The sequence below is a fragment of the Crocodylus siamensis genome, chromosome 9, assembly GCF_052110815.1.
Source record: "Crocodylus siamensis isolate JL-2025a chromosome 9, ASM5211081v1, whole genome shotgun sequence".
Classification (NCBI taxonomy): domain Eukaryota; kingdom Metazoa; phylum Chordata; order Crocodylia; family Crocodylidae; genus Crocodylus; species Crocodylus siamensis.
This window is the reverse complement of record NC_143403.1, coordinates 23,053,242-23,125,330: the sequence shown is the minus strand read 5'-3', so window position 1 is coordinate 23,125,330 and position 72,089 is coordinate 23,053,242.

The window sequence follows — 72,089 nt, the reverse complement described above, 5'->3', positions numbered from 1 at the left end:
ATGGCACAATTTGCTCCACAGTGAAGTGCATGTCTGAGCACATGCGCTGACTCAAAAAGCCCTGGCTCAAATTTCCACCACTTCTATTTGAGTTGCTGCAAGCACACTTGCTTGCATGTATGGATGTGCCCTATGATATTTTCATAGGGCTTAGAGGAAACTAACATTTGCTGCGGACAATTGTTACCTTTCTACCAGGAGAATTGCCATTCTTCCTGTAGAAATGACAAGCATATAAGCATTCTTTCAGTATCTCCTGTGGAAATATGCGCACTCTGAGATCTTTCAGGTGTCAGCACTTATACACTCCCCTCCTGGTGTGGTCAAGGAGAGGAGGGAAACAGCAGGGACTATCCAGGGCAGGGAGCTTTGCACTGCTGAACCTTCCTTCCCTCCTGGACAGTTCAAAACAGGCCACCACACCCAGAAGATCTTCCGGGTGATAGCTGCCCAGATGACTGGGCAGGGGCACACATGGCAGAAGTGCTGCACAAAGGCCAACCCTGCAACCGCAGTCCACTGGCGGCTGACCCAGAGGGACAGATGCCTCTACTGACTGCAGTCCCCATCTGAGTCTGGCAGGTGCACAGGAGGTCACAGCCAGGCATCAGCCCCTACTGCCAGACTGCTGCAGTGGGTAAAGGGTGCAGGGAACTCAGGGCTGCTTCAGCAGTCCAGCTGGCACAAGGGGTAGTGTCCCCACGTACCAATTGGCTGTGCTCTAGAAGCTCCTGAGAGCTAGTAGCCCTGAGCTACTTGCTAGGGCAGCTTTTTATACTGCTGGAGACAGCACAGGTGCTGGCCCCAGACTCTAGCTCCCCCTGGCTGAAGATCCGGGAGAAGCCAGGCCGGGTTATTGTGTCCCAAGTGGCACAATTTGCTCCACAACAAAGTGCATGTCTGAGCATGTGTGCTGAAGCAAAAATCCCTGGCTCAAATTTGCACCACTTCTATTTGAGCTGCTGCAAGTGCACATGCTTGCATGTGTGGACACACCCGTAGGAGCCAAACACAAAACTGGGTGATACAGGAGCTTCTGCACAGGGTCACAGGGTCACTGGAGGATCGAAACTGAATGTCATAACATCTTTAGGGCCAGATTGCACCAATGACGCCATGCAAACAAATGGCACAACATATGAGAGAGTCTGTCCCATTATTTTTAACTATATAGCACATCTATCTATAAAATACAACAGCATTTGTGTGCACTTAAAATGCAGCACCAGGGACAGCACTATAGAGAATGTAGCATTATACCAGAAAAAAGAAATCCTTTATAAATGGAGATATACAATCCCCATGCTCTGCTTCAACCCTGTTACCCTTGCATTAAATGCTAATACCAGTGGGTGCATGTGAATCCCAAACCATAAAGCCCCAATTTTGGCTGGCTGCTTTCTTCAAGAAGTCTCAACACTCAGCAGTGCTAATTAGCTACTTGCAGAGCCACGGAAACACTGCTCTACTGCTTCTACTTCAGGAGGTAGCCCATATGGAGCAGTAGGGTGTGTCTGAGAGCACTGCTGCCTGGTATAGTAAGTTTGTGATGTAAATATATCCTTAGGACCTCAGGCCATATGTTTGGCTGTTCTCCTCATGAAATCCCAAATAATTAGTAGTCAAGCATAAAAAACCTTCATAGATTCTGAGGCTCACTGGCCTCAAGCCAGGACAGTCTCCAAAGAAAATCTTAAACTAAAATGTATCTTTTTTGCCATTCTTCTATGTGGACTGTAGAATGCTAAGTTTTTCACACTGCCATTCACATGGAAGCCACTGGAACAGCAAGCCCCATAATGCACAGCAGAAGAAAAAAACAACTAGAGACATGGATCTATGGAGTGATCTGCTGTGAGCCATTAAATATATAAACTACAATAAAGGACTATTATAACAATGGAGGGAATACAAGTGAAGCAGAAAGTAGCATGTTGTAACCAGAGAAACAGAGATAAGCAAGAACAGTGTTTCTATAGCAACTCAGAGACATTGACAGAGCCTTTCTATCCACTGTGGTAGGTGATAATGAAGTAGCAAAACAATGCGTCTTGTAACTGCCCCCTCCCCAGGGGTGGGAAGGCCCCCAGGTTTGACTGTCTTATACTTAGAGCATGTTTAATTAGGATGTCATAAGGATTTACCAGCATCACTACATGTTAGATTCTCTAATTTCTAAGACCCAGAGAATGCCTTGACCTTATGCAGGACTCCCAGGCTGGGCACAGTCCCCAGAAAACATGAACAGCTCCCTCTCATAATACCATGTGTAGTATGAGCCACCCCAAAGGAGGATTGGAGAGACAAGGAAAAAATGGTCTGCTATGCAGTACTGTGCCTTTCAGGCACAATCAGACCACAGCTGATCAGCCAGCTGTGCAATAAAATTAAGTGCAGGATAAAACAAATTAGGTTATACTTCCTGCCAAAAACCCTTACTTTTAAGTTGCTACATTTTCCAAGGTTATTGATGTCTCCTTGGATCTCCTTTAATATCAGTGTGACGGGGCAAGTTTTCATGCCCAGTGCAAGCACCAGTCTGCCTCCTGTCTAAGGCCAGCTGCCTACCTCACTTGCCTACCACACCTTAATGTAATAGTATCGAAGAGTTAATTAAGCAGGAGGCTGCCCATTTTGAACCCCGATATTTAGGGGATGTATCCTCAGCTCTGTTCCACCCCTACATTGTGGCCCAAGCCTCACAGATGGCATCCCAGGCAGCTAAACTCAGCCATTCCCTTTGCCCATTAGCTGTGGTCCCCTTTCTGGGACCTTTGGCTCCCCCTTAGGCCTTGGCCCCATCTCAGGCCAGTTGGGACCCTCACCTTCTTTTCTCTGTGGGCATCCGTCATGCCTGCATACAGGGTTCGGAGACCCCCCATTCCTGGCTCAGGTGCTTTGCAAAGCATGCCTGGCCCCGTGGGATCACTCACCCCAGCAGGCTCAGGTGCTTCAAGAAGCTTATCTGGCCTTCCCTGCATTATCTAACTGATCCAAAGGTGTGGGATGAGGTTAAGGAGCCCCGACCCACCTCACACCAGGGAGGTGACCACTTCTGGCATTTACATGGGAACTGCTACACCACCAGCAGCCCCACCAGGCCTTCCTGCCCTGGCAGGATGCAGTTTTAGGTCATGCTCAGGACCAGTGACACCTCCAAACCATCTTCATTGCCTAACCCTTTACCTCCAAGGTATTCCTGGCAGAACTCAGCAGAGTGATGTTTCTCCTCTGCTGGCTGATTATGAAACTGCTCTCAGCTCAGGTAGCTGGGCCTTAAAATGGCCACCCTCAACAGGCACCTGCCTCTCCCTGGCCCAGTCCTTAAAGTGGCAGCACCACCAGTGCCCTGCCACAGTCAGGTGTCATGATTTGAGAACAGTCATTTTAGATCCCACCCCTCCACCCCCAACAAATATAAATGGACACACACATTTTCATATACTGCCACTATTTTCCTCAAACAAATATTTGTTATATGAAAGGGGAAAAACAAAAAATGAAATTTACCTGTATGAATAATGAGGTAAAATATAGACACACATAAATAGAAAATAAAAATTGAACTAGGTTTTAAAGAACATGAAAAAATAATAAGAACTAATATGAAAATATACACCAAAACAATAAGATTAAACTTTGTTTGCCTTTGTCTTGAGGCCTGTAAATGTTATCCTTTGTAACTTCCATAGACAAAAATCACAATCTCATTTGCAATTCACTCTATGAGAAGGACAACTGTCCCTTTATTAATGGCTTAGCCCTTCAGTCCATCCACAGGTCATTGTTGTTAGAGGGATAGATGTTTGCTCCTGAAGAGCATGGTGCTAATCATACCCTGGAGGTATGTTCACAACCATGGTGAGCTGAGTTTTTTATTCAAAGCAAGAGTTAAAATGGGCAGAAATAGTTCCATTTGCGACCATTGCTAGAAGCTGTTCAATGTAACTTCTGTATCACTAGAGTGACCAGCTGTGTCACTCTGGGGAGAATAAGAGTAGGCAGTGATAGAAAAAGCAGACTGGGGAAGCAAAAGGAGATTCAGATAACATAACTAAAGAGTTTACCCATTTAAGGTGTTTTTGTGCTTAACAGAGAGGGAAAAAACTAAATCACACACATGCACACATGCACAATCTAAAGCAGTCAAGGGGAACTGTGAGGGGGAAGAGCTCTGTAGAGAAAGGAGACCCTGGTACAAGAAAACTAATGAGTACTAGGTGACACCACTGTGAAGGACTTTTACAGTCTCATTGCAACTATGTTACGCTCTGCTTCTCAAGAAAGTGTTACCACATATTTCTTCCAACCCTCCTTTATGCATAGGACATTTAGGCCAGGCACAGATATTAAACTTTTACCACTGTAAGCGATCATCAACTGGTCTCTACCCATAACAGAAGAGAAGTTTGGTGCACACAGACTGGTTTAAAAATGGTGGAATCCTGTCTAAGATTTGCCCCTCCCCCCTACCAAAGGGCGAATGTGTATTCTGTTCACATCAATCTAAACTATGCTGCTTACAGAAAACCACGTAAGTTAAATCAATTCCACCTTGGTCTTTTTGGAATGTCTGTATCTAGCCATAAAGCAATTGGATAAAACAGAAAAAACTGTCCTCTCCACTCAGAAAGAAATTAAGATGGTTATCCAGTAAGGAATGTGCATGTTAAGAGCACTGTGTTCAAATATCCATTAAACGTCACACCTCCTAGAAGTAACAAGTAGTAAGAATAGAAAGAAGCCCCCATTTTCAAGGATGGACACCTTAGTTAAATGTTCCAGTTTCAAAATGCGATGTGTAAAATATTTCCTAGGAACAGATAATGGACATGCATACATATACATACGTAAGTGTTGTTGTCCACTAGAGTGTCCTAACAAAGGGGTAGAAAATCCCATTTTGGTATCTGTTTTTGAAAAGCAGGATTCCTTTGTATCCATTTTAATCCCAACCTGTCCCAAATGTGAACTGGATCTAGGCAGACGTGCTCCTGCATGGTCATGAAGTTGCCTTAGGACATAATTATACTTTACTGGGCGCACCTATACAAGACACTTTACCTCAAAGTAGCATAGTTTACTACAGAGTAAGAATGTGTGTTTACATGTGCACATGCTTACTGCCCAGTAAACTTCACTAATGACAAGTAAATTTTCTACCTGCAATTGAAAATAGAAAATGGATTCACAAGTAGTTACTGTGCAGTAGCAAATCTGCTCCTGGTCAGCTGGCCACAAGGGGACAGGAGATTGCTCCCTGTCCCCAGGAGCTTTCTGCTGTTAAAGCAGGCTCTGCCACTGGAGCCCAGGCAGGAATTATGCCCGCCTGCCTCAGCAGCAGGGAGCTCCAAACTCCTCCACTCCAAGATTGTGATTGGGGAGCAGGGGGCTGGGAGAGCCTTATCTCCCCATGCCAACTCTGTCAATGTGGGGCCGGCACTGTGAGATCCTTGTCTCCCAGCCCAAGCCCTCTGACTACAGGGTTCAGACTAAGAGATAACGATCTTTCAGGACCAGCCCTGCGGTCATACAGCTGGCACTCAAAGCTCCCTGCTGGCGGAGACTGAGAAGCCTCTTCCCTGCTTAGCGCTGCAGGCACGGAGCTAGTTGGGGAACAGGCTGGGCAGCTTGTTCCCCACTCAGCTCCATGAGTACAGAGCTGGAAGGGAATCAGGTTCTCCAACCTGTTCCCCACCCAGTTCCATGCTTGCCCAGTTGAACAGAAAACAAGCTCCCCAGACCGCTCCCCACCCAACTCTGCACTTGTGGAGCTGAGCAGGAAACAGGATGTCCAGCCACAGCCCCATAATCATGGAGCAGGGGCTGTGAACTGTCCTGGTCAGGGGCAGGTCCCAGCCCCACACACTGATTGGGTGATAGAGGTGTGGGACTGGGAAAGAGTTGTAGGGGTGCTAGCTGCCCCAACAGTAGATTGGGGCAGGGGTCTGGGACCTGCCTCTCCTCTGAAGCTCTTTCCAGGTTCCCTGTCCTGGTCAGGGAACCAGAATCAGGAGCTCCCTGCTACCAGGGCAGGGGGAAATTGTTCCCACCTTGGCAGCAGGCAGCTCCCCAGAGGCAGGGAGCAATGTCCCAGCCCTGGCCAGAAGACAGCTGTCTCCTGGCCTGGTGCTCCTTGCCACCCCTGAGCTAGCACCCAAGGGGATCCTTGAGCTCCCCCTGGTGGCAGCAAGGGTCCATTGCAGTGGTGCAGGAAGTGGGAGCAGTTTGCTGCTAGGAGCAAATCTGTTCCCACATCCCTACATGTGTAGATGCCTGCCCGGGAGCGTTTAACCATGAGTAGTTTACTCACAAGTAAACTGATCTTGGATCATATGCATAAGTAAATGTACCAACTGACTAAGTATTCAGGTCAGATTTTTCCATACTTCCTGGCTGCAACTTACACCTGAATTTTTTGGTGTCTCTGTACAACATCACCATTAGAGTTCCTCAGTGCTTTTAAGATCCTGTTGTCCTCTCTGTTTGTATATACCAGAGACATCTACTCTGCATGGATGTGATTGAAGGGTGTAACAGATATGCCCAGAGTACCTTTAAACTAGCTAATTTGGGTTCTAGTAGCCACATAGTTGCAGCAGCATTGAATTCAGTGTGGGTTGCCCATAATGCTGGGTAAATGCTTAGTTGGTTAAACCACCCATGCCTGAGCTAGCTGCCTGAAAGCTAACATATGTCTACACTACTGTGGGTGCATCTACATGTTCCTTAGTGCACCATAGCTATGGTGCATTTAGTTTAGTGCTTCCTTAATAAAGTACAAACTGAATGCGCATTAACTACATTTATTGTGCAGTAGTGCTGGCACATGGTTTTTTTGTGATGGTTACCATGAAGTAGCCTAATCACACTGCACAGTAGCTTATCAGCACAGTTTTTGACTGGCACACTACTGCATAGTGTTATTAGGCTATCATGCAGTAAGCATATCGTGTAGATACACCCCCTGTAGTGACTGCAGAGTAGACAGTTTCTTAAATAAGAAACAGTCCCTGCCTACAGGATAAACATTAAAACCAGAGAAGACAAAGGCTTGGCTGAAAGAATCACAGAGAAGTGAGCTGATCTATACAAAGCCAGTGGCAGAGTGAGGAAAAGAACTGAGGACTGCTGATACTAAGTCCAATGTTATATTAACTGGGCAACAGTGACTCCCCAAGTTTATATGCTTCTGCATTTTTCTTCACTGCTATGTGAAACTGTTTAAACTGTACTAGGAGATGCTATGTGAGTTGTACACATACTAATGGATAAGTAGTTCAGCATATTTTATGTTCTTATCAGAACTGGAAGGAGAAGGATAGAAAAGGAGGAGGATCTAATATGTTTTGACTCCTGCTCTTTGATCTGAGGGTCTGGGGAAGTGAGAGAGTAATTATCTGCAGTTAGAATGAAATTTCATATTTGCTCCAAAGGTGACAGTCCTAGTAGACGTGATGTGAATATCTAATGAAAAGTCCATCTGTTAAGATATTATCCTGTGGCAAGAATGTATTTGAAGCAAGCCATACTGTGACAGGACTATTTTGTCATTTCAAGCATGTTGTAAGGAGTGAGGGAAAGCATAATCTTTTACATACCAGTGGCAAAATCACAAGAGACCTGGCATCAAAGCAAGAAGGATTTTTTTTCTTTAAACTGTAAAATCTCTAAGGCAAGATAATTCACTTAAGAATGAAACTCTATCCCAAACTGACTCTTCAGCCTGCCCACATATTGGAAGACAGACAATAGTTAATTATACACAGTGGGCACGTCTACACATGCAAACAATCTGGGAGCAGTTTACTTTCCAGTAAACTACTCAAGAGTAAACTCCCCTGGGCACATGCAGGGACACAGGAGCAGATTTGCTGCTCCTAATAGCAGACTGCTCCTGCTCCCTGAAACCCTGCAATGGGACCCTGAAGCAGCCAGGGGGAGCTCTAGGTTCCCCCTGGGTGCTAGTCCAAGGGTCAAGAGACAGCTGTCACCTGGCAGGTGCTGGGACATTGCTCTCTGCCCCTGGGAGCTGCCTGCTGTCAGGGTGGGCTCCACCAGCAGAGCCTGGGTATGGACAATGGCCTCCTGCCCTGGTAGCTGGGGGTTCCCAGGCCTCACCCTATAACTGTGGGGCCTGGTCTGGGAGATCCTTATCTCCCAGCTTGAGTCCCACAGCCACAGGGCCTGGACAGGAAAATCCTTTTCTCCCAGAGCCAGCCCTGTGGTCATGGGCCCAGTGCTGGGAGATCCTTCTCTCTCAGCATCAGATTTGCAGTCATGAAGCTGGTGCTGGGATAGAAGGATCTCCCAGCCCTCGCCCCATGACTGTAGAACTGGTACTGGGAGATAAGGATTTCCTAGCCCTAGTCCCACAATTGTGGAGCAGGGACAGAGGGACATTGTCTCCATCCAGGCTCCAGTGACAGAGCAGCAGGCAGCTCCTGGGGACAGGGAGCAATCTCCTGCCCCCTGCTGCCCAGGAGCACATTTGTTCCTGGTCAGGTGTCTACACGCGTACTACTGCACAGTAACTACTCACGAGTAAATTTGGTACTTGCATTTGCAGGTAGCAAATTTACTTGCAATTAAAGTCAGTTACAGCACAATAGGGTCTGCATGTATAGACATGGATGCTGACGGCACAGTAATTAACTCTACTGCACAGTAAAGTGTCTCATGTATATGTGCCCAGTAGTCTTTGAAGGCAACAGAAAAAGAAAGAAGGAGGGGGGAGAATGTCTACCTCTGTGGATTCACTTTTTAAAATACTGCTTGAGAGGATAAGGTAAGCAGCAGAAGCTAAGAAGAAAGGAATACTGGAGAGCTCAAAACTTTTGATTAAACACTATCAAATTTAACTGCAGCAAGTGCACTTATTTATTGAAAATACACCTGGAAAAATATAAAAGATAAAGAGAGGGGCAGGAGTGGTGAGAATGCTCAGCATTTTTTGTGTGAAAATCACACTAGTTATACTTAAGATATTATTTTAAACAAGTGGAAACCTTAGTGAATGCATCTATACATGCAATTGATGCAACATCATAAACTCCAGAGCATAAACTCCCTTATACAGTGCTGAGCTTAAGGGGCATGGCCAGGCTCAGGCAGGACCTCTGATTAGGGAGGTCTGCCTGCACCATCCCAGGCTTTTCCCCGCTCGCTGCTCAAGGGTTGGGAGTGTTGCCAACCCCCTCCTAGCAATCTGAGGCAAGGGGTGGGGGGCGTGATGTAGTGCATGCATCTGTTGATGATATGGAGTTTTTCAATCTCTCTTTCCCTGCTTCTTTATATTTTCTGCAGCAAACTGACAGGCAAGCAAGCTAGCAGGGAGCTGATAACAGTGTTTATCACCTCATCAGCAAAATAATAGCTTTCCTCCATTCGTTCAAACTCTTCTTAAAAAGCTTACTGGCTGATCTGTTGATTAGCTCCAAAAAGCCCTAAGCGGTAACTGTTGTCTGCCTGTTCCAGTGAAATTGGAGACACTCACACACAGAGACACCTCTCAGCATTAGCTAGCATACCACATTAGGGCCCATGGGGTGTGGGAGATAGGAGGGAGGGAGGGAGTGGGAGAACCAGGTAGTTCTGTACCTGCTGTACCTGCAGTCTCTGAAAGAGCTCTGATCAGGGAGCAGAAGGGAGGGGCCAGCACTGCTGTGGAGCAGAGAGACCCGCCCAGCCCAGAGAGTATGCTGGGATGCTAGGGGAGTCTGGTTTATCTTAAACCAGCAAGGGGTATGGGACAGACATTGCATAAACTGGTTTGAGCCAAGTCATTCAACCAGGTTTTTCTCAAACCAGTTTCAGCCATGTTCAAACCAGTTTACGTGCACTGAACATCTGTTCTGTTGCAGGTTTAAACCAGCTTCTGATCACTTAAACCAGTTTATGTGCAATGTCTGTCCCTAGCCTTAATGTTTATTAAATTTGTGCAGATGAGGCCTTGAAGGCAGACTAAAGATCAGTCAAGAGCAGAAAATGTGTGGACCAAAAATAGTCTTCCCACCTTGATTCCATTTCTACTGCCCAGAATGATAAATGCAGTGGTCCTGGTCAATTGGTCTTGTAGGGGTTTCAGTGGAGCTGCAGTACACTGATTTACGCCAGCTGAAGTTCTGGCATAACAGGATCCTGAGTTGCAGGACTGACCCTTAAGCTTATAGATTCTGCCAAATATTTCCTCTGTGGTAGTGACACTTTTAAGTACAAAGAATATTAAGACAAAATACTAAACAGTCAAAATTGTACATTTGAATCTGTTTAATTATTTTACATACTTCTTCTTTTCATGAATTCTATTCTATAATGCAAAGTTTGATAAAGTGGCAGATTTTGTAGCATGCCAAAGCCCATGGGCTGCCCTGAATAGAAGCTAGGCTTGAATTTTCCACGTCAATGAGGTCCCCTCAAGCAGGATTATCAGAAGTGCAGCTGTCTCCTGCACCGGATCACTTCCTTGCTCCACCTGAAAGTGACAGCTGGATATTTAAATAGCAGCAAAATATTTAAATAGCATTTGCACTGTACAGAACACAGCTAAACTGTAGAACATTTTGTCTTAGGGAAACAATAAAAGGCACTGATAGTAGCATTTTTTTTTCTCACAGCTCTGCCACTTACATCTGGCTGCATCAAAGAAGCCCTAACAGAGAGTTACCAGATTCACAGTAAAAACAACTCTTGCTTGCCCAGAAAAGAGTCCTAAAAGATGCTGGTTTTCTCTGAAATGCCTTTCATGATACTCACTGGGCCAAAAACTGTTACAATAATGTAGATCAGAAATAATTCCACTGGCTTTGTCCTTTCCACCAAGTTAAGAGAATGTAATAATGACAGTAATTTACTAGCTTGTGAAAGAAGAAAAAGAAGCATGAATGGAGAAGAAAGCTTACTGCAGAATTATTGAATCATAGAGAAGAAGGGGGAAAAGATTTTGAAAAGCAATAAAGGGCTCCTTAACACATGCACTATGCTTGGCACACAGTCTCCTCATTGGTTACACCCACATAAAGCCAAATGGTGCTACTCTAGTTTTAAACAAAGGGAAGGATACAGTGAGCCTAACTTTCCACTCATTGATACTGTTCTACTTTGCTATAACTAAGAGAAGAATCTGACCCATAAATTTACTGTATATTTAATGGTCATTCACTATTTCACTTGGTCTGCTGAGATCAGAAAAATAACTCTTTTGAAAGGGACTTAATCCAGTACCCTTCCAGGGTAAAATTTTGGGAATACCACTGTTACAGTAAAACTACATTTTTGCATGAAAGCTAAACTAGTTGTACTATCTGAACTTGATTTTAGGCAAAAACTTACAAAGAAAGCTCATATATTTAAGGAGGCTATGCCTCAGTTAGTTTTTAATTTTCAATGTGAATGTAACCGATAATAAATATGATAATAAAACACTAAAACTTTGTATTTTTTCTGCCTAATTCAAGCTTTCTAAACTAAGATAAAATGGACAGAAAATTTACATTTCATCCTGTGACTTAAGGAGAGTAAAGAGCTTTACATTAAAATGTTAACTGTTTTACTTCTAGCCTAGGTACAGACATTCAAAAAGCCTGAGGCAGAATCAATCAAACATACGCAGGTTCCTGTAAGTGGCATAGGTTGGTTTGGGAACAAACAGAACACACATTTGCCCTTTGGTGGGAGGTGAAGGGGTACACAGGCTGCCTGACTGGCTGAGGCCATCAGGTTAGGGGTGCGCCTGCATGCCTCCCATTAGGCTCCTTAGGCTTCAGGGTACTACTGAGTGGAGCCGAGTACCTGGGCCACCCCTGATTGACTGCTGGGTATGGAGAAGAAAATCTCCTCCACTTCCTCCACCATCATCCTCAGCCACAGGCATCTATCAGGCAGTTTGCCCATCCTTCTGCAGCCTGATCATGCTCCCTGGGGCTGTGCCCACTTGCAGGGGGCATGACGAACTCTGGGTGGGCTCCCTCCCACCCACTCAGGGACCCCCATGTCTTTGTGAGCAGGCACAGCTCCAGGGAGCAAACAGAAGACCTGCCCTAATATTTGTTTGTAGTCACAAAATGAATGAAAGATAAGAGCTGGCATTTTCCAAAGGGGTGTTTCGAGTCTTATAAGGGATACATTGAAGCTAAAAAGTTTGAGGACCACTGCTTTATGCAAATATACTTTGGGATCAATTAATTAATTTATTTGTCCAGCTTGCCTTAGCTAAAACTAACTTAATAAAGCATGCACAATATCAAATGCATCTTTGCTCTATTTTAACCCAAAATTCAGGATGGGGACGGGGGTGGGGGAGAAGCAGGAAATAAAATGCATGCTTAATGGTAAACCAGATTTGATCACATGCTTAATACAGATGAAATCTCTGTAGAAGTTAAAAAAGGCTAGGAATTCAAAGGTGCTGAGAGGTGGGGAGGAGGATTTTGAACTCTGCTGAATTTCAGTGAGAATTTAGCCCTTTTAAAAAACAACTCTAGCCAGGTATCTCTTCAAAAAGCTGTATTCCCCTTGCAGAACAGAACTTTTGTTCTGTCTCTGCTTCTTTTGGGCTACTGAACAACTGCAAGATTGTCAGGATTTGATAAGAGATGGTTAAGCACTTCAAAAGCATGAAAAGCATGCAAATAAATGCAGCATGGAGCAGGTTGATGGTGAGCTTGTGGCATGATGGAAAATTAAACAAATTTAGTACAAAATGTTCTGCATCTCTGTTGAGAACTATTGAAAAGATTTGTATGAAATACTTTACTTTCCCACTGTAGTTAAAGTTTGATCAAACATTTTGGAAATTATGCTTATTCTTACCCTGCCAATCAACATAACTCTTACAATCAGTTTTCTGAAATTTGAACTCATTTAACCTACATTTCATATGAAATAGGAAAAAACATATTCACCCAGTCAATCCAACAATGGGCCCTAACTGCCTTGCAAAACATGAATAACCTAGAAAGTTATTTGGCCTTAAGTTTGAACTGTAGCACCAGAGGGCTGTTCTCCATGGAAAAAATAAAAATTCTGGATTGGAGGGTGAGAGAAGTGTTTATATAACTGCACGTTCAAAACTACACCCACTGTCTCAGTAACAGTTGGAGCGTCTACATGAGATGCTTTCTTGCACAGTAGCATAGTTTACTGCAGAATAAGTGCGTCTACACATGTGCATGCTCCTGGATTAATTGCACATGGTGGGTGGCGAACATTACCCAGCAGAACAAGTGGCAGGCAGAGGATGTCGTCTTCAAGGATGTGCAGGACTGGCACGAGGATGCATGGGACCAGGTGGATTGGGAGTATAGGATACAGGTCTTGGCCCTGGAGCATGTGTTTTTGGAGGCCCTGTGGGTGCAGGGCTTACTCATGGCTAAGGCACTGCAGGCCACAGAGGAGAAATGCTGGCTGCTGGACACCATCCTGGCCATGGTGGTCACCTTCATGCCACCCACTGCCCCACACCCAACCCTAGCCCCACCTGCCCCATGGTAGCCACCCACCACCCAGCAGTAGGCCCCTTCGTGGGCCTGGGCAGAGATCCAGTGTTGCCTCCACCAACCAGGATCCCCTGCCTTGGCCCCCACCCTGTGTCCCCCACCAGCAAGCCCCCTCACATTGGCCTAGCCTCGCCCCTCATCCCAGCTCCACATGGACGCAGAGCTGGAGCTGCCTGCAGTAGAGTAGGACTGCACACCAGCCCTGCTTGCCCTGGCTACCAGCTGCCAGAAGGGGAGCCACCTATGCTGGGGGACCAGAAGCTGTCGTTACCCCTGGATGAGCTCCACACCCACTGGACTCGCTGCAGCATGTGCACCCACAGGGGAACAGCCAGAAGCTGAGGTGCTGGCCACCTGTCTCCAAGCTTTGCCCCCTAGGTGCCCCCACCCCACAGCCACCCATCCTCAGGAGGGCACACATACAAAACACGTTGTAAATAGTTTGCATGGGGAAGAGGGTGTTTTATTGTTGGTGGATGGGGTGGGTAGTGGAGGGGTTCTGGTATTGGGAAGGGATGGGGAGGAAGAGTCTCTTTGTTTTGAGAGCAGTGAAGTGTTTTTCTGAGAACTGATCACAGTGAGTGTGGTGCTGGGGGTGGGTGGGTGGAGGGTCTGTGGGCAGTGGTCCAGGTGGACTACAGCGGGGAGTTCAGGAGGAGGTCGTCATCCAGTGCCTCTTGTGTCCGGTGCCCTGGTCCCCAGTGGCAGGTGTACAACTTGCTCAGGGGGGAGGGGGGGAAGGGGGCCTGCTGCTGTCACTGCCACTGTAGCTCAAGCTCCTGCTGCCAATCGTCTTCAACCCACTGTGCCTCCTCCACCCAGGCCTCACAGAAGAGCTGCCCCTGTGCCTCCCAGATGTTATGCAGCAGGCAAGATGTAACAATGACCTGAGGGAAGTTTTCCTTGGTGAACTCAAGGTGGGCAGTGAGGGTGTACCAGCATCCCTTGAGATGGCTGAAGGTACAGTCCACCAGGGTGCAGGTCTGGCCCATGCGCTGGTTGAAGTGGGTCTGGCAGGGGTCCAGCTGGCTGGTTTGGGGTCACAAGAGCCAGGGGAGGAATGGGTAGGTGGGGTCCTTGATGAGGAGGGGCGGGACCACCACAGTGCCCAACTGGAGGTCCAGCACCCCTGGCACCCACTCTGCATCAGGGTTGGTAACACAGAGTGCTGAAACAAGTGGGCATTGTGGGCACTGTCTGCCCAGCCAACATTCACATTATTGAAGGCTCCATGGTGGTTTTTGATGGCCTGGAGCATGGCTCCACCTGGCTGTAGTAGGGGTGGTTGCCATGGGGCAGGCAGGTGATGGGGATGTGGGTCCTGTCCAGGGCCCCAGTGCACTGAGGGAACCCCAAGGCACAGAACCCTGCCACCACTGCCAGGGAGTCATGCATATGAAGCACTGCATGCCCCAGCACATCCTGGAGGGCACCATATACTTCCAGAATGGCTTCCCCAGGGGTTGCCTTGCCTATGCTGAAGTGGTGGCTGATGCAGTGAAAGCTGGCAGGCATAGTCAGCTTCAGCACAGTGATGGCCAGCTGGGTGTCTATGGGGAGGGGCTGCTGCATGCTGGTGTCCTGCTGCTCCAGGTGTGGGCAGACCTGCTCCAGAAGGTTTAGGAAGGTGGCCCAAGTTATGCAGCATACCTCCAGCCACTGCTCTTTAGCCCAGGTGTGCTAGATAATGTGCAGTCACCATTCTGGCTTGCCCTGTGGGTCCAGAGGTGGCAAGTTGGAGGCCCAGGACCACAAAGACAGCCCCAGTGGTAGCATCCTGGAGTCCATAATCATAGTCCCTGCTGGGGTCTGGCCAGCAGGATGGGGGTCCATGTGGCAGCTGCACATGTCAGCAAACCTGGGACAGTGTGGTGGGACCAGACAGGTGGTCATTACATGTTGGGGAACCATCATGACCCAGACAGCTGTGGGCCAGTTTGTGGCTGCAGCAGCAGGCCAACAGGGCCAACGTGGCAGCCAGCAAGAGTCCGGGGTCCTGGGTGTCACTGCCAGAGGCGGGGGCTGGAGCGGCCATAGCACAAGGAAGCAGAAGCTGTGGCATGAGAGATGCTGCATACTTCCCCCATGCTCTGAACACTGTTCCTGGCCCAAAACACAGCTGGCCAGGGAGCAGGGCTGGCTTTTAAAGATGGCCTCTGGCCGCAGTGAGGCCTATGGCCAGAGCCTCCAGTTTCCCTTAGTGGCAGTGGGAGGCCATTGTAGGGCCCCAAGAAGTAGAAGCTGTTTGCTGCTAGGAGCAGTAAATCTGCTTCCACATCCTTGCACATGTAGACACTTGCCTGGGAGTGTTTACTTGCAAGTAGTTTATTCACAAGTAAACTGGTCCCACATCAAATGCAGATGTAGACGCACCCAGCATGCACAAATTAGATACGCACTTACACATGTATTACTGATAGTCCAAATAGTTGAGATGATTTGCCAGATCTGATAATGGATATAATTCTGCCTGGAAACTATTTTTTGATGTTTTGTCAGGATGGATTTTTTTTCACATCATTGATATTTCTTTCATATCATTCTTTCCTATCATTAATGATGTCTTTTCAGCAAATGTCAACCTGGTTTACTGGTTATAAGAAATTGGCTGTGCTATGTTTCTAACTGAACACTGTTCTAACAAACAGCCTCATATCACCTTATAGCAGAAACACATGTATATGCCATTCAGCTAAACTGTACACACTGCTTTTTTCCCCCCTTTCTATTCCTGGAACCCTCATTTAAAGGTGTGCATCAACTGAGAGCTAATATATAGTCATTATAATCCAAAAGAGTTAGCTGTCCATGTTTTAAAATAGATAGCATACAGATCTTTTTAAAACTGACTGGTTAAACGAACATCTGAACCCTTGAATTTTAAAACTATCTAGGGGCTGGTTAGTTACAGTTGGCTTCAAGAATTTTTCTAGTCTGTATTAAATACTGATTGGAGATTAAGACTAGGGCTCTGCACATGGATTCAAATAATCTGGGAGAATTCTCTGAGGTTTGTAAGAAAAACTTACCCGGAACCACATGTACAGACATCTGAATGCTGAGACCCTGAAGAGTAGAAAGCTTGCAGTGCTGACACTGTGGAGCTGTGGGAGATGGGGAGAGAGGACCCTGGGCACACATCTCAGTTTGCCCTGCAGGCTCCATTATCTTATCTGGCAACAGAGGGCAGCTGTGCATAGGGCAGCCCTGACTGGCAAACCCAGATGGTTAGCCTACATTGTCACCATGTATAGACATTCACTGTCCCAAGAGAAACTCTCCTCGAAGCAATTTAACCCTGGTTGTGCCGAGATTATTTTTCTCCATGAGTGGCCATTTTTACTGTGGGAGAAAAGGCATAAAGAACTGTACACTTACGGTTTCTCCTAGGAGAATAGCAACTCTCACAGAAGAAACTGAATGTTTACACAAGGTCTATGTAAAAGCACCTATTCAATGTGAGTAAAGGTAAGATATTTAGTCCTTTGTCAATTCAGGCTAGATTTTGGAAATGCTATTCAAGATAAATTAGGCTTACAATTTAGGCAGCAGGATCTAGTTTTTCATGTATTCCCATCCCATTGAAGATGTACTGCTAAATAATATTATATTACCATCAAACTATACCAGAAAAAAAATCTTATTAGTGACAGAATTTAGGACCAAGTTCAAACCCCACTGAAGTCAAGGTGAGTCTTTCAATTATATCTTTGGCCCTGGATCTGGCCCTGGATAAATGTCTTTAGATTGAAAGGCAGGTGACATCTTGCACAACACTGAAAGGAAGACCACTGCCATCTCCCACCCCTATACCATCTGTATCTAATTATCATGTTGCTAATTAGAATCATTATCCAGAGAGGCGGAATTTGCAAAGCCTGACTCTAGCAATACACTTTGCTCTTTGGTTACCAAAAAAGAGAACATTTATAAGGCAGTTTAAATGAATTTGCTTCAGCTGCCTCTCTAGCATCTGACAACACTAGCTACTGAAATGACATTTGCCTTTGTGCATTGGCAAGCTTGAATATTTCATGGAAATAATAAACTATGTAGGCCATTTGAAAAGGAATATGATAAAAACAAGTACCCAGTGAACAGTATCATAATTTCTGATGGTAATGTGCATTGCAATGAAAACACTCATGATTTCCTGGAGGAAAAACAAAATCTTCTATAGTTTCTAAATGAGGTATATTTCATGCACGATAAGGTTCATTCTCTGGACATTTTACTAAAAAACTAGCCTTTTTGTTACTTGAAAACAAGAATAAGGAAAAGAAAGTATTTGTTTTTATGGTATAACTGCAGATTCTCAAAGTATTTCTTTTATAATTTCTTTAAATAGTTCCCTTCTACACACACACACCATGCAAAATACATTAAATAGACCACTAAAGGTGTACAGTTAGGCATGGAAAAAAGCCAGGAAGTGCTAACAATGAAGTTGTTCGTGAAAACTTACCTTTTTTCCTTCCTTTGAATTGATTATAATACAATGTCCAATCAAATGGTCATTTACCATTTCTCAGACATAATAATATACAGCACTACTTACCTCTAAAAGCAAACACACTTTTGCCATATTCTGTAATATCTTCCACTGTTTCATAATTATATATATTGTCAGTGTAATGGCCTAATTACACACACACACACACACACACACACACACACACACATATTCACACGTATAAACATACACGCAAGAGCTGTGCAAAACTTCGAGTGGTGGTTCAATTCAGAGGAGATCTGGCCTGATTCGGTGGCTGAATCTCCTAATCTGAAGCAAATCAGGGGACCAATGAAAAGGTCCAAATCAATTCAAAGCTCTCTGAATCTTCAGCAAAGATTGGGAGACCTCTGATGATTCAGACAGTCCCTGGTGGCTGCAGCCAGGAGCTGCAGCTGGACTCCAAGCTGGTAAGTAAGGGGGTGAGGAAGAGGTGAGGGGACCATAGGGGGACCCCTGCTAGCCCCCATCCCCTGCCTACTCCCCCAGCCCCACCGACTCCCGCCCGCTCCCCCAGACTCCCCCTTGGCTGCCCCACCCTCCACAGAACTGGCCCTTTAAGAAAGGAAAAAAGGAGAAAAGAGCCAGGACTCAAAGTTCCCGCAGTGGCCTTGAGTCTTTGGGGAGCAGCGTGGATCACCCTCTCCTGGCAGGAAGGTGAGTCCAGGGGTTTTCTCCCTTTTTTTTTTCTTAAAGGGCCAGAGCTGCAGCAGGTGGGGCAGCCATGGGGGAAGGCTGGGGGAGTAGCGGGGGTCAGGGGGCTCTTGCAGAGCATGGAGCAGTGGAGGGCAGTGGGGATCGCCCCCCCATGTGGCAGCAACTGATGAGCTGGGGCTTTTTTCCCCCAAGTTCTGGGAGCTGGGGTGGGCAGGGCAGCCATTACTGGACAGGGGAAGCGGGTGGGGGATGGGCCTGGCCTGGCTGATTCAGAGACAGAGAATCAATTTGGGACGGTGATTTGAATCACCGAGCTGAATCACCGTCCCCTGAATCAGCCGAATCTGAATCCGAAGCGAATACTAACCACTTCACACTCGCCTAATTCTTTAGCAAAGTACATGCCCTAGATTTGTCCCTTAGATATTTTTGCAGAGGCACTGAAATACTTGAGGGGATGAAAAGCCTGGGCCAGTTCCCCTGTTACATAAGCCTAGTTTCATTGAACTGTATGTTTGATGATTTACATTGACTGAGAATCTGGCCCTTGATCACTTCATATAATACAATCTCTGTGAAAGTCTCTATTTTAATTATTTTGGCAGAACCCACATCTTAAAGATTTTAAAGGGGGGGATTCTCTTCTGAAGACAGAACAGTTAAACAGTAATTTATTATTGTAGTATCTCGGAGGCTGATTCTTAGAGAATTATATAGACAGGGTTGTATTAGCAATGCTTATTTTTATCATTTCTTTTTTGACTTCCTGTTAGATAGACGTGTAAAGACCAGGTGTCAGAGATCCTTAGCTGATGTAAATCAGCTCCACTGAGGTTTGGAATCCAGCTGATTTATGCCACATGGGAGCCTGGGAGTCTTAATTCCTTCAAATACCAGAACACCTCCTGACTAAAAAGCTCTGCAGTAGAATATAGCTTATCTTTTTCATTTCAAGCTTTTTAAGTAAATCCTTGTTATCTATCTTAAGCAGAAAATTTGTTTCAAACTAAAAAATGTTTCCACAAAGGCCTGGAACTTATTTATTACCCTTCTATACTTTGGGAAATTTTCATCCTTCAAGGTCAATGTTCAGAATTCATCTTCAATTGTTCTCTTATTTATAATATTATCATTATTTATTATTATTATTCTTTTATATATCAAGCTTTTACTGAGTGAGCCCTGATTTTGGCTACTTTCTTCACTATTTCTATGTGATGCCAAGGCTGAAGCTTTCTGTTTAGATTAAGTACATCTTTTTTGTTCCTCTCTTATTTTTGAGTATTATATTGGTTTCCAAAGAGAAAAGCCCTACCCCCTACCATTAAATTTGTTTGACTCATATTTAATAACAGGTATTTTGAGCAGGAAAAAAAATGATTTAGGTATGCTATGAAATCCAAGACCAAGATTCTCAAGGGATGCAAACTGACATAGCTCTACTAACTTTAATGGAGGAACATTAATTTACACCTTATAAGAACCTGCCCTTAAAATTTCTTCTCTAGAAAGATTATATAAAGTTTTATAATGGCTACCAAGTGAGATCCTCCAGCACATGTGATTGAGTAAATGGAAATATGCTGTATGTAGAAACTAGTGCTATTCTAACAAAGAGAAAGCAACACAAATCCAGAGAGAGCAGTGAGAGTAGCTCAGACGAAAAATGTTTTCCCTGAAAATCCTAGTATTAGCAGATGTTCCATAACATGTAGTACCAAGAAAGAGGCTTTCTTGCAGGGGCAGTTCTATAAAGGGAAATGACGAATGATAAAAAGATGAAAGCTGAACGTGAACAACATTCTTAGTGAACTAAGATTTTGTTCTGCAGTAAAATGCAAAGAGACATTCATTTCTAGGGATAGAATTTTTTGAGAAATTGTCCCAGGACAGGAAGCAGTACAGGCATTCAACCTGCATGCAGCTGCTCTCTCTCCCTGCTCTCTCTGCCTTCTCCAAACTATGGCTGGGTCCTGGCAGGACTGGAATAGTAGGACTTAATGTGCCCCATGTTTGGAGGGAGTTTTGCCCCCATGCACCACTTCAAAGCCTACATCTGCAGCCTGTAATTGAGGGCTCTCAAGTGCCATGCTGGGGGGTGGGGGGAGCTTCTCCTTCATGCAGCACTTCACAGCTCATGTCCACAGCTCCCTCTGGACTAGAGGGAGCAAAGAGCTCAAACTGTTCCCCAGACCAGGCAGTCCCTGGTCTGTGGAAGGGGTTGAGAATGCTGTCCCCTGCTTCCCTCCTCTCCTTGACCACACCAGGAGGGGAGGGTACTGAAACAATGCTTATACGCCTGTCATTTCTACAGGAAGAATGGCAATTCTCCCAGTAGAAAGGTAACACCCGTATGCAGCAAATGTTAGTTTCCTCTAAGTGGTGCAGATTTGATCCAGGGCATTTTGCTTCAGCACATGTGCTCGGACATGAACTTTGTTGTGGAGCAAATTGTGGCACTTGGGGCAAAATAACCCTGCCTGGGGACATTACCCATTGTGCTACCTGGACTGCTGAAGAAGCCCTGAGAGTTCCCTGCATCCTTTACCCCCTGCAGCAGTCTGGCAGTGGGGGCTGCTGCCTGGCTATGACCCACTGCATACCTACAAGACCAGGTTGAGGCATCTGCCCCTCTGGGCCAGCTGCCAGTGGGCTGTGGCTACAGGGTTGGTCTGTGTGGCACTACTGCCATGTGTACCCCCTGCCTGGCCACCTGGGCAGCTATCACCTGGAAGATGTTCTGGGTGTAGTGGCCTGCTTTGAACTGTCAAAGCATGTCCTTCTTGCCCCATTTATCCAGGAGTTCAGCCACAGCCAGCTGGGTCCAAGGTGCCAGCTCTGAGCAGGCAGGGTTCTGCCACTGGCCTCCCTAGCAGGAATTCTGGTGTTCCCTATTGGAAAACTGAAAAATCCCTGATAAAAAAAATCCCAAAATCACTGTGTAAAATACCCCAAAATCCATGTTCCTCCACAAGTAAAACAAAAGACCACTATAAAGAGAGAGAGAGAGAATGAGAGAGAGAGACAGCAGTCATTTGGGCAATATTTTATTGATATATCTACAGTGTTAAAGCACTGGCTGTTGGGGGGCTATGGCAACACAGGACTTATGGCCCCCCAACAGGGGCTACAGCCCCCCAACAGGGTCTAAATAGCCCCTGCAGGGGCTATGGCCTCCCACCAAGGGCCACATGCCCCACCCCAGCACCCCAATTGCTGCCCCACCTGTCCCCATGCCCTGCCAGCTGCTGCAGCTCCCCCAGTGGCTTCCCCTCCCAGCCCCAGCCCCCTCTCCCTCAGAGCCCCCCAGTGGCTGCTCTGCCTCAACCCCATTTGCACCCCCAGGCCCCCGTGGCTGCTCCCCCAACCCCAGGCACCATCACTTAAAAAAAACCCAGAAAAAAAGCTTCAACTCACCTTAGAAGCAGGGGTGGGGGTGCTCTGGGGCCTCTTGGCACAGGCCCCTGGGCAGAACAGGGCAGGAGGGCCAGAGCTGGGGCCACTGGGCTGTCCCTCTGCCCCGCACTATGCAGGCAGGGCCCTAGTGAGCCAGATGGCAGCTCCAACTGGCGGTAAGTGCCAGGGGGTTGGTGTTTTTTAAACTTTGGGGGGCAGGGATGGGGAGGATGGGGCCAGACAGGGCAGGGTTGGGGGCAGGGGCCAGGCAGAAAAGTGATCGGGGGGTTGGGGGATGGTGGGGGGAGGGGCCAGGCAGGGAAAGGATGGAGGGGCTGGGGGCCTATCAGGGGAGGGGCCATGCAAGTCAGGGGTGAGGGGGCTGGGCGAGTGGGTAGGACCAGCAGGGGAACCCTCTATGGTCCCTCCCCTGCCTTCTCCAGCCTCCCCAACCCCTTACTTACAGGCACTGGGGCCCTGGTGCTGCAGCACACTGTCTGCCAGGCCATGTGTTTCAACATCAGGGCAAGGGACCAACCAGAGATGCTCTGGCAGCCAGAGTGTCTCTGTGGAAGACCCAGCCTCTGGTTGCCCTGTCCCACTCCTTTTAACTTCATTTTTTTTAGACCCCGGGATATCAATTTTTTCATTCCCGCACATGCCTCTTGCCTCGCTTCAAAAGGGTTTGAGACAGGGCAAGAGGCACATGCGCATTTCTCTGGATGCGCCTAAAATGGGTTAAACCTCTCTCCTTCTAAGCACACAGAAGATGGGGTTTATCAAATATTATTGTTTAAACATATGACTTTTTATAGCTGCTAAAGACAGTGGAATATGGAGTGTTTAAATTAGCCTACAGAAAGATACTGTTGATGTATTTACTGGGGAAACCTTAAAGGTTTAACATTTTGAATAAAGATAAATGAAAGAGTCTGGAAAAGAAATTGAAATGAAGGAGTATGCATAATCTCATGAGTGGAACACACAATATCTTGGACTGTTTTAAATTTTGATGCACCAAAATTGCAACATTAAGGCATGTCATTTGTCAAATAAATCAGCACATCACATTATATTATGTCATGATAAGGTATGCTAGTGTATATGGCAACTTTCACATCCATCCTAGGTTTAAAAAGTTGTATATCTATCAGGGTGTATAAATAATTAACATTTCCTTTAAAAAAAAAAAAAGCAAACCCCACCCCCACTTTTACCTGAACAACAGCTGCTGTAAAATATATATTCCCCTGCTATTAGTGAGCTCAATATGAAAAAATAAGTGCAGAACATCTTTGATTTTCAGTCCTGTACACATTACCATGTAATCTTTTCTATTAGCATGTAAAATTGGACACCCAGCCTTTCTGTGCCATTTGAAATGCTTCTACTCAGTAGTTTGAATTAAACCAATCTAGAACACACATCTTTTTACATCATAAGAAAAGTTCATTTGGATTTTACTTATTTCATAAATGAATGATGCATTTTATAAAAGGATGTAATAACTAAAGGTACAAAAGACAGCCTAGGTCCGTTAAGGGGACAAATAATTTAGGCAGCTCTACATTACCCTTAAGCAATAGTGTTTTTCTTACCTTTTATTTCTTCTAGTGACACTGAATCTGAAAAACTGAGCTCAGTTCTGGGAACCTCACTGCCAGGAAGACATAGGAAAAACTGGAGGAAATAGAGAAAAGAGAAACAAAACTACTAAAGGAACTTGAGGCACTGATTAGTAAAAAGAAACTGCAAACTGATTATGTAGAGCTTGGCTAAGTAATTTTTAAGGGAAGATTGGGAAAACATTTTAACTAATTAAAATGCAGTTCTGAGGGGTGTAAACACAAGAAATGCCAGACTGAGAAGTGCCCAGTCTCACTGTTAAGCATTTACTCACCGGGGGAGGGGGGGGGCACATCTACACGAGATGTCTACTTCGAAGTAGACTCATTAGCTCCACAGTAAACATTGTGCATCTACTTGTGTTCCCCTAGAGTAAACTAATTAACTCTGCAGCAGGATAGTACTTGTAAATATAGGTACATGTAGGTACAAATGCTAGCCTACTGTGGAGCTTTTTACTCTGCAGCAGTGCACGTGTAGATGCTGCCCCAGGAGGCTAGGGCATGAGGGTGCGCTAGTGAAGTGGGATGCCTGCCGGCTAGTGCAGGTACCCCAACCATCCCCTCCACAGCAAACTAAGGTGGCGGGGAGCATCCCCAGGCTGTCAGACTGACCCCCCAGGGCCTCCTGCCAGCTGGGGCTTCTCCAACCTGGTTCAACATGCTGCATTCACCCAGGAGCAATAAACTCAGCAGCAATAAGCTCCAGAGTTTATTGGTTTGCATTAGTTGTGTATGTAGATATGCCCATGTAGTAGTACTGCTTAACCTTTCTGTTCCCACCATTTTTCATTACGTGTAACTGATCAATGTGAGTAAAAAAAATTGTAATCTCTCTGGGAGGCCATTCATTATCCTGGTACAATCAGATTCAACTTGTTTCAGTGTCTACGTTTCTAGATTCTGTGTACTGGTAAAGCAGCGCCACATAGTTGGTCTCCAGACAGGAGATGAACACTAGATGGAAGCCACATGGGGCAGACCCTTCTGTAGCTGTAAGCGAGGCATTCCAGAATTATTTCTAAGCTATTTAGAAGGAAGGCTAATCATGATTCTATGTGCTAAAATGGCATTGTCAGCATTCCAGTTTGACTTAAAAAATTTTACCTAGCCTTGGAGGCACTTTTAAGCAGCAGATATTGGAAGTGAATATGGATCAATGACAATTGGTGCTGACTATACAGGGCACCAACCATAATGATATGTGTAGATGGATGTAAGCATCTATAGGAAGATGGGTTTATCACAAGCAGCCAGCATGGATTTATGAAAACCAAATTGTGTCAAACAAATCAGATCTCCTTCTTTGACAAAGTAACTACTTGGCTGGATGAAAGGAATGCTATGGATATAATATGTCTAGACTTCAGCAAGGGTTTTGACAAGCCCCAGATGACCTTCTCATAAACAATTTAGAGAAATGTGGGCTGGATAAAACTACAACAAGGTGGATAGATAACTGGCTCAATAGGCACAAACAAAGGGTAATTATTAAATGGATCCATGTCAGAATGGCAGGATATTTCAAGGGGAGTCCCACAAGGAGCTGTCCTTGGTCTGGTGCTGTTCAATGTGTTTATTAAAATTTGGATGCTGGCATAGGAAGCTTCCTGAGCAAGTTTGGAATTACATGAAACTGGGAAGGATTGGAGGGTGTGAGCACAATTCACAAGGCTCTTGATAGATTGGAAAGTTGGGTTACAGCAGGGGTGGGCAACATACAGCCCCCGGGCTACCATTGTATCCAGCCCTCAGGACCCCTGTGACAGGGAACCCTAACCCTGTCACGAGGAAGAAGGTGCACCCCTATAAGGCCAGAACCTTCTGGGCACAGAGGGCTGGTGAGGAAAGGGTTAATTGCTAAATTGGGATGGCTAGTCAGCTGACCAGAAAAGGCAGGACTATAAAAACCCTGGGTAGAACAGCAGTAGGGAGGTCAGCAGCCGAAGGGAAGCAGTCCCCTGAGAGCTCCAGGAAGAAGCTTGGGCAGCAGTCCTCGGCAGGAAGGGGAAGCTATGGAAGCCCCTGCAAAATGACCACTGCATCCACAACCAGGATGGTAGCCAGCAGTGCAGAGCCAAGACTCGAAGAGAGTTTATGTAAGCTGACCCACTGAATTGATTAAGCACGTACTGTTATTATTATTTTTTTTTTGTGCTACTTGAGTAACACCGGCAGTTTGGGAGAGGCTATTAGGGGACAGAGGAGGCCTCATTTTTAGGACCCTCTACAGAGTGGGTACCCTGGCACCAGTGAGGGTGCAGTTTTGGGGGCACAGACCCCAGTGCTAGTGAGGGCGCAGTTTTTTGGGGCTGGCGCCAGTGAGAGCACAGTTTTTGGGGGACACGAACCCTGGCATTTGAAGGACTATTTTAAAAAGGCCAGGGAAGTCTGGTGTACCGGATTATGGTTGTAGCTTGTCTTTTGGGTTTTTTGTTTAGCCTGACAGAGGCAGGTTCAGGTTGCGCCCAGGTCTTGAGCCCGCGGTCGTGGGTCCGGCTCCCATGCCTCTGGGCCAGAGAGTGCCATGCTCCATAAGGGAGCAGGAAAAGCTAGAGCCTCAGAGTCAAACCCTGTTTAGTGGGTTCAGACTGGGAGGTCTAGCCAGAGGAAACAGGGGTCAAGCCATAAGAGGCGAGACCCCAACATACCCATAATAATAGGCAGTCTCCCGCTCAAAAAAAAAAATAATAATAATAATAATATTCCATCAAGACATGGCAGGCAAGATTAGGGCGGGACTGAAGAATTACAAAACAGGCCCCAAGGGCACCCCACGTGAGGCACGGATAACCAAAAAGATGGCACCGGGACCTGTCACAGCCCCTAAAAAATTAAGTAAATTAATACTTATTTCTTCCTGGCTGCCTGTCAAAAATTACACAATCCCTCACTCGCCCCAGCCACCCTCCCTCCCACACACATCCCCACAAACCCCAAACCCTCCCACATCCCATATCCATATATACACCCATATGCTTCTTCACCCCACGTCCCTCCACACCTGTCTACCCCCATAGACACCCACTCTCTCCCCTACACATCCAGAGCCCCCACAAACCTAAACCCACCCCACTATATCCCCCACCCTGCCACAATATACAAAAGTGAGACTTCATTTTAAGCTATTATATACCTCTATGCACACTACACAAACACAAGTAAACCAGGACAAAAATATTTTTTAAATCAATTAATGAATGCTGTAGATGTTCACGTTTTAGAATATAATTTGGTATTTTTCTAGTTCCAAGATGGCAAAAACCCTTGCTGAAAGGAGTACTTCTGGGAACAAGGGGAGAGACTTCTGGTGGCAAAGGTCAGGGGTTAGGGGGCAGGACTTGTGGTCCTAAGATCATGACCAGGGGACAGGGCACAGGTCAAGGGGCAGGATTACCCATGCAGCCCTTGACAGCTTGTCAAAACTCAGTAAACCAAAATAATGCCCAAAATAATTACCTACCCCTGGGCTAGAGCTAACTGGATGAAGTTCAATGCAGACAAATGCAAGGTGATACACTTCAGGAGGAATAATCAAAAACACAAATACAAAATGGGGGACATCTGTCTGGATGGAAGCTCTATGGAAAAGGACTTGGGAGTCTTGGTAGATCACAGACTCAATATGAGTCTGCAGTGTGATGTAGCCACACAAAAAAGCAAATGTAGTTTTGGGCTGCATCAATAGAAGCATTATGTAGGTGCAAGAAATGGAAGGTGATAGTGCCTCTCTACTAGGCACTGGTTAAGCCTCATCTAGAGTACTGTGTGTAGTTCTGGGCTCCACATTTTAAAGAGGATGTGGAGAAGTTGGAGCAGGTCCAGAGGCAGGCAACAAATATAATCAAGGGCTTAGAAGGCAAGCCATATGAGGAGAAGCTGAAGGCATTAAGCATGTTCACCTTGAAGAAAAGGTGCTTAAGAGAAGACATAATAAGTCTTCAAATACTTGAAGGGCTTCCATAAACAAGAGAGAAAGCATCTTTTGTCTCCTGCTGCATAGCAGAGGATGCAGACCAATGGCTTGAATTTGCAGAAAAGTAAATGTTATATCTAGAAAAACTTCTTCACTGTTAAAATAGTGAGACAGTGAAATAGACTGCTTAGGAAGTTATGGACTCTCCATCACTGGAGGTGTTCAAGAAGAGGTTGGACAGCCACTGGTCAGGGATGATCTAGGTGTAGCTATGCCTATTACCCATGTTTCTGGGCTTTGCTGGTTGCTCCTGCCCCACCCCACTTTTTTATGCTGTATTTGTTTTTAAGCATCCCCAGAAGCATTGGGTATTGGCTACAGCTAAGGCTGGGGACTTCAACTAGGGTATGCTGATTCTCCTGCTAGAAGCAAAGCCAAACGTTCCTGGCTAGAGGGTCTTGCCCCCCCTGCTCAGGGTCAGACCAATCACCATATTAGGGTCAGGAAGAAATTTTACCATGTGGTCAAATTGGTATGGACTCTGGGGGTTTTTGCCTTCCTCTGTAGGGGAGGACCTGGCCCTCTACCCAGGACCTCCTGGGTGTATATTTACCACATCTGACAGAAGCAGGACATTGGCTGCCATGGTTCCCCTGCTTTTCCTGTGTCAGGCTAGGGTGTTAGGTGTATGTTGTGTCAAAGTTAAGGGTAGTCTTATGTACAGTTTAGATAATGGTTTGTATGGGATGATTTGGACAGGGACAATCTTGCTTCCGGTAGGGGGTTGGACTAGATGACCTCTGGAGGTCCCTTCCAGACCTACTTCTCTAGGGCTCTACAGCTAAAGTTGCCCTTTAATAGAAGCAACCTAGCAGAGATCAAGAGAGAAATAATGCAGGCCTCTAGCCAGGCCAAACGCTTGGAATCAGAGATAAGTAGCAGATTCTTAGGAGACCTTCCAGGTTTGATCCAATCTGTGCGGCAGCTATTGAAGTTACCAACATATATAGCTGGGCAATTCAGGCAGGGTAGAACTTGCTGCCCCCAGGGCTCACTTGGAGTCTTGTAAATGCTCAGAGCCCAGAGGCTATTAGTTTGGATCACTACATAACATGGAAGTCTGAAGAAAAGTGGTGCTGCCCTGCATATAAACAACATAGTCATATATGCTGTGATGGTTATAGCTCACCAACTGAAACCACTCAGTGTTAAGGAAATACACTTCCTCTGCATCAATGTGCATCTTTTGGAAGCAGATAACATCAGTGCAGCAATGTTGGGTGAGAAAGCTGTCAATGCTTCTTTTTTCCAGCCTATAAGCCCTAAACATTGAGGTAGATAAGTCTAAGTACCAGGCTTCTGTCTAGGAAAGTGGAGGGCAGCACTGCACTAATGACATGGCTGGAATCTGAAACATTTCCTTCCAATTTTATTTGGCATGGAGGATTTATTGATTCCCTTGGTGTTTCCCAAGCTGGAGGAAAAAGTCAATGGAAAAAGCAAACATAAAACAGAGTTTATAAATTGCATGAAGACAAATATTCCAAAAAAATCTCACCATTAATCTCCTGGTCCCCAGCTCTTAAACGGGAATCATAATATTTCCCCAGGTCACAGGGCTTCTCTGAAGTGATATAAATAAGTGCGTTTGAAGTGTTCGCGTGCCATAGTGAAAGAGATGCTTTAGTGTAAATGGATATTTGTCCCTTCTCCTCTGACTTGAGGTGGTTTCAGTACCACTTTTCAACCTCGCCTCATATTACCACATTTCCTCTAGCAGTAAAACTGACTAACTTACATTGAATTTAGTTTAACCACAATACTGCAAAGGTAGTAAAGCTGACAATAATTTGCTGTATTAGCATTGTTTCTGCTATTTGACTCATATTGATATGATGTTGAAGTGTAATAAAATGTGACATGCAAATAGAGTTCTTGTGCAGTGAAACTGTAATTAATAGGATTAAGATATTGCTTGTGAGCACAGTTTTTATACAATAAAGCTGTATCTGATATATACGCTGCACTTTATAAATCATAGCTGCACAAATAATAGAGTCAAGTACAGTTAAGCTGTGTTTCATTAATATACAACTATTGATGTATCAGCCAGTTGAGCTGCATCTTGGTCTTTGAGTGTACTGTTATTTATCATCTGAATAGCAGTCATTCTTGAGGTCTGGTCCTTACCAGTGGAGCTAAAATTTGTGGAGGAAGTCTCAACAGCTACCTATGATTTTATCTTCTTATCTCTCCTGATGGTCTCAGTTATACCGATCTATATATAATCATTGCTCTTTGTTGTTGTTTACCTCTCAATGAAATATAGGCATAATCCTGTGCAGGCTTTATGCAAACACAACTCCATTTGACATTACCAGCCTGGAGCTACGCAGGAACACAATCTCATCATCTGGGATCCTGGTTTTCTCTGTTTTAAACACCATAAATTCTCTGATTAAAACCCCCAACATCCATGTTTTTCCACAAGTAAAACAAAATGCCACATATATATATATATATATATATATATATATATATATATATATATATATCAGTTGAACACAATATTTTATTGCTCTATTTACAATTTTAAAGCAAATTTGGAAACCTGCCAGTGCCTCAATCACTATAAATAAATTCTAAATACCTATAAATTTTGGTGTTTGATTTTTTGGGAGTTTTTTATCAGAAAATTATAGCTCCACCTGCTCCTCTCACTCACCAGGAGGTGGGTCCAGCTGCAGCTGTTCCTCCCCCACCCCACCGCTTTGTGAGAAACCCTGATTTTGCCAGTGTCCTGGCCATGCCATTGCCCCTTACTCCCAAACCACAGCCCCCCAGCCCTGCCAGTACCCTTCACTCCCCACCCACAGCTCTCTGGTCCTGCTGGTGCCCCTTACTCCCCACCCACAGCACCCCTGAAGCCCTGCCAGAGGGGCCCCCAGCTGCCAGAACTACAGGGCCAGTGCCCGGATCCACAGGCCCCTGCCTTCCCAAGCAGCACCTGAGTCCCAACTGCTGGCCATGGAAGGCAGCGGCTGCTGAGGATGGAGCAGAGCACAAAGCCTGGCTACCCCTCCTCTACAGGCAACACAGTTGGAGTGGAGTCCATGGGGGGGGTAGGTGGCAGATGTGGGCTGGTGGCTGTCGGCTTGGGGCTCCCCGCCCTGCTGCCCTCCTCCTAGGGTCTCCATGGCCCAGTGAGTGGGATCCGTCCTGGCAGGGCAGAGCTGGGTGGGGAGGCTCAGTGCCACCACTGGAAGCCCTATGCCACCTTGGCAAGGTGCTCTCTGTCCATCTCACAGCAGTTGAGGCCAGAACTCTGTGCTGTCACCCCTGCTACTGCAAGGTGGGTGGCGGGCACATCACTATGGCAGCACAGGGCTCCAGGCAGTGGCACCAAGGCTCCCCATTCCACCCTGCTCTGTCCTGACATTCCAGATCCTGCCTGCTGAGCCACAGAAGCCCTGGGAGAAAGACCAAAGAGTCAGAAGCTCCAAGCCCACAGTCAGCTGGGCTGACTTCCCATCCCCAGTGCTTACATCACACCAGGGAGGAAGGCAACCCAGCTGGGCTTGATCACACCGGGGCTGGGAAGCAGCCCAGCTGGACTGCCTCCTGCCCCCGGCATGTTCAAGTGAAGGGGATGCTGGATCTTGCACTGAGGTTGGGAAGTCAGCCCAGCTGGACTGACTTCCCATCCCCAGCCTATGGTCGAAACATTTTGACTTTCAAAATGTTTTGAGCAGTTTCATTTTGTTTCAAGGCTATTTCAACCGGCTTCGTTTTGTTCCGATTTTGCTGTTTCAACCACAAAATTGGTCAAAACTGTGTCACAACAAAATGGCCAGCGAAATTTCACACTGCCCTAGTGCGTACATATGTGCATGGGTAACCCCCTGTCCAATCACTGTCCTCCTGCTCCCCCCAGCTATTTTTCATATTTTTCTCCTTTAAAGGAGAAAAGCTGCACTTTTCTCCTTAAACAAAGAAAATCCTTGTTTTTCTGCTTAAAATGAGAAAATCTGCATTTTACCACATTTTTCCATGGCAAATGGAAAACCCAAATCCCTGCTCATCATACACTATTCATCTAGATATCCCTGGTATTTCTGTGTGACAAGTGTGCACACACATACAAAAACACTGTCCACTCTCAGAGTTCAAGAGGGAGTATGTATGGTGGGAATTATTTTTCTTCGTAAGAGGCATTACATTCTTCCAAGGCTGAATGATGTGTTGTTATTTGCTATCAAAGTTCCCAATGTAATTAGGTCAAAGGTGGGTGAAAACTGCAGGCTTGCTAGGCCCTGCTGCAGCCACAAAGGCTGCCAGCTGTCAAGGAGATAGGTGCAGGAGGAGTCTGGGTTCTGGGGCCCTGCACCTCTAGCTGCTGACTGGCAAAACTTGTGACATAGGTGGGTGACACTGTGTGTGTGTTAAGGTGTGCCCTCACTCAACTGTCACCAAGGCAGAAAGCAGGGCAGTTCAAATAATACTTCCTTTTATGCAGTTTTTCCATCCCTCCCCCAGAGCACTGGGATTGGAAGGGACCTCAGAGAAGAGTGACAGTCATTGGCCAGCTACACAGTCAATAATGAGAGGACTTCTTCCCCCTCCCTTTTCTTACTTTAGTTTCTGTTTCCCTGCAAGCAAGCCCAGCTTGAGCTTTGAAACTTGAAACGTTTCGAAAATTTTGAAACATTTCAACTTGCCTCATTTTGTTTCAAGGCTGTTTCGAAGCTTTCTGTTTCATATTGATTTCACTGTTTCGAGCTCGAAATGAGTTGAATCAGCATCAAAATGAAACTGCTGGCAAAATTTAGCATAACCCTAGTCTGTACATCTTCAGGCAACAAACTGTGTACAGGCAGTCCTCGACTTACAACGTTTCGAGTTACAACATTTGCACTTACAACATTTGTAAATTGACACCATTTCAACTTTCTGACATCTGTTTCAACTTTACAACGCTTGATCTGACCTGATGCCATGCCAGAGAACAAGTCTGCTGAGCCGCCCATCTCCCTGGAGAACTTCTGTCCAAACTTCCTTGGACACTTCCTTTAAGAAAGCAGACAAGACTCCAGAAAAACCTGCAGCCAAGACTTGCGAGAAGACTCCAACCAAGAGCCCTTCAGAAAGTCCAGCAAAGTCACCTCCAAGAAGTCCTTCCAAATCAATATGATGGCTATTTACAATAGAAATACAAGAATGTAGCTATATTACTCATCTATAAATGGTTGAGTATAAAATTCTGGGTTATTTTTGGTGAACCAATCCCCCATTTATAACATTGTTTCCTATGGGAAAATTGTTTTCAAGTTGCAATGTTTAGACTTAAGATGTGGCTTTCAGGAACCAATTGTGTCGTAAGTCTGAGGACTGCCTGTATACACCCTTTAAGCCAACCAGAGGTGCTAACAGAAATAAACATGCAGTCCTATGATCTTTGTTGTTCTCACTTGGCTGCTCACTTTTCTGCCTGTTACGTCCAAACAGAAGGCCCAATACTGCAAAGACTTCTAGGCACAAGGGTTTTTGTACTTTATGCAGCTCCGTCTTAAAGTATTCAACAGAACTACTTGAAGAGGCAAATGCTATAGCTATTAATAAGTTTCTGCAGAACCATCCCTTAGAATCTTTTGAAGACTGGTTTTTAGGGCAGAGACAATATATCAGATCCTCACCTCAAGTAAACTGTGTAATACCATTGAAGTCAATGGACCTATGCCACTGTCTGTTAGCTCAGCATCTCAGGTGTTCTGTAAAGCACCTCCAAACTCACTCATTACACAACTAGCATTTATTCATTGTTGTTAGTTCTACAGAGCTGCTTACTGGAGAGAAGATTACACAGCATAAAATAAAAGCAGACATCTCAGTCAATAGGGAGGACTTGGATCACTGATTCCAAGCACCTAAATTTAGCATTATATTTAAATTTTTCCTGAGTTACAAGGAGTATGATTACAGGTCTACTGACAAATGACGTTGCTGTAACTGCACCGTGCAGTAGCTTTCACCTGTGACTGGGACCTTGCAAACCAAGTGCCGCAAATTAATTAAAGGGAAAATGAAAAACAACAAAAGTGGAAAATACTAATGAAAGCAGCAGCTGATGCTGATAGAGAGAATGTTATGTAGAGTGAAAAAGATAAAGCTTGGAAAATATTTACGATTGTAAAACTCAAGAAAATCCTACCCTCTAACCACATAGCAGTATCAAAGAGCCCCCACCAGCAAAAGCAGGACCAACATGATTCTACTGAATAGGTGTAAGGCACTGACACCAAGGATGCTTAGAAGCAACATGATCAGCCAGTGTTAGCCAGACCCACAACACTCCAGTTCAAATGACTTGTGAACCATTGTGGGAAATACACCTCAACTTCAAAAGAAAAATCTACAGAGCTTTAGTTAACATTTAGACAATCCAAGAAGGGAAAAATACTTTGAAAGGAGTGAATTTTTTTGAGTCTACTTACTGTAGGAAAGCTGTAGCCCAAGCATGCAGTTAAAAAAAAACAACTAGAAAACCACAAAAACAGTTTGACAATGATACACTGAAGAGCTTACTTTGTGGCTTGGCTGCAGTGGTCCAAGAGGATGTCTCCAAGGGGATTTCTAAATTGTTCTTAGAAAACAAAGTAGAATAGTAGTGGATGGGTAAATAGATCCACTACTCTGAATCCAGAGGTTATTGGCACCTTACAGAGAAAAAGGACTCAAATAACCCTTTATAGACTCTTTTCTCCATCATTTCCTTCCCTGAGTCCTCACTGCAAAAAGGCTCTCAATCCTGCTACACTTCTATGGCATGGCGGTGAAAAACCAGGGAAATGTAATCTTAGCAATAAAGAAAAATAAGAATAACACTCATGCTTAAAATCTTCCTTAGGAAGTTTTGTTACAACCACCTCGGATTTCCGGAGAAGCTCTAAGCATGCATCTCCACAGACTCCCACCTGGCTAATCACTTGATGATGCCATTTCAGGAAGCACAGAAGCAGGAGTGAAAGTTCCTGCTTGTGAAACAGCCAGCTAAACCCAAGGTGCACACAAGTGATTTCTGGACTCTGAAAAACAAGCTAAGCAAAACTGCAAGCACTGATGAGCAAGATGACAGACATTATTACTGCTGCCTTTGCTCCCTATCAAAGCTCTGCATGAATGAAACACTCCACCGAGATTCTTTGAATCTACAATGCCATTTATCATAGTATGCAAATGTTTTTAAAGCATTTTTATTTATATTGGCATATTTCAGTAGGGCGTCTCTGTTGATGCTGGTCTTGGCCCCTGCAGTGCTGAAATCAGCATCTTTCCTTAGCATGTGAGTTCATAAATCATGCCCTGACGGAAGGGGTTTTTTTGTTTTGTTTTGTGGGAGGTTTTTTTTTTTGGAAGAACAGACTCCATGCCCAGGAGGACAGATGGTCTGGCAACAACAGTAATATGAATTTAAAACTGTTACCAAAAAAAAGTGGCAGTGGAGAAATGAGGAGTTGGAACAGATTAGAAGATGGCAGGATGATGTGCAGAGTGGTCTTTAGTTAAAATGTCTATTGAATTACCTAAGCTGTCTTGTATTTTTCAAGGACAAAATATTATTTTCAATATCCATCAAATATGAATGCAGTCTACACTGGGTTACTTTGGTAGTCAAGGTGTACGGCAGCCCCACAATGTCTCTGTGGTGCAGCTGGTTTCATGGTTCAGAAAAGGGCACAGTGCAGTTCTAAACATGGCAGGAAGATCCCTTCCCCTTCCAAACAGTCATGAGAGCTTAACACACAAGCTGAGTCTCATGAACTGTGGATACTCAAGGGACATTACTCCAAATTTCCCACACACAAAGTGGGAACTGAAACTTCGCACAGCCCCAGAAAATATTCTCTTGGCCTTGAGTTCAGGTACAATTCAGTTCTCTCTTGGAACCAAATGCCTTTCTCAAAGCTCAGACACTTGAGTTGAAGGCTTAATTCCATAATAAGGCATAGCAGTCCTCCTTTCCTTCCAGGAATGACAGATTATATACTCCCCCTGGGACACAGCAAGTATTTTTCTTTCCCACCCAAAAAAGCTCAGAAACTCCTGTTTGTCTCCACCATGGATAGAATACATCTCTCTCATCAGAGAAGTGCTCAGTGAAATCCAGGCTCTCTTCCCTTTCATTCATGGCCCACAACAGAATAGGGTACAAGGCCAATTCTAAACTGGTTCATTAAGACTGCAATTTTGAATTGAACTAAAATGTCTATGGGCTGAGATACTAGCCAGCAAGGCCAGGTCCTGCTTCTTATAAAGCCAAAGGCAAAACTTGGACTTTCATACAAAAACTAGATTTTATTTTGCAAATGATATTCTAACATGAAAATATGAAGTAATAAATCCAGGTTTAAAAATTTCATAGATCTTACAATAGTTCTCAGGTTTTTCTGCTGTTGAATATATTTTTGTTCTCTGACTCTTCGTAAATTACATTTATTTAACAGATTTGTTTGCCATACATTGGACAAGGGTCCATCGCTAAAACCCAAAGAAAACTGTGTTTTTTGTTCCATATAATTTAGTCCTGCAGATGAAGATGAGTTGGGACTGTAGGTCACGTGCTAATCTATATTTGCTTTAACAGGGTTCTGACAGCTAAATCCCTTCTTTCTGATCAGCAACATTCCCAGGGGACACCAGAAGATTACAGAAGAAGGAATAGAGATCTTCAAAAGCAGGAGACAGCTGAAGAATGTGTGAAAAGTAGCACCCACCCTCTCCCTAGGTTTTTCATTGCTCCTGGGCAGAAAATATTGAAGTGGCTAGATTAACTTTTATGAGCAATGATCAGAGTGTTTAGTTCTTATATCAAGTGACCTTCTATACCAGACCTTGCCATACTCCATATATTGCAATTGTTAAAGTCTCCTTAACTTCCCTTCACTTCATGTACCTACCTACATGACCCACCTACCTATGTGAGCAGGATCTTTTCTGTGGATATCACATTTACATTAGAACACAAATCCTTATCATGTGCTGCTTCCTGCTGCTCCTTAAGTCTATTTATTTTTATTCTTTCCATTTACAGAGATCTTCTGTTACACAGTAGAGCTGTACTCTGCCGTGGAAACCACTGAAACTTTATGAAAATTACAGACATACATTACTGGTATGTCAGCAGTTTGCAGGTCTTGGGGAGTCGCACCATGCAGAGTTCTCCAGGCTGGGAGATGCATGCAGGCACCCCAGGCTTCCTGAGTCCTGAAGCCTGGGAAGCTGGCCCTGTGATCAGTTTTGCACATAAGCAGTCTCAAAAAATCAGTGGTACTATTCACAATAGTGAATATAGTAAAGACTATTAAGACTGGGATGTAAAAGTTTCCACATAACACACCATAATACCATGTGGATTTTTCCTAGACTAGCAGGAGTTACACCTCAAACTCAACAAGCCGTAGGTAGCTCAGGTAATCTTCACTAACATATGGGTGGGTAATGAAAGAAGAATGGTCCAGTGATTAGGGCACTAGTTTAGAACTTGGGACTCCTGTGTTTCCTGTTCTGTTACATATTTCCTGAATGACCTTGGCCAAATCACTTGGCTCCTTCATTCTCCATCTGCAAAATAAAAACAGTGGCACCTCCCTACTATGCTGGAGTAGTGAGAAGTGAAATATACTGAAGACTTTGAGGTGTTCAGATGCCACAACGAGGGGTCAGATGCTACATAAGACTACCTCGATTAGATAACACATGGGCAAGCATTACACAAGCTCCCCTGAATATTCATATTGTCAGAATCTATCATGTTCTGTTCTTCATTAAAAGTTCAATGGCTTACAGTCTACTGCCTACAACTGAAAGCATTTTTCAAAGTCTTCTCTAAGACAAATGGTACAGAAGCATAAAAACATTCAACTGTGAGTTAAATGAGCACTCTAAAGTAAAAAGGACACAGGGGACTAAAATTCCAAGCAAGGCTGTCATTTTCCATTAGCACAGCAGCAAAAGGTAACAGTCCATTGAATACAATTCATCTTTGTTCTTTTGTATACATTTTCTTGAGCATCCTTAATTCCCTTATTGAACATTACATATTACAGACTCTTTATTAAAACCTGAAGGCAACTAAGCATAAAAAATCAAATCAGACAGGTTTTCAGGCAGCATAGCAAGTTCATAATAGGGATGTTAAAAAAACCACAAACTAGATGATGACTGGGTTGCATTTCTGTAGTTTACAAGAATGACCATGGGGAGGGCATCATGCCTAATTGTACTGACAATACTAACAAACAACAAAGAATAGAAGCACCTCCTTAAGGAAGAGCAGCACATTTTAGTGAGAGAACTCTTCCTCTCATTTAGTATTAACTTCAAATGTTTTATAGCTACTAAAACTTTTGTGTCAGCACAAACCCTCTCTTGGTATAAGCACATTCAGTGCAATATCATACAGATACACATTGCATGATATTTTTACTTTGTTACTTGAACTCATTTTTCATTGATGGCTGTTACCGCTATTGGATCCTATCCAATTTTTATGACCTATCAGTCTCCATGTTATTTATTGTGCCAGAATCAGTGTGAGAGAACCTCCAGATGCCTGAAAACTTCCAGGTACATTTTACGCTTCCCTTTTTTCATGCTCGCCTTTCCATATCCTAAACAAATTAGTTAAAATTACAGGGAAAGAGGCATGTACTCCTGCAAAATGTAATTTATTAGGTGAAGTGCAAGACACATTCACAGAGGTAAATAAGTTGAATCACTAAAATGCCACCCAAGCTTGCCCCTTCCTTGCAAGCTGATCAATATGCAGTATCACTGCACATTAAGAAACAGAAAAAAAGATTCTTTTCTTATTTTTATTTTTTGTTTTAACAAAATTGAACTTTCCTAAATCCCATTTCCCCCACTAAAACAGAGACTAACAGAGCTTCAAGGAGTTGATTAATCTACTACCCAGCAGGAAAATAGCCATTCTTTTCTATTCCAGAAGGATTTGATACAACTGTCTGCCTCTAGCAAGTTCCTAATGTCACTTTCCTTTTTGTATAGAAACAATCTGCAGTTTCAAGTTGTTACAATGGCAAGTTGGCTTTACTGTCTAGGAATAATTTACAAGAAAAATTAAACAAGCTTTAGTTAAAGTGCCCCCACCAACATTTTGAAACACGGGGACACTAATGCACGAGACACAGAGGTCGCTGCTAATTAGCACACTGCAGCAGACTCGATTGAGTCTGCTCTGATGCACTGTAATTGCAGCCTCCCCACACATCTACAGGCACCCTAAGGTGCCATTGTGCCTTATGTTCTGCCATTTAAACTATGATGGTGGAGTATCTTGACAAGGATAGTATCTGCCTGCTTGTCCTACCCCTACCCCCCACCTCCAAGCATCTTTTATCATTTGTTGTGTGTAGTCAATTCCTGCCTCTGCAACTCTTTCTCCTGTTTGAGAGGGCAGGTATTTATTCTGGTGGGCTCAGATACCCATCCTGGGATTTCAAACGGGGTTCTCCACGGACCAAACATCTTAGGCTGAGTCAGAGTCAGGGTCATGGACAGGCATTACATCGCTAGTAGCAGAAATGTCACTCTTCCAGGAAACAGGAGTCCAGCATGGAGAAATGTTTCCCTCAGCACATCTCCCAGACCAGGGTCACTGTGGTCTGGGGAATTATACAGGGCACAGCAGCAACTCAACTCCTCCCAGGGCTGGAAGGAGTTGGGCAGCTAGAAAATATTTTCCACCTGTCTCCTGGATCAGGGTCCTGCCGTCTAAGGAAGGCCAGGGAGCCTTTCCTAGCTGCTCCCTGTGCCCTTCCCAGACCAGGGTAACCCAGTTTGGGGAAGGCATGGGAAGCAAGGAATAGCGGGTGGCTACAAGCTGGAATACTTGTCCACTCCCTGTCCTGGGAAGGAGTCTACTGCTGCAAATTTCCCAGGGGAAAAAGAGAGGGGTTAAAGAAACGTTAGAGAGACCACATGGTCTTCCTTGCAGAACTTAGTTACTGACTAGCAAAGCAAGCTTACAGTTCCTGGGAGTTGTACACAGGAAATACATAAGCCATTCCCTTTGCCCAGCACAGGTTTCATCTAGAAGAATCAAATCCTTTGGCTGACAGTTCTAGGTAAAGGACCTGGGAGGCTGCTAAGGAAAGGCATATGAGTAAACTACCCACATTCCACTAGACAAACAATCAGACACAAATCCTGATGCTCTAGACCAGTGGTTCTCAAACTTTTCACACTCAAAGCACGCCTTGGAAAATGCCACATCTTAGCATTCACTCGTTTCTTAACTATGGAAACATAAAGCAATTTGTCTGTTGCAAAGAACTCAGAAATACCAGAAGTTAGAATGTTTTTGATGCTATGGATTCCTATTTGAAATCTCCAAGTTTTTCTTGTAAATCCTAGAATCACAAGTCTGATCCCCTGCCCATGGCAGGGAAAAGTGCTGGGGTCATGTGACCGCAGCCAGGTACTTGTTCAGTCTCTTCTTGAAGACCCCCAAGGTAGGGGAAAGCACCACCTCCCTGGGAAGCCTGTTCCAGATTCTGGCAACCCTAACCATGGAGAAGTTCTTTCTGATGTCCAGCCTAAATCTACTCTCTATCAGCTTGTGGCTGTTGTTTCTGGTTATTTCAAGGGGTTCCCTAGTAAACAGAGCAACTCCTATTCCCGGCTGCCCGCCCCCCCGGTGAATTTTATACTGCCACTGGATCCCCCCTCAGCCTTCTCTTGCAAAGGCTGAAAAGGTCCAGGTCCCTCAGCCTTTCCTCATAGGGCCTTCCCTGCGGGCCTCTAACCATACAAGTGGCCCTCCTCTGGATCCTCTCAAGGTTGTCCACATCCCTCTTGAACTGCGATGGCCAGAATTGGATGCAGTACTCCAGCTGTGGCCTAACCAGTGCCACATAGAGGGGAAGCATCACCTCCCTGGACCTGTTCATGATGCACCTAGTAATGCATGACAAAGTGCGGTTAGCTTTGCTAACTACTTTGTCATATTGATGACTCATATTCATCTTGGAGAGGCCACCGCTGTGCTGCTGAGAAGGTCATCACCCAGCCTATAGGTGTGCTGGTGATTCCCTCTTCCCTAGGTGCAGCACCTTGCACTTGTCCTAGTTGAACTGCATCCTATTATTCTCTGCCCACTTCTCTAACCTGTCGAGGTCTGCCTGGATTCGGTTTCTTCCCATCAGTGTGTTTACTTTGCCCCATAGTTTTGTGTCATCTGTGAATTTGGACAGATGACACCCTCATCCAGGTCACTGATGAAGATGTTAAACAGCACCATCCCAAGGACACAGCTTTGGAGGACCCCACTGCCCACATCTTTTCAGGTCAATACTGACCTGTCCACCACCACTCTATGGGTATGATCCTTAAGCCAATTTGCCACTCACGTGATTGTGTAATAGTCTATGGTACAGCTGTTCAATTCATTTATGAGAATAGGATGGGATAGCACATCAAAGGCCTTCTTAAAGTCTAAGTTGATGACATGTACCTCAACTCCTGCATCTAAGCATTTAGTGACCTGATCATAGAAAGAAACAAGGTTAGCCAGGCAGGATCTACCTGTTATGAACCTGTGCTGGTTGCCCTTCAGCATTATATTACCTGCTGGATGCCTACAAAATGTGATCCTTGATAATTTTTTTGAGGGTTTTCCCAAGGATAGAGATTAAACTAACTAGTGTATAGTTACCCAGATCCTCCTTCCTCCCCTTCTTGAAAATATGGACCACATTGGCCCTTTTCCAGTCCTCTGGGACCTCACCTGAGCACCACAAGTGGTCAAACAGCTGTGCCAGTGGCTCTGCTATGACACTGGCTAATTCTTTCAGCACCCTTGGATGGAGCTCATCTGGTCCTGCTGACTTAAACACATTAAGCCCCTCCAAGTGTCTCTTTACTAGATCAGCACTGACAGTAGGTAGGCTGGGGTTCCTCCTGCTTCTGCTTGTAATGCATTTGAGAGATTTGTCTAGATCCATGTTCAAGAGTATAGAGGCAAAAAACTGATTGAAGAGCTCTGCTTTGTCCCTCCTATCTGTCACCAACTGCCCTAGTCTATCCTGCAAGAGTCCTGTGCTGCCCTGTGCCTTGTTTTTTCTCCCTATATACCTGAAGAAGTACTTTTTGTTGTCCTTAATTTTTGTCACCAGCTTAAGTTCTAATGCTGCTTTGGCCTAACTGATTCCCTGCAAGTGTAAGCCAAGAAGGTATACTCCTCTCCTTGGTAGCTACCCCCTGCTTCCACAGCCTTTATGCCCTTTTTTTTGCCTTTAGGCTTTCCTGGATTTTCCTGTTTAGCCAAGAGGGCTTCTTGGCCCCTTTGCTTCCTTTTCTATGCAGCAGGATTGCCTCCTTCTGTGCCCAAAGGATCACTTCTTTGAGGAACGACCACCCTTCCTAGACCCCGATTTTGTCAATGTTCTTGAGCTTTAATGCCCCACTAACTAATCTTCTAAGCACACTGAAGGCAGCCTTTCTGAAGTCTAGCACTTCTGCCCTGCTGGTTACTTTTCCCACCCTTCGCCAAACAGTGAATTCTATAATCAAGATAGGATTAGAGGAGAGCCAAACTAAGGTACTGTGGGTTAAGATACAAGGGAGTCAGTGGGGAAAGGGACTTAGTAGGTCTTAGGGGGTCTACTATAGACTGCCACACCAGGAGGATGAGCTAGACCTGGAATTCTCTGGGCAGCTCTCAGAGGCCATGCAGATATGGTTGGCATGGGGGCCTAAACTACCCTGACATCTGCTGGGAGGATCAGTCAGCCAGGACTAAATGCTCATGTAGGTTCTTAACCTGTATACAGGACCTCCACCTAATGCAGGGGGTATACAATCCTGCTAGGGAAAATGCCTTGCTGGACTTGGTGTTGGCTACAGAGGGATGACCTGGTGGTGGGGATCTGCAGGTACAAGGTAACCTAGGTGACCATCAATTGATTGAAGATGCATATTGCTCCTTAACATAGAGAGCAACCCCTCCCCCTTTTTCTCCTCTCGATCCTGTCTGTACAAGCTATAACCTTCAATTCCTACCGCCCAATTATGAGCTAGCCCAACCAGGTCAAAGTTGTTGCTTGCAAGCAGGAGTTCCCCATGCTCCTAGCATTAGTGTAGAGACATTTAAGCCCCCCAGTGGGTGCTCTTTGTACCCCCGTCCTGATGTCTATCTCGCCCCTTAGTGCTTACCTGGGCTGAGCCAGCGCATGGCTCATGGCTCTCTGATCCTAGGTTCTCTTTGTCCACTGCATCCCCATTGTTCTAATGCTTGACCTCTCAAAACCAGAAAGTTCCTCCAGTTTAAATCCATTGCTCCTAGTCTTGCCCACTATGACCATACAGAAAAACCCATCTCTATTCTCTCTATAATCACCCTTCAGGTATTTGAAGACTATTATCAAATCCTGCTCCCCCCTTCAGCCTTCTCTTTTCCTGACTGAAGATAGTTCTAGTTCTTTCAGCCTTTCCTCATCATCCTTCCCAGGACTCTAACCATTTTTGTTGCTCTCTGCTGGACTCATTCCAATCTGGGCACAACCTTTTTGAAGTATGGGCCCAAAGTAGATACAGTACTCAAGTGAGGCCTCACCAGTGCTAAATACAACAGAAGAATCACTTCCCTTGATTTCCAAGCAACACTTCTGTTAATACAATCCAGGAGGCCCCAGCCTTCTCTGCATCATCCATAGCTAGATTGCCTTCTTTATTCCGTAATGGACTTATGATTTCTTCCTCTTGCTCTTGACATTCTTATATTGTTTTTTATGTCCCTTGCCAACTGCATCTCAAATCATGCCTTAGCCTTCCTAATTTTCTCCCTGCATACCCATGCATACGCTTATCCTCTTCCCTAGTAATATGACCAAGTTTCCACTTGGTAGGATTCCTTTTAGAGTTTCAGATCATTGAAGAGATTGCTGATCTCCCATTGCACTGCCCATTATTCTGTCACAATGGGATAGCTTGCTGCTGCACCCCTAATATGGCCTCCTTAAAGTAAAGCTAGCTCTCCTGGACTCCTTTTCTCCTTACACTTGTCATCCAAGGGGTCCTGCCCACCAATTCCCTGAGTTTGCTAAAGTCAACTTTTCTGAAGTCTAGTGCCTTAATGCTGCTGCTCTCCTTCCTTCTTCCTCTAAGGATGTTGCAGTCACTGTCATCCAAGTTACCTTCCACCTTCACATTCTCAACCTCTTCCTCCCTATTTGTGAGCAACAAATCAAGAAATGCTTCTTCAGTAACTCGCCTCTACCATCATATGTAGGTGCCGTGCACCTAACCATGCTAATATTGTATGCATCCTGTGGTATCTTTAAAAAAGATTTTGCCGCACACCAGGGTGTTGCAACATCCTAGTTAAGAATCACTGCTTTTGAGGGAAGTTAATAGATTTCAGCAGAGCCAGAGGACATAACATTTGAGGAAAACATGCAAGCCAAGGTCTCAAATCAGACCTAATATCCAGTTCTGCATCAACGTCCTAAAGGTGGGGCATTTGGAGAACGGGTAGACGTTTTGATTTAGGTTTCACAGGTATTATTAGTGCCTCTAGTAACTTGCCCCATGGAGAGCCCTGATGAGGGCCTGGATGGATTAATACCTGGACTTTCATTTCAATTTTCACTACCTCAGAAAATATCGTATTTAATCTACAGACTTAAACTGATTAATTCACCAGTGAGAGAAACTGAGGAAGTGAATGTTTTCTCACAGTAAGAAAGTAAGGTCTCCATGACAACCCTCAAAGGTCTGGATAAGCATCTGAACACAATTCCAAATCTTTTAAGCTTTCTCCCACTGCTAGAAAATAGCAGTCATTTAGTGACTCATCATTAGACAAACAATCATGTGAACTGGGATTGTTCTTTTTCTAGCATATAACAATGCAGATAATAAGCAAGATGCACTCACATTTCAGGTCTTCTAAATTATTTTAAGCACACTTTTTTCCTTGAAGCACTGCTTATGTAGGTGTTTCAAATAACTCTGGGAGTGTTTTGCATGAACCATGACACAGCTAGCTATCCAAATGAACTCTGTTCACCTTGTTTACCAAAATGCTCCTTGAGCACTAGCTCACTAAAAAGTGCATTACAGGCAGGACATATGGCTCTGGCAGAAAAGGAAGTATAAGTGACATCATGGCCCCACTAACATCGATAGTAAAATTCCTATTGATTTCAGAGGGGTCAGAAGTCTTGTCAATGTCTAGGCAATTAAGCCAAGTATTTTTTAAAAGGTCCATTAGGGGGGAAGAATATCTGTTCATACTGCCTTAATATCTGATAGTTAGGGGATTTAATCTCAAAATTTTGTAAGTTGAGAATGATCATTAATAGTCATGCAAAGACTTTTAACTTTTTTTTAAATTTCTTGTTTACAAAGTCAGTATACTGGTACTGCTCTTGTTTGTGATTTTATTTGGGAATCAGTTTATCGGTAAGATTTCTTCAGTATAAAAGCAAACCCTTAAAACTAGAATAAATTAACTCTTAACCTCTAATGTCTACTTCAAGCTAGTCTGAGCTGAGACCTAGCATTTGCCTTCCTCCATCTATTGTTGTTGCATTCAAATAAATTTGGAAGGCTGCCAGCTTTGCCAATATTTTTTTCTAGTTGTGATCTCAAGCAACTTAAAATGTGGATAATGAAGAAATGCAGAGTACTTATATTTGTACTTATATTTGATATGTAAGATACAAATGGTCCACAGACAAGTCTGTCAGGACTCTTCTACTTTTGAGCAGCTGGGGGATATATGCCACATGGGTCCTCTGGTCCCCCTCCCCTGCTGTGCAAGTAACGCAGGATCTCCTCCACCATGTGGACAATACAGGCAGCATGACCCCACCCCCCCTGCCTGGGCTGCAAGTTCGCTGGGCTTTGATGGGGCAGAGGCAGGGGAGAGAGATGGGGTTGGTGATAGTGGAAGGTGGAGAAGGAAGGGTGAGCACGGAGTTCCTGAAAGCAATGACAGAAGCAGCAGAAGCAGTGGGAAGAGGAGCTCCCAGGCTGACTTAACTATTCATGGGCCACATGAGGATTTTTCCTGGAAAATGCTGCCATTAACACCATGGTGATTTGGTACAAGTGATCAGTACTTTGAAGTTAATGGTAAGCTGTAGGCAAGTTGGTGTGGAGATGCCTGATACTTTAGTCAGTCTCTGGTTCTCTCCTTCTGGCTTTAATGGGTTTGGAGGTAAAATAATAAATAAAAAGCGACATAAGGGAGATGAGTAGGATTTCAAGCCAGTTTATTTCTTTTAGCCATTAAACTGGAGTAAGTGAAATCAAAGTAAAAAATCCAAAAATAAGCTGGGAAAGGGGGTGTTCAGCAAGAGTGCCTTCTTCACGCAGAGGATACTCAATCACAACGGGCAAAAAATCCAACATAGAATATAACTTTGAATACTCCATGGAAACAACTATTTAAATTGCATGCAGATAATTCATATTTGATTTTTTTTTCCTCAAGAGAAACCAATGCAGCTATCCCAGTTTTTCATTAGGGAAACCCACATTTTTCAAGCTTTGTACACAAAAAAGAACATGTTCAACAATTAACTCTAGGGGCATAAGATTATTTACTTCCTTCAAGAAACACTTTGATCTCATTAGCATAAATCTATCTGATACATTATTTAATATCAGGGATAAAAGAGAGAGGCAATATATGTGCCTGTATTATTCTGAATGTGTCCTCTAAAGTGTATTTTATTTTATCTGCCAAACTGTAGGAAGGGCTTCTGAACACAGGAGTGCTCAATTACTGGTCTGCAGAGAAGCTTTTTGATACTTACGTCTCTATGTGTTCTCAGAGAACCGGCAGCTATCATCTCTTCTGAACTATATCTTAATGTTTGTTACCACACTCAAGGGACAGGGAAACACTTCTCCGTTCCAAGACAAGTCCATTTCTAAACTTCAGTTATATGTTTATATATTTACTCATATACAGTAATTCATATACAATAATTCCACACAATTTTTTGTCGTACATCAGTATTACTTGGTAACACAAAGTCTCCAAATTATTTGCTACCTGTGTATGAAATTACTTATTTTAATCAGTACCTGCTCACATCATCTACCTACATATTACATCATGGAAACAAACTCACATTTCCACCAGTGCTCATTAATGAATATTTAATCTCCATGAATATCTAACTTTTCCTTTCACTATAAACAGATAAGATTTGGCTTAATGGACTGTAACAGAACATACGAGAATCTTGTAAGTATATACTCACAAGTATTATGGACATGCTGAGGATATGGTCCATAATATACATTAATTATTATTCAGAAGAACCACCTGGAGGCTGTAAAAGATATAAATATTTTATTAAAGTACAGATGCTAGAGTATTTTGGAGAAACACTTATTATAGTAAGTCAGATCATCATCATCATTAAACTTCCTCTAGGAAAAGCATGAGAATCATCTAGTTACAATCATATTCTGAGACGAAAAGATGAAACCTGTACATCATTTCCTAATTACAATAAGGAAAGCTATGGCCAGAAATACATAGTTTATCCTGCTTGTTTCCTATACCTATCAAATTTGGATAGACTGTTTATTTGTGCAACATAGTGATACAGTATGGCACACGTCAGGTTCAGTTCTCTTCCCACATTGTCCAAGAACAGATAGAAAACATTTCTTCACCACATCTCCTATAGACATCTTGGGCAGTTTCCAGACTCAACTCTGTAGTTTCGAATTGGCCTATCCACATTGAGCCCTGTACTATGAAGCCAGCAGGAAGCTCACCACCATATTTAAGAGGGAAATTAAACCTTTAATGCTTCCTTGGGCTGAGTGAGTAAGGAGGAGCAGATTAGCTTCCTGCATAGCTTCAGGGACACAGGAAATGAAGGCTAGAAAGCAAAATAGATCAATGAAGAGATGAGAAGAAACAATGGGAATTAAAGCAGGCCTCTGAGAATAGGTAAGCATCTTATCTCGAGATAAGGTCTGCCCCTGGGATGCTTAGTGAAGAAGAGCAAAGGTAGCAAGCAGACACAGAATGATTCCACTTTTGAGCCCGGGGAACAGGGAGGCTTTTTACACAACCTAGCTGCTGTTTTCAAACCAGCAGCAGTTCCGTCTGTCATCTGGCAGCCACTCAATCTGGACCAGCAGGATGACCGTAAGGGGGAAAATAAGTCTTACTCTCTTACAAAGGGTAGACAGCAGTGCCTGCCCACTCCAAGGATGAGCCAGGAAGAAGCCGTGTCATCTACTAAACAGAATCTAGGCCTAGTGATATTTGCTGTGGGGAAAAAGAAACCTGTCTGTAAGGTCTAAATCACTGAGTGGAAGCTCGGATAATGGAAGAGATTCCAGAAAACTGAACCAAAGAAATTGGCAGCAATCTCAGATGTTTTTGGGTCCAATTGTTCCAAAGATTGATTTACTTGATAACTCTGCAAGAGTGGAATATTGTATAGCTTTTCCTCAGTTTACAGTAGTCTCTCTGGCAACTCCTGAATTTCCTCCAATTTCATTTAAAAAACACTATCTAAGATAGATTGGAGCTACTGACTTTGCCCTGGTTATACACAGATGCAGTTGCTTATCACATTACTTAATTACAACTCTAATGTAGTCTGTGCTTGAATTGTCAATGAATAACAAATGTGTAAATCCTGTTGTAACAAGCTATTTATTAGGTACTGGGCTATTAAGAAGAAAAACAAACAAATAAACATTATATATTTACTCAAACTATATGTCGCAAAAATGAGGAACATGCACAGTATCCTTAAACCTAAAGAACTGAGTCCTTGATCTCAGTGAGAACTCCCTGGTACATTAACTATGAATGACCACTGTCTCCATAACAACAAAACTCCTTGGAGTTTTTTACTGAAAGAGCATATGTCAGTTCCTATATAATTGAAATAACAAAAAAGTCCTTAGAGAATGAATGGGAATCCAAAACTATTAGAGGCAAGGTCTGAAAATTTAATCAAATATTTGGGCTACCCCAGCCATTAGGACACAGAACTCAGCATTTACAGCACTTACTGAAAAGTTAAAAGTTGTGCTTTTAATGCAGTTATCTTCCAAGCAGACAAGGTTCTTTGGGTACATGTGATATCTTTTATTAGACCAACTAAACAGTTGGAACAAATGTTCTTTGCAAGCTTTTGGGCACAAACACCTTTCTTCAGACATAGGGAGAGTCTGCTGGTGTTTGTGTGCTCTCCTGAGTGGAACAGAAGCCAACATGCAAAATGCAGGTCTGTGGAAATGCAAATATATGGCAGTGAAGTTCAGAGGGGATGGGAGACAGTTGGTGCCAGACAGGTAGCCGGGGAGAAAGAGGAAAATGTTGATGCGGTGACAGAATGTAGCTGGTAAAATATAGAGAGGATACCTGGAGTTATCAGATGGCAGACAGATTATAATGTGCCATAAATCCAATGTCTATATTTAGTTCATGATTTTTGTATCCAGTAGATTTATGAAGTGAAGTTCATAGGCTCATCTATAAAAGATGTTTTATAAATTCCAAACACCTATTTTCTGCCTATGTCCTCAACCCAACACTCCCAAAACATGGAAGTTATCTTCCTGGCTACACTTCATCTGCATCTCTTAGATCTGCCAGTTCTTTCCTCCTCTCCCAAGTATTCCATTTCAATATTTTTTTAAAAATCGTTGGTGCAAGGCACCTCTTTCTCAGGTAACCCTCAAATCTGTGTCAATAGTCCATTGTTAATACTAAAAGAAGCCCTCTGATTAATGGCTCTGGATTTAGGATCCAGATGCCTTGTTCAGCAGGTGGAGGGGTGGTGGGGGACCCCTCAGACCAACCAGGACCTTTCCATTTGATAATAGGCAAATGTATTGATACACAGGGATAACAGAAAAGAAACATTACAAAAAATCAAGCAATTCTATATATCTACCAATTCTAGGGCTGTCATTGGAGTCAAGAAATGTCTGGCTGGGATGCAGGTTTAACTCTAAGGCTCTCTCTTAGATGCCAGCATGTCAGCAGCCTGGAGATTGGATGTGAGCCCTTTCACCTCCCCCTGCAGTGAGACAGGCTGGCAGTGTGCCTCTGTCCATTGTGGCCTTGGAGGCCCCTCCTGGGGGATGGAGATGCTTTTAGGGACCCCAAACCTGGGCCCCTTCTTGGAGCTCTGCTTGGGGAGAAGGACTGTGGGGAGGGACCCAGGCAGGACCCTTTGTTACTCACAAGTCTCTGCCCATTCTCATTAAAAAATTAGGAGATTGTGTTGTCAATGCCTACACAGTCAGATGGGTCACCAATTGGCTGAAGGGCTGCACACAAAGAGTGGTGGTGGACAGGTCATTTTCGACCGGGAGGAATATGGGCAGTGGGGTCCCACAGTGCTCAGTCCCACACTGTTCAACAACTTCTTCAGCGGTTTGGACGACGGGGTGGAAATCACCTTGTTCAGATTCGTAGATGACACTAAGATGTGGGGAGAAGTGGGCATGCTAGAAGGAAGGGACAGGCTGCAATTGGATCTGGACAGGTTACAGGGGTGGGCGGATGAGAATAAGATGGGATTCAATACTGACAAGTGCAGGGTACTGCACGTAGGGAGAAGGAACCAGCAGCATACCTACAAGCTGGGGAACTCCTCTCTCACCAGCACAAAGGCAGAAAAGGATCTTGGAGTCATTATTGACTCCAAGATGAACATGGGCTGCCAATGTGGGGACGCAGTCAGGAAGGCTAACCACACCTTGTCATGCATGCACAGATGCATCACAAGCAGGTCCAAGGAGGTGATCCTCCCCCTCTATATGACATTGGTCAGGCCACAGTTGGAGTACTGCGTCCAGTTCTGGGTGCCACACTTCAGGAGAGATGTAGACAACATGGAGAGGGTCCAAAGGAGGGCCACTCACATGATCGGGGGCAGCAGGCCAGGCCCTATGAGGAGAGGCTACAAGACCTGAACCTGTTCAGCCTCCACAAGAGAAGGCTGAGGGGGGATCTAGTGGCCATCTATAAACTGGACAAGGGGGACCAGCAGGCAATGGGAGAGTCCCTGTTCCCCTAAGCACTACTGGGAGTAACAAGGAATAAAGGCCGTAAGTCGATGGAGAGTAGATTCAGGCTACATATCTTGAGACACTACTTCACAGTCAGGGCAGCTAGGATCTGGAACCAACTTCCAAGGGAAGTAGTGCTTGATCCTACCCTGGGGGTCTTTAAAAGGAGGCTACATAGACACCTTGCTGGGGTCGTTTGACCCCAGCATTCTTTCCTGCCCATGGGAGGGGGTCAGACTTGATGATCTGCTCACGTCCCTTCCGGCTCTACTTACCAACTACCAACTTTTGTATTCTCCTTTCCTCCAGATGACTCCTGATCCATGGCTATTGCTGATTGGTTTCTCTCTGTGTTCTTCACACTGTCCACATCCTGTGTTGTCAGCATATTCCAAGCCCATCACATAGACACATTTCCCAAACATGAATTTTAGGCCCCACTCTTTGGCTTTGCAAACTGGTGCCACCTTATTTCATGTTATGGAACTGTGGTACATGCCCCCACTTTCCTAAGCCGTGTGTATATCCATTGGCCTTTCTGTGTTAGACAGCCTGTCTGTTTCTGAAGGATCAGAAAACTGTGAAATCAAGTAACCTCTGCTGCCCATTCTGAACTATTCTAATGCATACACATACACACACACACACACACACACAATTCCCAAAAAGCAAACTTTTAAAATAACATTTTTAAGCCACCACTGATTATCTCACTTAAGCTCTAAAAAGGCTTCCTGCATATTCCTCAGGTACACCTGGTGCTGGTCACTACAGGAAGCAGGAATAGGTGGACTAGGTGAACCTCAGGTACAGTGCTATATGGCAGTTTCTGATATCAGTTACTATGTTTTCATAAATCCTCTAAGCAATTCTCAGCCAAGCCACACTCTCCCTGAATTGAATACAAATAACCTGTCAATATTTCTATTGATTCTTATTTACATAAGAGTCTGGACTCCTGAGGGAGCCACAAAAAGTACATGATTCTAGATATACCCAGAGAAATGTGTAGGTTAATCAGAAACTGCAGAAGGTGAATATTCAAGATATGCAGGGATATGCATTTCAATATCTAAAATCTGAACCTGGCCTTTTCCACCCCTAATAAATAGATTTATGATATGCTCATGCAAGGCTTTTTAAAAAGAAGAATCTGATGGGGAACAAAGTAGTCTCTCATGAGGAAGTTACTATAGGATATAGTTACATTTTTTATGCCTGAGGATGCAATTCACCATGCAATTCAAAATGCGAATCTCTCTCATCGAGAAGCTTACCTGTTATGAACAATTTATGAGATATTTTATCACCTTGCCTTTACAAACAACTAACCGGGATATCATCAACATTTTAGTTGTGTGCACAAGGTTACAAATTCCTGTTTAGCCGGGAACCACCCCTAAAACCTAACCATGAACCGTAAAGGAAACAGAGCAAACAAACAAAATATCCAACTGTTTCTAACATTAACCCTAAAAAGATTAACCTGTTATAGCTGTATATTTTTTTCACTATAAACTCTTTATGTGAGCTTTCTTATTCTGGTATAAGAATAATATTTTTTTTTCACTTTTAAGCTATTGTAAGGCAACAAAAACAAAATTAAAATATTTGAGGACCAGTATAAGTGTCCATGTGAGAGGTTATACAAGTATATTGGTTTGAATTCATACCTGTAGCTTGTATCAGTATAATTCTCCTTTGTAGGCAAGACTTTCAACTGAAATTCCTGGTTGCAAAACCATTTCTTCCCACAAATCTGGATGGTACTCAAATAGTAAAACAATAAAATGTTTATGAGGGAAAATGAATTTATTTTGGGAAAAGCAGATGGAGAGAATGCATAATATTGGTATATTTCAGGAAATTGCCTTCTCTGGAAGAAATGAAACACTATTTATTATGCATTCATTTTTTCCATCTGCTAAATTCAAGTTTATCATTAAGAGAATGGGCTCAGTATGAGTCCTTCCCATCTCCTCCAACTGATAAACAGTACTAATGGCTTTTTGTTTAATTTGACCATGGAAACAATTAGCAGCTTTATATCATGACTATTGTTCTAATATTTATGGCATTATAGAGTTGAACAAGTTTTTCCCTCGCTTATTACCTTGAGCTCTACTTTCACCACCACCTCAAAGACACTTTTACATCCCCATTAATTGACTAGTTCCCTGTTACCTTCTTTTTCTTTCCTTCCACTCCTTGCTAATACTTCCAACTGGCTGATTCCCTTCTCAATTCAAGAAGCCCCTTCCACTATCCAGGATTTATATTAGCAGAGTATTAAAATGAAAACAAGTTTGCCCAGCACCAAAAGAGAAGACTGATTATGACCGTTGGATTTTTTTGCCTCTGTGAAAGCTTTGGGATCTGATTAAGTCTTGTCCAAATAGGGAACTATTCTATTTGGATTCAGATTTGGTCAATTCGGAGGCCAGTGATTTGATTCGGAGATTTGGACTGCTGTTCTGAATTGATTCAGCTGAATTAGCTTTGAAAGATTCAGCGCTGATTCTGAGAGATTCGGCCATAGACTATAATGGGGAATCAGTGAAATACCTATAATTTTGTCATTTTTTGGCAGATTTGGATGAAAACAGCAGAGGCCTCTTCAGAGGGCATGAGCCTTGCCACATTTCAAGGAGATAGATGCAGGGGTTTCTGGTAAACTGAACCTCAAGGTGCTAACAAGCAAAATTTGTGACATGTGACTTTCTGTGTGTGTTAAGGCACAGTGGGGTGAAAACTCCAGGGATGGTAGCCCCTGTTCTCACCACAACTCCACTACAACCAGTAAGCCTCAGGCTTCTCAAAGATGTTATAGGTCTGGGCTTTCCCCAACCAGTATTGTGCAGTGGCTGGAGATTATCATGTGTCTCCTGCTCCTACCCACCTTTCACCAGGGAGGTTTGTGGTCCTGGCATTTCCTGGGGCTGCCACATCACCAGCAGTCCCACCCAGGCCTCCCAACCCTGGCAGAGTGTAGATTTAAGTCATGCCCAGGATGATGTGAGGCCTCCTCCTCCCCATATAGCCCTAGCCCTTATACCTCCAAGTTCTTCCTGGCATGGGAGCTCAGCAGGGAGATGTTCTTCTCCTGCTGACTGGTGAGAAACTAAACTGCTGCCTCCAGCTCTGAGAGTGGAGCATTAAATGGCCACCCTCATTAGTGCCTGTCCTGCCACATACATAGCCCCTCATATGGGCATGAAAGAGGACTGCCAGGTTTCAGGTGGAGTGGTTCAGGGATTTCTGTGAAACTGCACCTCAAACTGTTGAAAGCAAAACTTGTGTCACTTGTGTGTGTTAAGGGGTGTAGGTTGTAGTTGTGTTGATTTTAAGACATAACTCAGACAAAGTTCTTAGGGTCAATCTGATATCTTTTATTAGACCAACTGAATAGTTGGAGAAAATTCTTCTTTGCAAGCTTTCAGGTTTAGAAACCCTTCATCAAGCTGAGGAAGCATCTAGTGTGCTTTTCCTGGATGGAAGGAATAGTAAAGAAGCCAGAGGTTGGCATGCAATGCAGGCAAGGAATCCAGTCACTGAAAATGGAAATGTAGGATTCAGGTGGGTGAGAGAGACAGGCTTGGGTAGGGGGAAAGGGGAATGTAGCAGGTAAAAGTGGAGAGGTACCTGCTGCTACCTGGGGAGTCAAATGTCAAGAAGTTGTAGGGTGACATAATTCCAATGCCTATATTGAGTCTATGAGTTTCTGTATCTAGGAGGTTGATGAAGTGAAGTTCATAGGCCTGTCTGTGAAAACTGGTTTGTAAATTCAAACAAGCACTGAACCTAGCTAACGTCATCAGCAGAAGTCAATTTCCTACAGCCCAAAACACACTGAATGGATCCAGACTCTGCCATGACAAGACATGTAAAATCTGTCAATACATCTCCAGTACCCCCTTAAACTGTGCACCAGAATCTATCAAAGACAAAAATACCCAACTACGTGTGGGGGGACCTTTCTCACAAAAAAACCCACTCTGTCTCCAGTCTCGGTCCTCGAAGTGAATTTACAAACCACTTTTCACAGACAGGCCTATGAACTTCACTTCATTGGATTTATGACATACTACAACCTGCCAGACATCTGACTCCCCAGGTACCTCTCCACTTTTACCTGCTACATGCCTCTTCCCCTCTCCCCCGGCCTGTCTCTCACCCCCTGACACCTCCATTTCCATTTTTACTGACTGGTTTTCTTGCCCCTTTTGGCCCTCTCCCTTCCCTGCCAGAAGACCTTGCCCCTTTCTTTCTAGCACACTTAATATTAATTTTTCTTATGCTGGGAAATGTATGTGTGTGTGTGTGTGTGCACCTGACATATTTCTTCTTGTGTGTGTGTGTGTGTGCAACTAGCTAATAATATCTCTTCTTCTTCTCTGAGTACTGTATGTGTCTGACTTGTTCTCTGTTGTGTTTCCTGTACATGTATAATTAATAGTATAATAATTAATATATAATAATTACTCTTCTGATTACTATATGTGTCTAATATCTCTTCTTCTCTGTTTACTGTATGCGTGTGTAATTAATAATATTCATATCTCTTCTTGTTCTCTGTGTATGTGTGTGAGTGTGTGTAATGTATATGCTTTCCTGCACAGTGATGGATCACACTGCCGGGGAAAACACAGCTTTCTTTTAAAGTGTGGGGGAAAAAAATAACAAGAACCACTAAGAGGTTTTTTAGGGGAAGAATAAGTTGAAGAAATGGCTTGGATAGGGATAAGTAGATGGATTCTAGGCAAGGGTAATTAGTAAACTGTATCCAATCCTCTCCAAGAACAGAAACTAGCAGGAGACTGACTAGGAAGCCAAGCCAGTCCAGTACCTTTCACACACTGTTGCTCAGGCAGAAACAGCTCACAAAAGGGACAAAAAGGCTGCAGACAGAGGCTTATATGCTGTTTTTATATCCCTCCCCCAAAGCACTGTGATTGGAAGGGGACTCAGGGAAAGATCACAGTCACTGGCCTTGAAAGACTGCCTTCCAAATCTCCGAATATCTTTCCAAATCAATTCAGAAGTTTTTTTATCCCAGTTCAATTTGGATTCGGTGATTTGGCCTACGAATCAGGTCAAATCTTCTCCAAATTAAATCAGCAACCAAAGCTTTGCACACCCCTAGCAAACAGATACAACTCTGGTGGGATAAGTGAAGTTATCCTGCTTTATCGTGGGGCTGAATCCAGAATTTACAGACTCTTCCACACACAGTGCTTAGCTCATGTGTGAAGGGGTACAGCTGAGTAAGCAAAGGAAAAAATGTGCTTGTGAACATATTGGCTAAATATGACCTGCAGTGAAATCCTTTTTTGTTTTGTTTTGTTTTTGTTTGGGGGGTTTTGTTTGGTTGGGTTTTTTGTTTTGTTTTGGATTTTTAGGGTGTGGGCAGGTTCCTGTGAATGTTCATGCAGCTTCTTTGTTTCTATTAAGGTTTAGGAAAAGATTTAGTTGTGTGACAATGGGCATATGCCCAGGTTAATGCATCTGTGCATAAAACAGTGTGTTCATACAATATTAAATCTAATTAATTGCACCAGGAATGTTCACCCAACAGCCTACTATACAGGTGCAATTACAACACCTGATGGGAATGCCAAGACAAAAGTCAATGCCAAGTCAGCTACGTAACCAACAAATCAGGCAATCTTTCTCAAATCTCAGGAAGGAACCCAACTGTTTTAAAACTACTGTCCAGATAGGTAGAGAACCTTAGTTCAAAAGAGCAAAGCATTCAAAATATCTTAGAATTGTCAAGGTTTTTGTTATTAGCTACATCTCCTTCACTTTCAAGTGCTCCCAAAACTTCACCTAACTATCTTTAAATAGGTACAGTGCCTAACAAAACCATTAGGCTACACATTCAGAGAACAGAAAACATGTGAGTTAGCTAGTCACATGGACTGGTTTATAGAATTTGTGAACAAAAGAATTTTTAATACATGGTTTGTATTTAAAAGTTCAAACATCAAAATCTTCAACTGAACTGGGTACCACAGTCATACACCCACCCACTCACCCATACACTCCCATATACTGCTAGATTCCTATGATATGGCTTTTCTACTAAATCGTAACCTTACATTTTAGTTTGGCCCTGCTCCTGAAAACAACTTCCTGAGAAGTGGCTGTATGCATTTTCTAGAGCTGCTGAACATCAAATTGCCCTGCTTCTCCCTCCAGTAAAACTCAGAACAGTCCCAAAACTGTGCTAATTTAGGGGTTTGTTACACATTACACTTTAAGGTGGCACAGTTCTCACCATTAAGAGCTGTCCTCTGATCATCACAACAGCAGATGTGGTGGCATGCTGGAGGACTGAAACCTGGGCATCTTGGGCAGCTTGTCTCTGAAGAGTGGAGAGTGGCCACACATTTGTGGAACACGAGCTGGGTAACATGGAGCAGAGATAAACCTACTCTGGAGTGGCATGACTTTTAGATGCCTAAAGGATACTTAAAACTAGTTTACATGTCTTAATGTGTGGACTATACAGGGGTTAAGAGCTCCCTGAGCTGCCCGAAATTAATGTATAACTAAGTCTTTACATCAGTTGTGCTAGTCCTCCACAGCTTCCATCAGCTTCTTTTTACAGGACTAATCAGTACCTTCCCCACCCACAGACCTTCCCCACCCACAGACCAACCGTGGCTGAAAAAAGATGACTCAGAGATGGCTTCATGCGAGTCAGAGATTCCCCTTGGTGCCTAGCAGAGGAACAAAATCAGGCCCACTGTCTTTTGAGAGTATTTGGGGTAAAAATCCTAAATCACAGTCTCACTCCATTTAATTCCTTGTCCCTTTCATAAAATGGTTGGATATCTCTATATATTCTCAAATACTTTTCATCTTTCAGAGAGAAACTTCATAAGTGCAGGAAGTTTCAAAAAAATCCAAACATCTTAACTTTATAAGATATTATATTGCAAATGCTGATGAAAGAATGATGACAGAAATGTAAGGAGACTTGTAAGAAAAGTCAGTTCAATAGGATCCTGATGACACAAAGAAAAGCCTCTGTGACTTGAGCTAAGAATCAAAACTCATCCATAAAATGACATAGCAAGTTAATCTCCACACACAGTCACCTTCAACAAAACCAGTTTCAAGAGTACGCAGTTCATGTATTAATGTCTAACAGGTGTATTTCCCCCAATTTTTCTGCCAAATAGTTTTATTGTGGAAAATTGCCCAGTCGTTTTCCAATTTCACACTCCTTTGTACAATAGCAGCTATGCTCCAGTTATTCTCTACAGAGGGCATCTCCTCAATACTGTCAGTCTCTCATACCCTCAAGGTCAAGACCTCTTTGTTAACATTTTCTATGTGACACATTTTATTAATGGGTATGTCAATCCAAGTGGTATCAGCATGTTCTGGCATTTTGAAAACTGGCATGATGGTCTGTGACCTGGTTCCCACTGCAGCTCAGATTATCAGGATATAATGACACAGCCAGAAGTGGCCCACTACTAATTTTGACAAAGTTCTTTTCCAAAAAGTTGTACTTTGCTCCAATAGTAAAGTTGTGCTAGCTTACTAAGAATACTGATGGCATGATTTACAGGACTCATAACTGCCTCATTTACTGGATTTACTGGACTCATTACTAATTTTTAATCAATGGATTAAATTTGATTTTAAGCAATGGATTGAAATATCTAACTAGACACTGATGAAATCAGTGGCTGCTTTTTCATTAACCTCAGTAGAAACAGGATCTGGCCCTTACACATGTTTCTTTGGGAAGGGTTTTGAGAAATCCTGCAGCAAATTGAGGTAGTGGCTGAATCTGGTGACACTATAAATGGATGTTGCATAGTAAAAAGGACATAAGGTTATCAGAGGGTGCACATTTAAATTCAGGGATGCCTAGGATGAGAGCAGCAAGCAGAAGGAAGTCTGTAGGAGTTCAGCAAGTGTGGACAGTTTTGGATATTTCTATTTATTACCAAATATAAGGACTCAGACATTACAGCTCTCTAACTCTGTGATAATTCTGGCTCCTATATCTCAAATCATACAAACTTTTAAGTGAAACTAAGTGCTCTGCTACCATAGCAACAGTTTAGATAACTGAATTTCAGTATGATTCATGTTTTCAGCCTCAGTTCTTTTCCAAGCTAATGCCATGGGAGATGTACAAATCACAATTAAGGAGAAAAAAATGCCTCAGCCTAAATTTTTCTATAATACCCATGTCATATAGATATCAGACTGATTTAAGGAGAGGCCAAAGAGGAGAAATTTGAGGCAAGAGGCAAAGCTAAATAGAAAATGTTTGTAATATTTAGAAAAGTTTTAGGCCACGTACTAGAAAGATAAAAAAATTAATTTGCCTATTGTTGTGGCCTTTCTTAAAGATTAACTGTGCACAGCAATATAGAAGTTCCTGATCACGTTTTTAAATGTTCTAACTAAGGCTAATACATATATAAGCTCTGCCTCTTAGTTAAATATTCAATAATAAAATAATTGTAATTAAGTTGTTTCCTAACTTATACCCCACAAGATTGACTGGAGCATTCGATGGGTTATGAATCTGGACAGAATTAAGTGGTCCTTAATGAAGCTCATAGATGCCAATAAAAATATCAATAGTTATTTGATAATTACTGCTCTATCCCTGAATAATTTAGTCAGCTAAATAAATTATTTAGACAAAATGGCAAAATTCATCAAGTCCTGGATTTGTTACACAGGCTATGACTCTGCTATGCCATATTGCTGCTCTGTTCAACAGTGGTAAATCATAAAGCCAGTTTCCTCATTCTCAGGAGGTCCCATGCTAACCCCAGCATAGGTTGACTAAGCCTGGAAGCACTGGTTGTATATACATGTTGAGATAATCTGGAAGAACTCTCCCAGCTTTGTTCTCCTGATAGAAAAAATTACCCAGAGCTACAGCATGCCCCGACATTCACTCTCCCAGGAAAAACTCTCCTGGGAGTGATTTAATCTTCGTTGTTCCCATTGTACCTTTTTCTAGCTGACAAAGATCACCAATGGATACTGGAACAGCTCACTCCAGCTATATGACCTGCTCCAAATACATCCCTAACCCCATATATTGTATACTTTGTTTGGTACACAAAAATCTTGACTTTGCTTTTAAAAGCAGAAACTGGGAACTAACAGCTACAGGAAAATGGTTGTAGATCATTATGGGCATGTCTACACAATGTTGCTATGGTGCCATGCTTGATGCAGTAACTGCCCATACCGTGCCATGTGCACAGCACACAGTTTTCACCATAGCAATGCACTAAAACACGGGAGCGTGCCATTATGGTGATGTAGCTGCCGATTACATGTAGATTCATGTGAGCACTATGTCACCATATGGTGACAAACACATTGCTATAGCAACGTAGGGCAATGTGGAGACACACCCAATGTTCCTTTGGAGGAAAATAACAACATTAACTAGGTAACTAGGAGTAGGAGTTTCATTCCACCCCCACCCAATCCCTTATTACATCACACTGTGTTTATGTTGCTTATCTTGTAAACCAGTGGCTCTCACCCTTTTTGGACTCAAGCCATCCCACCATAGACTTGAGACACACCTCAGAAAATGTTGTATCGTAGTTTTCAATCTTTTTTGACTATAAAAAAATAATAGAGCAATTCTTCTGTTGCAAAGAATTCAGAAAGACCACAACAGGTCAGGATGTTTTTAATACTATGGATTTCTATTTGAAAACTCTGTTTATTTTGTGAATCATGTTTGCACGCCTAACAGTGCTAACATTGTGTAGCACTCTGTAGCATCTTTAAAAGGATCTCAAGACACCTCAGGGTGCAGTGGCTGAGAAGCACTGTTGCAGGCAACAGCACCCACTATGCTGAAGTCATTCCTCATCTAAAAGCAGAGCTAACCTTGGCAGGTTGAAAAAGCCATAACAGAAAATCATGAAATATAGAGGAAAATGTCAGTTTTCATTTAGATAAGAAAGTAATGTTTCAGTCCTGTGAAAGGCTGCCCTGGAAATACACCTATTATGAGTGTTAAAGATTGATATTGATGCTTGATGAAGTTCACAGTTATCCCATATCCACCCAAAGCTGGCTTTTTTAATAACTCAGTCTCAAATACTTGTTAACTACCTTATTTTCAGATTTTTAAGACTCTTTCATGCTTTAAAAAAATTCAATTTTACTGAAATTCATTTCCTACTTATTTGATTTATTTGGAAGAGACAAGATAACAACAAATCCAAGTATTTGATCTCCTTCTTCACAGAACTACAAGTTTATTATATCATGACCCTATACTTTAAATTTCTAAAAACTCCTAGGAAGAAGAAGGGGAAAAAGTCAAATACTATTATTTACATTCCTAAAGGGGAGCTGCCTAATTCTTATTTAATATAAATTACATAAAGAATTATGATTAGGCAAACTCCAGAATATACATCACTTTAAATGGCAGTTTGTAGATTGGAGACTTTTATGAACAGAGATAGCTTCTGAAGCCCTGTCTAATTGGTTCACATTCTCTCAGGATATTTTAGAAAGTTTGGCTGATGGCTCCACATATAGAGTTGAACTACAACTCTGGTAGTTATTACTAAAAAGCCTACTATGAGGCAGACAGAGTTAAAGCTAGACTTCTTGGGCACATCCCCACATGCAGAGGCTTGCATTTCTGAGAGCACAAAAAGCATCAGCACACATTTGTGCCACTGCTTTGTGCTCCAGGGCACACCCCTGCATGTGCACACTGGTGAGTACCAAATTATCCCAGGTGGGGTAGGGGAAGCTGGGGTCAGCCCAGATCCTCGGGATCTCCTGGGGTGGCAGCAGCACCAATGTGTTGGGCCACAAGCTGCAGTGTCCCCAACCCAGCTAGAAAGTTTTCTTCAGTTAAGATGTGTATGTAGTTCCACATATTCAGTGAGATATGGTTCAGGACAGTTCCAGAGAACACAAACCCTTGAACTGTGACGTCTTTTACCAGATTCAAGCAGGCTCAGTAGAAGTTTGGTAACAACATCTCTGAAACCAAAAAGCATGGCAAACACCTGAGGTGATCCAGATGATTTCATAGATTTCATAGACTTCATAGACATTAGGGCTGGAAGGGACCTCGGGAGATCAGCGAGTCCAGCCCCCTGCCCAAAGGGCAGGAAGTCAGCTGGGGTCATAGGATCCCAGCAAGATAAGCATCCAATTTACTCCTGAAGGTGTTCAATGTAGGTGCTTGAACCACCTCCGCTGGCAGACTGTTCCAGACCTTGGGGGCTCGGACAGTAAAGAAATTCTTCCTTATGTCCAGCCTGAAACGGTCTTGCAGGAGTTTGTGACCGTTCGACCTCCTCATCCCTTGGGGCGCTCTGGTGAACAAATGTTCCCCCAGATCCTGGTGGTCACCCTTGATAAATTTATAGGTGGCCATCAGGTCACCCCTGAGCCTACGCTTTTCCAGGCTAAAGAGTCCCATGTCTCTCAGCCTGTCATCGTAAGATCTGTTTTCTTGACCTCTGATCATGTGCGTGGCTCTCCTCTGGACTCTCTCAAGCTTCTCCACATCCTTTTTGAATTGTGGAGCCCAAAACTGGATGCAGTACTCCAGCTGCGGCCTCACCAAGGCCGAGTACAAGGGGAGAATGACGTCCTGGGATTTGCTCGAGAAGCATCTATGGATGCACACCAGCGTTTTGGTCGCTTTACTAGCCGCAGCATCGCATTGGAGGCTCATGTTCATCTTGTGGTCAATGATGACCCCCAAGTCTCTTTCTTCCGTAGTGCTAACCAACATAGCACTGCTGAGCCTATAAGGGTGCTGCAGGTTTTTCCTCCCAAGGTGGAGAACCTTGCATTTTTCGGTGTTAAACACCATCAGGTTCTCGTCCGCCCATTTGCTGAGCTTGTCCAGGTCAGCCTGGATCACCCGCCTGTCCTCTGGCGTGGATGCTTTGCCCCAAAGTTTGGTGTCATTGGCGAACTTGGCCAGTCCACTCCTGACTCCAATGTCCACATTGTTAATGAAGATGTTGAACAGTATGAGTCCCAGGACAGAGCCTTGAGGGACCCCACTGGTCACAGGGCACCACGATGAGTGACTGCCATCAATCACAACCCTCTGGGTCCGACCACGGAGCCAGTTTCCCAGCCAGCAGTTCATGGTGGAGCCAAGGCCACAACTGGCCAGTTTGGCCAAGAGGTGATCATGGGATACCAGATCAAAAGCTTTTTTGAAGTCAAGATATATGACATCAACCTCTTCTCCCTTGTCCAGGTGATAGGTCACCTGGTCATAGAAGGAAATGAGATTGGTCAAACAAGACCTACCCGCAACAAACCCGTGCTGGCTATCCCTTAGAATGTTAGCCTGGGCCAGTCCCTCAAGGATGGCCTCCTTAATAAACTTTTCTAGGATCTTCCCCAGCATAGAAGTCAGGCTAATGGGCCTGTAGTTAGCCGGATCCATTCTCCTCCCTTTTTTGAAGATCGGTACCACATTGGCCTTCTTCCAGTCTTCAGGCACTACACCAGAGCGCCAGGAGTTCTCCAAGATCCGTGCCAGGGGCTGGGCTATGACGCTCGCCAGCTCCTTGAGTACCCTGGGGTGCAGATTGTCAGGGCCGGCTGACTTGAAGGTATCCAGCTTCTCAAGGTGTTCCTTCACGAGGTCAGCATTGATGGAGGGTAGGGGATCCCCCTCACCCAGATTTCCCTGTCCCATAGCAGGCATGGGCATCCCATGTGACTGATGAAAGACTGACGCAAAGTACCTATTTAATAGGTTGACTTTTTCCTGGGCGTCAGTTGTCAGTTGCCCCATCTGGTTTAGCAGGGGTCCAACATTGCCCTTGCTTTTCCTCCGGCTCCCCACATATCTGAAAAAGGACTTTTTGTTGTCCTTGATGCCTGAAGCTAGTTGGAGTTCAGTTGCAGCCTTGGCTTTCCTGGTTTGCTCCCTGCAGGACTGGACCAGTGCGGAGTAATCCTCCTTGGAGGTGAATCCCGTGCTCCATCCTTTGTAGGCTTTTCTTTTTAGCCACAGGAGATCCGCTAGGTCCCTGGAGAGCCAGGGGGGCTGCTGTGCCTTCTTGCTGCCTTTCCTCCGTGTCAGAATAGATTTAGCTTGTGCATTGAGGATTGCTTCCTTGAGAAGGAACCACTCTTCTTGAACTCCCATCTCCCTGGGGTCATGGTCCCTGAGGGCCTGACTGACTAGCCTCTTGAGCTTGTCAAACTCGGCTTTTCTGAAGTCAAGGACTTCTGTGTTGCTGACTGACTTGCCAGTTTTATGGCGGATGGTGAAGGTGATCAGCTCGTGGTCGCTGTCACCCAGCTTCCCATCGATCACTAGGTCGCCGATTAGGTCGTCCCCGTAGCCAGTACCAGGTCGAGCAGTGCTTTGCCTCTCGTTGGCCCACAGACTTCTTGAGTCAGGTAGAGGTCATCCACGCATGAGAGAAAGCTTTGCGACCGCTCGGATTTTGCTGAGTGATCTTCCCAGGAGATGTCCGGGTATTTGAAGTCACCCATGACAACCAAGGTCCTGGAGCAAGCGGCCTCAGTCAGTTCCCGGGCAAACTCCTGGTCAAGCTCAGGACTTTGAGTGGGAGGTCTGTAGTAGACCCCCACCATTGTGTCCTCTGTGCTGTATTCCCCATGAATTTTTACCCAGAGGGTCTCTAGCTGTCCATGCCGGTCACCAACATCAGCTTGCAGGGACATGTAGCTTTCCTTCACATAGAGAGCTACACCCCCGCCCCTTTTGTCAACACAATCCCTCCTGAACAGGGTATAGCCCTCTATACCGGTGGCCCAGTCATGGGTGGAGTCCCACCAGGTCTCCGTTATCCCAATGACATCATATTTCTTTGCATTGAGCAGGAGGATGAGCTCGTCCTGCTTATTGCCCAGGCTCCTGGCATTAGTGTACAGGCAGGCAAGTGTCCCCTTGGGGGTCTTGCCTTGCCCACAGATTGTGCCAGGGCTGGGGCAGGGGTGGGCTCCCTTAAGTGCCTTGGTCCGCTGGCTTTGCAAGGATCGCTCTGCAGGCCAGCAGTGGCAGTAGTCCCCCCATCCCCCAGCGGGCTTAGTTTAAAGCCCGGTGGAGCAGGTCAGCCAGCCTGGCTGAGAAGAGCCTCCTCTCCAGGGGAGAGAGGTGGAGGCCATCTCTTCCCAGCAGCTCGCTGCCTCTCTCGCCAAAGAGCGGGCTGTGGTCATGGAAGCCAAAGCCTTCCCGATGACACCAGCTCCGCAGTCTTTGGTTCACTGCATGGATCCTCCTCTCCCTCCTCAGCCCATAGCCCAAGACTGGGAGGATGGATGAAAACACCACCTGAGCTCCCAGACCCCTAAGCCCCGCTCCCAACTCCCTGTAGTGCCTCATGACCTGGCTGGGGGTGCTCCGAGCCGTGTCATTGGTGCCCACGTGAATAAGGAGCATGGGGTAGTGGTCTGTGGGCCAGAGGAGCTGCGGGATCCTCTCCACAATGTCTCGGATGCGGGCCCCCGGGAAGCAACAGACTTCCCGGGTTAAGGGGTCGGGGCGGCAGATTGCCCCCTCGGTCCCCCGCAGGATGGAGTCTCCCACAACAAACAACTTTCGCTTTGTCTTGGGGAGAGCGGGGGCAGTAGCTGTAGTCGATCCTGGGTTGCCTGCGGGAGCCGGCAACTGAGCAGGCTCTGCCGGGGCTGCAAGAGGTGCGAACCTGTTGCTAAGCTCCGGCGAGGGAGGGGCCTTGGTGCGGCGGGCCTTGGGGCCCTTGACCACCTTGGTCCATGCCCCTGACTGGGCAGAGCGGGAGGTCCCAGAGTCCTCCTTAATCGTGGAGAGAAACGGAGCTCTCCCCTGCGTCCCCTGCGGCTCCCGGGGGAGAAGGGCCTGGCAGTAGGAGTCTATCTCCTGCTCGCAGTCCCTGATGGCACGCAGTCTCTGGACTGTGGCCTGGAGCTCCTCCAGCTGGCGCGCCACAGACCCCAGTAGGGAGCAGACCCCGCAAGGGGAGGTGGCCATGCTCCCGGGCCCCAGAGCCTGAAAAAGGGACAGGCAGCCCCCGCAGCCAAGAGCCAGGGGCTCCGTCTGCGTGGAGCCCGGAACCATGGGCTCCGTCTGGGTGGCCGTCTCTGAGGTGGCCAATGAAGGGGCCACAGAGCCCAAGGGGACCCTCGGGGTGCAGCGCATGCCCATCCGTGTCATGCCTCTGGTAGGCTGGCTACAGCTGGGGCTGGCTATGGCTGGGGGGGGGGGTCGCAGGCAGGGTCTCGTGCCCTCCCACGCCCTCTCCTGCCCGAAATCCGCACTAACTCGGGCGCCTGTTTGCGCAGCCTGGTCACGCGGCTCCCTGGGGGCCTGGGCCAAGTAGGGGCCTGGGCGGGGGCTTGACCCGGACCGGCACCAGGCAGCGGCCTCCTCCCAGCAAGCGAGGAGTTAACCCCTTCCCACCATGAGCCCGCTTACCTCCGGCTGTGCTGGGGGTCGGCAGGGGGCTCGGCGGCTGCTGAGGGGGTGTCTGGGGGGCTTCGGTGATTGATGATTGGTCAAGGATTGAGAGACTGATAAGTATGTATCAGAGATTTTGAGTGACAAGGCATCCTTTTTTTTATTGGATTGAGAGATGATGGACATTAGCTCTGAGTGACTTATTGGTTTGAGAAAAATGGTATGATTAGAGGCTATAAAGGAGACAGAGCTGAGGGATTAGGGTTGTCTCCTGCAGAGTGATTGTGCCCCTTGCGTGTGTGGGTGGATTTGTGATTAGAGCGTCACGACCAGAGGGCCCAGAGAAGCCAATAGCTGGCATGGTCCAGAGCACGACAGATCTCATACGTTTGGGTTGAGAGTGTTCTGGAGTGTCTGTAGCCGGTGAGTCTGGAAGGCCAAAGGCTGGCATGGTCCAGAGGGAGGAGCAGCTGAGTGAAAGGGTGTGTATGGCTGGAGAAGTAGTCATAAGAAAGTAACTAGTATAACATATTACCCCTCCCTTTATCAAGGAATTGAGTCCCCAGGTGTGAGAGAGATTCCTAGTGGGAGGTGGGATACTGATATAGGTTTTAGGGCTATGTGAAGCTTCAGTTGCTGATTTGATTCAAAGGAGATTGGGCCTGATTCAGCTGCCAAATCTCTGAATCTGAACTGAATCAAGAGACCCTTTAATCTCTCATAATTAAATCAGAAGCCTCTGAATCAATTCGTAGCTTCAAACATTCAGCCATAGACAGCACTTCATATGTTTTTTCTACATACTTCAAAGTATCAGGCACGACTCATGAGCACTGAGATGGTGGGGTGAATGGAGCATCCCACAGGAGCATGGGGTGTCCCCTGCACACTCAGCGGTGGCCCCCCCCACCCCTTTGCTTGGCACCTGGTGCCTCCTGGGCCTGGGGGCCACCCAGGGTCCTTCTGCAGCCAATCGCTGAGCTGGAGGAGGGCACCAGGGGGGTCCCCCACATGCTCAGCAGTGGACTCAAAAGTGGACCAGAAGTACTTCCAGTCCACTACTGAGCGTGCAGGGGCCCTTCTGTGCTCCCATGGGATGCTCCACCACTCCACTGTCTCAGCATTCATGAGCCTTGCCTGATACCTCGAGGTACGTAGAAAAAACATATAAAGCGGCGTCTATGGCTGAATCACTGATTCTCGGAATCAGAATTGAATCTTCAGATTCAAATTCAGCCAACTGAATCTGGATAATGATCCAAATCAGCAAATTGAATCCCTGTCCCCTGAATCAGGCCGAATCCACATCTGAATCGAATACTGCCCGCTTCGAGGCTAGGAACAGAAGCTACACAAACTGCTTTAAGTGATCAGAAACTGGTTTAAACCTGTAATAGAACATAAGTTCAATGCACATAAACCATTTTCAAAATGGCTGAAACTGGCTTAAGATAAACCTGGTTGAATATAGTATCAGACTTAACTGATTTGGGTCAAACCAGCGTATGAAATGTCTGTCCCGGACCTCTTCCTGGTTCAACTTAAATTATAGTCCCCCAGCATGCTTTCCATCCCTGGGCTGGGCTGGGCTGCCTGGTCTAGAAAGCAGGACAGACCCCACCCCTCTGCTCCTGAGCTGGAGTAGTGAGGGCTGCTTGACAAGGGGGTAGACAGGCAAGCCTGGTTGGGGATGCAGCTTAGTCTGTGTGGGGGAAGGAAAACTTCACTTTCCCCTGGACAAATTCTGGCTGGGGTCTAGGACCAGGGAAGTGGGGTTAAGCACCCCTTCCCGTCCTCAAACTTACTGCTGGCTGCAAGTGTGGACTACAAATCCCAAAGGCACCTGGAAGCAGAAAGAGGAAGTGATGAGTAACCCAGCAGAGTCCCACTGCTGTAATTCTGGACTGCAAATCCCAGAGACCTTGGGGCAGCAGGAAGATGAAGTGAACATAGTCAGAGACCTGTCCTCTAGCACCCCCCAGCATCTGGCCTGAGCCACTGCAGGCACGTGCCTGCATTTCCTGTATCAAAGGTTCACTTCTGTCTCAATTTAATCTGTACAGTTTAGACTTACCTACAAGACTGAATCAATTCAGCCTTTGGCTTTTGGCCTGTCTGTACCTAGCCTCATTCCTAATTAAATTTCAGCCCCAAAACATCTTCATCGTATCCATTTATTGCAACTAAAAATCTCCAAACAATCCAAATTCAATTATTTTGTTTGCAGGTGTTATAACAACAATACTAAATTGTCAAATTGAACAATGTTAATGTGACTCTGAAGGCCAGGCAGAAAAACTTAGTACAGTAAAAGCTCTGTTATTCGGCATCCCCTGGGAATGGGGGGATGCCAGATAACAAAATATGCCGGTTAATTGAGCAGCCCTAGCTGCTGCTTCTCCTGCTGCATCTGAGGCACCCTCCCAACCCTCCTGCAGCATCGCCAGCCCTCCCACCACATTGCTGCCCCTCCTGTGGGCCCTGCGGGCCCCGCAGGACAGGGAGGCAGGCCCCGCACAGCCCCATGTAGCCTGTTATGCCCCAAGCCATGGGGGCTCGGTGGCGCAGGCTGCTTTGCCCCAGGCCATGGGAGCTCAGAGAAATGAGAAGTGCTGCTGTGGGCACTTCCAGTTTCACTTTTCTTTACAAGCCAGCATGTCAGTTAACAGTGCATGCCGGCTTGTAAGGTGCCGGTTACCAAAGAGTTTACTGTACTGCATTATAGAGTCCAGCCAGTAGGTAAAAACAAAGCATCATTTCTGCTCTTTAACAATCAGCAGCATTAGCCACTTGCAGTACTGACATCACTACTAACTCTTCATTTTGGATGACACAGTGCTCACTACATACAGCAGTTAAACTACGTGTAGAAATAACTGAAAATATAAATAATCAAGTAATTGCTCCTTTGAGCCACTTGGGGTGATTCAAACACTGCAAAAATATTAATGATATTTTATACAGTGTCATGGTCATAACAGAAAAATACACTCTCCTCATGCAGCATTTCTGGTCCTTTTTTGATGTTCTGAGTATAAGACAACGGTGTATAAGGCAAGGGGTTTTTTAGTCTTATTTTACAACCACCATAGTTCCCCATGAAGTGAACAGAACAATATTTTTTCCTGGACTCTTTCTTGAGTTCCTTCACATCTTCATTTTTGCGGGGATCATCACTGACACTGCCTTCCTCTCTGGCTTGCTGGGCCAGGGAATGTGCTTCCTTGCCACCACAACTCCTCCTGCAGCCTGTACTCTGGAAGTGAGTTCCCAGACAGTAAAGGTGTTTTGGCAGATGGCTAACTTCTGCAACAGATCACCTCCCAACAACACCAAAAATCAACTGCTCTCCCCACTCACCAAAAGGATTTATTTTTTCTTCTCAAACTTAACGTGTTTGATTTCACATGGATATTGGATAGCAATCTAAGGATAACAGATCCTACTGTGAACTCAGTTTAGCTATATAAAATGGAGTTTCATAGTTTCATAGTGCTTAGGGTCAGAAGGGACCTAAACAGATCATCAGGTCTGAGCCCCTGCCCCAGGCAGGAATGGGTGCCATGGTCTTATCACCCCAGCCAAATATCTGTCCAGCCTCCTCTTGAAGACCCCCAATTACTTCAGTAATTTCACTGAAGTAAATTCTACATTAGTTTAACTGTAGCTGACCCACAAGAAATGGCAAAGATAAAATGAAAGAATAACATAGCCAAGCTGCAATCTAGAACCAGGAAAAGTCCTTTTCATCCACTATTCCTATCCCAAGATCCCACAAACCAGCACCATATTTAGCTTTCCTTTCAAGCTGTGCTGGAGATCAAGAGCATCAGCTGTCAGGTCCACAATATCCGTCTCTCTATTGTAAAAGTAAATTTATTTATAAACATGCTATGTGGAACAAAATCTGTTGTTAGGGCAATCTGTTGTTAGTGCTGGATAATGATATTGGGGTAGAAACTGTTCATTAATGGGAGATCAACAGTGGCCCACTGCTGTTAAAAGACTGAAGACCCCTGTATTTTACCAATATTTAAAAGGGACCAAACTGATGAGAAGTAAAAGGTTTCAGTACTGCCTTCTTTATTTACATTTTGCCTATCGCCATGTAAATGATATTACATCAGTTAAAATAAATTGTTGGTGTTAGAGGGAGATCCCCACTTTATTTGGATGCAGCTTTCTTAGTACAGAAGTCTTGGTCATGTTAGAGTGATGTTATAGCTCAGATGGTCCAGGAGTTATAAGAGAGGTAAGAATTTATTTGGGTATTATTTTTTTTATTGAACCAACTATGTACTTGGGATAGAGTTAGACAAACTTTCAAATGTCAGCCATTCTTCTTCAGCAGTCTTGTCACTATATGGACCATATGCTTCAGGGCATCTTGAAAGGTCTTTGTGTCCTATGCACATCTCAGTACTAAAATGCAGATTACTGCACCTGGTTGGCCAGCAATGACAGCCTCCCTCTCCCCTTGTTACATTTAAAGCAAGAAACTTTTTGGTTTCTCCCATTCTGCCTCTCATATTTGGCAGGATCTCAAGTACAGACATAGTCAAAAATATCTCATGATCCTCCTTCAAATCAACCCTTGGAACTCTTTCGACCTGAGGACTATAACACTTCTTTGACAAAGTTAGGCTCCAGATCCACTGCTACAACTGGCCATCCTGCTGACTAATACCCCTACACTGTTTCCTTGTATTCCTCACTCTGTCCTTATCCACCTATTATCGCTTGTTTTCTTTTTAGCATAGGGGATTGGAATTTTTGTTGTCTTTTAATGAGCTCCCAGCAATACCTTTAACTCTCTGTGCTACCCAAGCTGCCCTAGCTGGATTTTCCTGTTGTGTAAGGAGATTTCATACATCTGGCCTACTATAGAATTTCTGACACAACCTTGACACTTGCATGCTGTCATCCTCCGAAAGGTCTTGCCTTCTGATAACTATATTTGTGGTAGCTCTACAGTATTTTCCCCTCTAAAATAAGGCAATATTTGTCTTTGTGTTTTTTACAAAGTTAGAATGGCTGGAAATAAGCTACAGGACAAGGGTGTATTCTATGGGGAGAAATGCATTTAGATTTAATGGGCCAAAATCATACTTGATATAAGGTTATTGAAATCAAGGGAATTATTGCAAGATTGAATTTGAGAGATGACTTCGAAAACTCTATGATGTACTGAGCCACTGGCTTGAAGTTTATTGTTTTTAAACTGAAAAGAAGGTAAAATAAATGTTTTCCTTAATCTAATGCATGCACCTACATCTCAAGCTTAATTTAATATATTAAAGAAAGCAACTTAAAAGCATGCATGCCTCCTCTCCTCCTCTCCATCCCCAGCTTTCATACATAGGTTAGCAGTACATGAATTCTGAAATGCAAGGACAAATTTACTCGAAGTAAAAAGCTAACAATCCAATGCAGAGCACAAAGGTTTTCTTGTATGTTAAATGCTCATGGAACCCTGTGTCTCAGATTAAAATTTGTCAAATAAATTGAAAGAGAATTCTATTAAGTGTCATGTTTATACATTGAAGCTTTTTTGTGCAAAATCATGGATGAAAAAAGATCTTGAAGGTTTATAAAGCTTATATACCACTTGTAGATGTTTTCTATAATTATAAGCAAGTAAAGTATTTTGTAAAAAACTTCTTTAAATGAATAGGTAGGCTTAAATATTTTTAACTGTATATGCATTATAAGAGAGCTCAGCTTTGTGTAAAACCCCATTTGGTATGCAGTTTGTGTTTGAATATACAGATTGTAATTTCCAGATACTTATTTCCAGTGCCATTCAGAGGTAGTTTTTTCACATCAGCATTTCTGGATCCATTAGAATATCTAATGGCATGGAAAACAAAAAATGATGACTATTAAAACCACAAAAAGTTCTTGTGACTTCTTTAGAGAGATCCATATATGGCGTTTTTGTAAGAAAGCTTTACAGAATGAGTTTTACATT